Raw genomic sequence first — 72,089 nt, 5'->3', positions numbered from 1 at the left:
TCATATTTCCATTTCTACTATGGAGGATGCTTCACAACCAAATATGGATTAGTCTCTCTCGTTACTGGACTGCCAAAGGCAAGAACTCGATCGTTGACAAGAGTATCGAGTTTGAGCAAGTTGATAGAGAAAGCAATTGGTCAGTAATTATTAATTAATACGGATACATACATACACACATACAAGTGTACACTTAGAAATTATAATAATCTTAATTATAAATTTGGTGTGTTTTATTTTTATTTTTCCTTACAAATATATTTGGGCAGGGATGACCAAATATTGTTCAATGGAGCCTTGTTCTACCTAGCAAGTAAGACATTGACTCAGGCAGAGAACCTACCATTGTGGAGGACAGATGGAGTAATTATGACGTTTCTTCTACATTCTGGTCCTGTAGAGTTTCTCTATTATTGGCTCCATAGAGCACTGCACCACCATTATCTTTACTCTCGCTACCATTCCCATCACCATTCTTCAATTGCCACAGAGCCTATAACTTGTAAGTTTTCTATGTATAAAATAAGGGTCCGGTTAGTATATACATTAATCATTTATTTTAAAAAAAAATTAAAAAAATTAAAAAAATTGTTAAAATAATTAATTATTTTTTCATTAAAACTTTTCTGAAATGATTTAATAAGTAAATAAAATATTTGTTTGCATTATTGGGCTAGTTAATCACTTTGTTGGTAGGTGAAAATATTTTATCTGACCTGTCCTGTTCATTGGACTCACATTTACCAAGAAAATAGTAAGTTACTATAAATGGTAACTGTAAATATATTATTTAAATTGATAAAAAAAACATATTATTTAAAAAGAGGGTTGTCAGTTATAATCATTGCAGTTGCAACCCAATTTAATTTTAAGGGCCGTCTAATAGTAGCAGTATTTAAGTATTGTTATTTAGTTTTTAGTGTTGTAGAAATACGTATTTAAATGTTATAAAAATATATGTCAAAAGGGTTATTATTGTTTAAACACTGAAAACTATTATTTAAAAGCAAGTACCAAATAGCCTTTATATTTTCTAGAGAGATAGAGAAAGTATTTTGGTGTGTTCACATGAGAGATTAGGCTCACTAGTATTAACAAGATATTAGTTTTAAAAAATGACAGTCTTTGTGAGACAGATTGTTTTACCCCAGAGCCGCGGCTCTCTCTCTCTCTCTCTCTCAAAAAAAAAAAAAATGACAGTCTCAAACTATTATAGTAAATGGGTTGTGTGTTCGTTAAAATATTGTTTTATGTTAAATTTTTTGTTTTATGTCACATTTTTTACCTAAGCCGATAGAACTAACTTTTTGAGTTCTACTTATCACTTCTACTTCTGCTGTATCTTCACCCTCTCTCATTAACTTATTTCAATTTTTTGTTAGTTGTACCTTACACTAAATCATCCTTAATTGTGCTCTTTAACATTTTTCCATAATAAATTATGGATGTTACTAATGTGTGCTCTAAGGGCACACAATAGTAAACCAATTTTGGAAAAAGTTTATCGGAAATTGAAAAAGTTTTGACAACTTTTTCAATTCCTAATAAAATTTTTCCAAAAATAGATTTGTTAATGTGTGCCCTAAGAGCACACATTAACCGGACCCATTAATTAATCATTACGATGATTTAACACATTTACAAAATAGTTTAAAGTTTCATTTGGTTATATTTTTATTGATGTAGTATTTTATTGGTCTAGGTTTTAAAACAATTATTATTATAAAAACTTGGACGTTCTTATAATGAGAGGTAGGGCCTTTTTGTAGTGGGGCCATAACATAAGCCTAGGCTAATAATGTCGGCATTTCTTAGTATCGAATACCACAATAGATTTATGTTCAGACATCATGTGTTCATATGAGTATGACTGAATGATTTTGCGTTTTTTTTTTTCTCCCAAATTTCTTAACTGAGCAATGTTTTCCCATGATTTATTAGTAATAAGCATTTTATATTAGGATTTTTGTTAAATTTAAAAATTAAATTTCTATCAAGCACATTTAAAAAATTATACTTAATTCTGTTTAATAAATAAGAGAAAAGCTAACGGATATTTTAAAAGTATTGGTTTATGAAATATTTTTAAAAATTTTGTTGGAAAAAAGAAAAAAATAATTGATTTTTTTTTTTTAGTCCTATAAAAGTTAACAAACACCCTAAAAACACACATTAACTTTACTAAAAAAAAGAAAAAAAAGAAAAAGAAAAACACCCATTAACTGGATTCAATAAATAATCAATTAGATGGCTCCTCTCTATGTAACACTAGGCCTATAAGTTTAGATCAGCTGTGGCCCCAAGCCCAATCAACCGCAGCCTAAACTGTAGGACTATCAATATTAAGACTTTTTTTTTTTTGATGGGATCAATATTAAGACATTATTACATGCACTTTGATACTAAATTTTGCATCTATAATTTAGTATGGTACCCAGTGATTAGGATCTTAATTGGTATGTGTCATTAATCATGAATTGAAAAAAATCCTAAAACATTCACATGATTAAAGATTATTGTTTAGGTTGAGTTTAAGGTCAACCAATAACTCAATCACGCGAGGGAGCCAGTGGTCCTTTATCATTAATCATTGACTTTTTTGTTATGAAAACTCACAATAATAATTGCAAGTTGAATGCCGGTGGTCCTTTATTTTATTTTTATAAATCCATTTGTTTAGGTTGAACTAAATGTAATCATGCAACAATATAAAAATCTTAAAATTCCAAACTTTTACTTTGGGTCTCAATCTCAAACCGCAGATGACAAAAATGTCAAATACATATAGTCATTTGATTTTCAACTTTTGGATGGATCAAATTTTGGATGGATCAACTTTTTTTATTTTTTATTTTTTAAAGATAAAGATAGATATTGTATTAATAATATCAAACAGTATACAAGCTAAGGGATACCCTGTTTTAACGTATATAGAACATGGGAAGGGAAAAACAATGATTACAAGGACAATATGCTCATTCGATGCATGCGTGTTAAAGCTCAGCCAATCCGAGAGTTTTTGCACGCCTAGTTTGTCCGAGAAAAGCCTCAGGAGTTCTGCTGTGCGGCCAAGAGCTGTTGGTATTCATGCAAGTATCCGATAGCCCCTTTCAGTATGTTGTTTGGATAAGCCTCAGGAGTTCTGCTGTGCGTTCAAAGTAAAACTTGTTTCTGGCATTCCAGATTGCCCAGGACGTCACTGCCCACTTCTCCATGTCTGATTTTGATAGTTTTTCCTCTAACATCCGAAAGTGCTGGAAAAAATCACACACATCATTATGGCATTTTTGGACTCCACCCCTACATTGTGCCCACACATTTCTTGCCAATGGACACTCCCACAGCAAGTGCCCTACTGTCTCGGGTTGTTGGCAGCATATTTTGCACCGCGGATCCACCTGCACTCGTATCCTATGTAGGTTGTCCCTGGTTGGCAGTGTGAGATTTTAGCTTGGAGGTGTTTAACAATGGTGAAGAAATCAATACCAGAAAACGAAAGAGACAGAGAAAGATAGAAAAGAGAATTTCTGAGAAAATGAGTGAAAATGATTATACCAAGCTTAAAGCAAATACATAACATAGAGCTTTTATTTATAGAGCCCGAGAATAAATACAAGACTAAAACTCTTGAAGCTTAATCATAACCGTTTTTGTAACAACCCAAAATAACCATCTCCGATAATCAAGGAAGGCAGTTATGATCAAGTCTGTAACTTCTCTCAGCCTTGAGTTCTGGGAATAACAGAGTGAGTCTTGAACTTGGAAGCTTGAACCTGTGAAGAAGATGGTCTCAAAACGGTGACGTTTGTGTTAATGAAAAACGCACTGTTTCCACTTACATGTGTTCACTCCTTTTATTAAGCGCACCGTTTCACTAACATTCATTTAATCATACGACACCGTTTTGAGTCTGTTCAAGTTACCGTTGGAGAAGTAGTCGTTAGACTTCATCTTCTTCTCTGTTCTTAGATTTCAAAGCTTGCTTGTGCTTTGTCTTCTTCGTTTGCACATTATCTCTAACAGGCAGAATGTTAGAGCAAGCTTGCCAGATGAACATTCTGACTTTTGGGGGTACATTGAACTTCCAAAGCTTCCTCCATAGTGGCTTCTCAGTGGCTGCTGTGGAGTGTTTGATCAGTGTCGGTGCCTTCATCCTCTGCATTACCTGATAGGCAAATTTAACCGAGAAAGATTGGGACTTATTCTCCTTCCAGATTAACACATCTTGAGTTGTTGTATTATGCTGCAATGGAATGGACATAATTTCCAAACGTGTCCTGTGTGCAAAGAGATAAAATATCTTCTCCCTATCCCATTGCATTGTGTTGCTATTTATTAAATCCTTCACCATTAATCTAGGTTGCTGTTCCCCTAAGAAGATCGGTTTGTGGGAGAGCCATTTATGTGTGGTAACTCCAGTTGACCGGCCATCACCTACTTTCCACTTGGATCCTTCAATGATAACATCCCTAGCTGCCAATAAGCTCCTCCACACATAGGAAGGGTTTCTAACCAATTCAGCATCCATAAAATAGTAGTTAGGAAAATACATTGATTTATACACCCGATAGAACAGTGAATGGGTATTGTGAATAAGTCTCCAAGCTTGCTTAGCCAACAAGCTAGGTCGAAGGCTTGAACATCCTTGAAGCCCATCCCACATTTTCCTTTCGGATTGCACAACTTTTTGCAATTGATCCAATGTATTTTCTTCTCATCCTTTATCTGACCCCTCCAATATTTGGCCAAAGTGGAGCTTATCGTGTCACATAAGGCTTTTGGGATTTTGAAAATTGCCATGGTGTAGGTAGGTATTGCTTGGGCCACCGTTTTTAGAAGTATCTACATTCCTGCTTTCGAAATAAATTTCTTCTTCCACCTATCACTCTCTTTGTTATCCTCTCTTGTAGGCCTTTAAATGTGTTAACCTTTGATTTTCCCCCCATCATAGGCAAGCCGAGATAAGCTTCACAATCCTCCATAACTCTAGCCCCAAAAAGTGCCTGTATGTCCTTTCTAACTGATTGGCCTGTGTTTCGGCTGAAAAAGATGGATGTTTTTTGTCTATTAATTGCTTGCCTTGAGGCTGCCTCATATCTTTCCAAGATTTCTAACAGTTGCTGCCCTTCATTCACCGTGGCTTGGCAAAAGATGAAACTATCATCTGCAAATAATAGGTGAGAGATACACACTCTGTTTGCACATGATAGGATTCCATGCAAAGTTTGTTTGTCCACTGCCTTTCTAATAACAGAAGAGAGGCCTTTTGCACTTAATGGGAAGAGGTATGGGGAGAGTGGGTCACCTTGTTTTATCCCATGAGAAGGAGAGATGTAACCTTTTGGTTCCCCATTTATAAGCACAGAGTATGTGGTTGTATGCACAGTCTCCATGGCTAAGTGAACCCATCTGTCATCAAATCCCAACTTGAGCATGATCTTTCGAAGAAAATCCCACTCCACTCGGTCATAAGCCTTACTAATATCTAGTTTAATTACCATCTGCCCTTTCTTTTCTGTTCTTTTATTCCGCATCCTTTGCAACGCTTCAAAAGCTACAATGGTATTATCAATAATCAAACGATTAGGAACAAAAGCACTTTGTGAATCCGATATTACACATGGTAGGATGAGTTTCAACCGATTGGCTAAAACTTAAGACACAATTCTAGATACAAAATTCCCTAGACTGATGAGTCGATAGTCAGAGACATATTTAGGCTCATTTATTTTTGGAATTAGGACAATGTGAGTATAGTTCATCTTATGCAATAGATGACCAGAATGCAATACAGATAGAACAGCACTAGTAACATCACTTCCTACTATATGCCAATATTTCTAAAAAAAGAAAGGGGACATACCATCAGGTCTAGGAGATTTGGAAGGGTACATAGTGAACAATGCCCTTTAAACCTCCTATAGGGTGTAGGGTTGGAGAAGTGAGTGGTTCATAGTTGGGGTTGCCACCTTGTCCACTGATTCCATATTTGTTGGGTGTGATGTTGTGAAGAAATTTTGGAAATAGGATTCGGCCACCATAGCAATGTCAGATTCAGTTGTACACCACCTCCCATTCTCATCCACAAAACCATTGATATGATTTTTTTGTCGCCTTTGGCTTGCTCTTTGATGAAAGTATTTAGTGTTTTTGTCCCATGTAGGGAGCCAAATTGACCTGGATCTTTGTCTCCAAAAAAATTCGTCCTGGAATAATAATGAATTAATCTCATCCTTCACCTTTTGTATTTCCTCCAAATTTTCGGCCCTATTCATGGAAGTCAAAATTCCAATGCTTGATACTTCTCTTCAATTTTCATCCTTGAGTTGCCTAAAGTTTTACTCCACCCCACCAAAGCCACACGACACCTCTTTATTCTTTCAAATAGCTGGTACATTAGACTACCAGTGGGAGCCACATCATTCAATGCCTCCCTTTTGACATTTTCACAATCTAGATGTAGAGCCCATTTTTCTTCAAATCTGCTTGTCTTCCTTTTATGTCTACAAACCCGTGAATCTGCTTGAGTGGTAATTATGATTGGATCATGATCAGAGTATGCGGCTTGAAGGTGGTGTACCTTGCTATGAGGAAACATGTCCCGCCATTCGATAGTTGCACATGCTCGATCCAACCTTTCTTGAACGAACTCATTCCCAAGTCTACCATTCCTTCAAGTGAATATATTTCCAATGAATTCGAGGTCGATCAACCCACAATGTAACAGTGCACTACGAAAATCCACCATGCGTCATAGTGAACGTGGATGTCTCCCTTGTTTTTCATTGGATGACAATATTTCATTGTAATCCCCCATACACAGCCAAAGCAGGGTGTCTCTAGAATGGAGATGCCTCAGATATTCCCAAGACTCATGTTTGCGATGCTCCTCCTGTCTCCCATAAAAACTGGTTAATCCCCATGGTGATGCGATATCAGTCATAATCCGGGTGTCAATGTGGTTTAAGGAGTAGGTTTGGATATGTACGTTGACATGTGCCTTCCATAACATTGCCAAGCCACCTGCTCTTCGGACACATGGAACTGCTAGCATGGAATCATAGTGTAGCTCTGCTTTTATATTCCTTATCTCTTCCACAGTTTGTTTCATCTCCATGAGAAACAAAACATCGAGAACTTTTTCCCTCAACAAGTGAGAGAGGATAGTGCTTGCACGAAGGTTTCCAAGCCCCCGACAATTCTAGCTTAGGACAATCATTGGACTCGGCGGGGCTAGGTATTAGCCTTTGCCGTTGTGCTTTTTTGAGTTTTGCCAGACACCTTTGTACATTTGCTTCTATCCCCCCATCTTCTGTCTCTGCCCCATGTTTTTTCCCTATGCTCCCAGTGCCAAGTTTTTTTTTTCTTCAGTGCCTACCTTTTGCTCCCTAGTAATTTGAGTCCACTTAGGAACCTTTGTTTTGGGACTTTTAGTGAGCTCACGTGACTGCCCACCCATGCCTTTTTGAATTTTACTTTCAGCATGTTTCAAACTACTTCCCATATTATTCATATATTCAATTGGCACATTGATAAACTTTCCAACAATTGCTTCCTGATTATACTCCTCATTAATTGCTTTACGTTGCCTACACTCCATAATATCCAGGTTTCCCTCATTTAGCACATCAGTTTCAGATATTGAAGGAATAGGATTACTATTACCCGAAATAAATGGTTGGTGTGTGTATCCGTTACCCCACCATTAATGCCATAAATTTCGGGATTTGTAGGTGTGAGAGGATTGTCCATCTCAGCGCCGTCGATCTATGGCCTTTCCTCACTCTCCGCTGCTTGCCGACGTGGTGGGCTAGGTTGCTTCCTCCCTGGTGGGCCTTTCGCTTTTGAAAGCCTACTCTCAGCCATTCTCCATATGGAATCTCCTCCCCATCCTGCACAATTGAGTTGGTGCATGATTTTGCCTCATGACCAAGTAAACCACAATGGAAACATAACCCCAAGAGACGTTCATATTAGAAGGCCACCCAAACCTTATCACCTTCCGGACTAAGCATAGGAGCCCCTCGGCGAATTGGTTTGTCCAGCGGCATCTCGACTTGGACCCGAAGAAAACATGCCTAGTCAGATGCAAAAGCTTTGGTGTCCACCTCAATGACTCTGCCAATCCTCTTCCGATATCCCTTCCAGCTTCCTCATTTATCAGATCAAAGGGTAATCCCCACACTAGTACCTAAATCGGAATAGTTAGAAAATTTATTGAGAAAGCCATCATTCCTTTCTCCCACCTTCGTAGTAGTAGTATGTGATTGTCAAAACTCCATGGTCCATTGTTGATCACCCAGTTAACTTGACTTTCCATTTTGAATTTGAATTGGAACAGCCCATCCTTGACATCTATTATTTTCATATCATTTCCCATCTTGCAGGTTGAGCGTAACAAATTTTTAGCGGCTCGAAAATTGATCGGTTTTGTTGTGTGAAATCGTCCAAGCAAGCTGAGGGAGCAATCTTCAAGATTCTTCGCATGATGCTCCAAGTGCACCATGATCACCTCTCCTTCCTCTTCCGTCAGACTAACTCTCTGAAGCCGTTCTATGAAGTTTGAGTCCATGCTGATAGGGAATGAAAGAAAAGTTTATTAATTCTAGGATGATTAACAACCCACACTAACAGTAGGGTAGGGAAGAAAATGTCTCACACTAGGGGAGAAAGAAAGTCTCCTAACTAGAGAGGAGAAGCCAAAAAGATTTCCTTGGATGGATCACTAAGTATAATTATTTAACAAAATAAAAAACACCAACCTTACAATTATGCATAACAATTAACAAATCCCTATGTATTATTGGTAAAGGGAGTTTGGCTGGGGGAATTAGGAGCATATATTCCTATGGTTGAAGACTTAAAAATTAATGTGAAGTCACATTAATTTTGGAAATGTTAGTGGGTTTTAGTTAGTTCAACTAGTAAAGTTTTCGATGATTGAATAAGAAATCTGAGGTTCAATTCCCGCTTATACCAAAAACTAATTGGTGTCTTGGTGTGATAATAAAGAGTTATTATCAGGAACGAACACAATAAGTTGAAACTCCCTCAAAATATTTTTTTGGAAATGTTATTATCAACAATAATATTTATACTTTCAATAATTGGAATACTATTTTTTGGTGTTCACTATTCAAATGTTTCAAGATATCCTCACTTTATATATATATATATATATATGGTTTTATAAGGTACAACTTTGGATTTTTATGTGAATATCAATTTAGTTTCTACATTTCCAATCTGAATAAATAGCTTCATAAATATTATATATGGTAGAATCTTTCACTAAATTTTTTATTAAATCATAATGGAATTAATCATATTATATGACAATTTTTTGTTTTTTCAGCTGTCATTCATCCGTTTGCGGAGCACATAGCATATTTCGCGCTGTTTTCCATACCAATGTTAACAGCGACACTTACTGATACTGCCTCTATTGCATCCATTGCTAGCTACCTCACATATATTGATTTTATGAATAATATGGGTCACTGCAATCATGAGCTCATTCCAAAATGGCTCTTTTCCATCTTTCCTCCACTGAAGTACCTCATGTACACCCCCTCGTAAGTCTCTCAAGCCCTTTCTTTCACCTTAATTTCTATTGCCTTTGTCCCATATTGTTGGTAGATTATGAAATTTATTTATTCACTTTTCAGCTAGGACTACATTTTGTAACATCTTAAAATGAAATTAAAAAAAAAACCAAAAATTTAGAACGAGAGAGTGTTTTAGTTGTACTTATTTTATAATTTTTCTCTTTGATCTAGCAAAAAGATTATTGTGTGGTATCCAACTATATCTAACACAAACACACAAATACATTGAGAGAGAGAGAGAGAGAGAGAGAGAGAGAGAGAGAGAGAGAGAGAGAGAGAGAGAGAGAGGGAGCTACACCTTATTTTATTTGTCCACTATTATTCTATATACAATATCCTAAATCATTATATATCCATTCTTTTTAGTACAATTTCAACAATAATTCTTCTTTTTTATTAACAATTTTTAAAGTGCGTCGCTATTACACTCCTTTATTTTGTTGAAAAATTTAATGCGTTTGTTTGTTTGCATAATATATAATTTAAGAGTTTTATTAACGTATGCCCTTAGAGCATTAGGTATAACTCAAAATATACTAATTTTAGCATCAAAGCACAAAAAGCATGCATTATCCGGGCTTCCAATTGTTAAAAAAAAAAAAAAAAAAATACAATAGTGTTTCAGTAACGTCTTAGATGTAAGACGCTACCGTAGAGGGCTTGTATAATTTTTTATTACTTTGTTCTCTCACCCTCTTTCACTTTCTCTTTTTCTCCCACTCTCTCTCTTTGTGTCACTGTCCTCACTCCTCTCTTACATCTCTCTCTCGTTCAAGACTTGCCACTGGAGCTTCTTGGGCCGTTTTGCATGGAGTTCATTTTGGGGTGTGTGGGTTGTGGCGAGGTTGTGCATGGAGATTGGCGTGGCGAGGCGGGTTTTGATTTTGGGTGGGTTCCGATAGGGTTTTAATCGGTGTGGGTTTCGTGGAGATCAGGTTTTGATAGGCGTGGATTCTGTGGAGATCGAGTTTTGATTGCGTGGGTTCCGAAATAATGGGTTTGTTGGTTTTATGATTTAATGAGTTTGTTGGTTTTCTGATTTAAGGGCTTTTGATGGCTGGCGCGTGGCATGGTGGTGGTGATTGTTGTTTTTGTGGTTTTTTATGGTGGTTGCTGGTGGTAGTAGCTGAGTTTCAGTGGTTGGGTGGTGGGCGATGGTGGATTGAGTTGAGTATGGGTTTGGGTGGTGGCTAGTGGCTGGTTGTTGGTGGCCAGAGGATGAGCTATTTGACTTCGGGTGGTTTGTGGTTCAAAGAAAGAGACACCAAGGAATAGAAACAGAGAGATGGGGGAGAAGAGAGAGGGAGAGTTATATGGTAATATATTATATTATTTTATTCGGTAATATATATTATTTTGATGAGTTGTATGATAGAATAGAAATTGGGATAATGAGTGTATTGTAAAATAGTATGGTATAATAGATAAAACAACTTTTAAGATGGTAAAATGAGATATTTCTAAAAAACCGGGTGCTAATGCTCTTAAAGCATACATTAGTTAACTATTTTAAAGAAAATTTTATGAAAAAAATGAAAAAGTTACCAATTGTTTTGACAACTTTTTCAATTCCCCCAAAAATATTTTTAAAAATAGATAAATAATGTGTGTCCCGGCCCTAGGGACATATATTAATTGGACCCATAATTTAAATTAAAAAAGAATTATGTTTGAACACTTTAATTTTTTATTCACAGGATAGCACCATATTTTATCTAATGAGAAAAGAAGAAGAAGAAGAAGAAGAATATAATATATTAAATGTTTGTCAATGAATGACCTTTTGCATTTTGCAACACCATTTCCAAACTTGAAATATTGCGTTTTGACGTAGTTATACACACTTGTCAACAACAGTTTTTACGCCAAACCTAACATTTTGGGATCCACATTTACATTTTACTGGATATTTTTAGGATAATTGTTAATAAATTATTTAAAAAAAGTTTTTATACTTTTTTTTATGGAAAATTGAAAAAAGTTGTTAAAATATTAATTGCTTTTTTTTTTCTTATAAATTTTTTTCTAAAATGGTTCACTAACAAATGCCCTTAAAGCATTCATTAATATTTTAGAATTTTTTTTAATGAAAAAGTAAAAAAATTACTAACTTTTTAAACAATTTTTTTAATTCTTCATAAAATATTTTCAAAAATAAATGATTAATAAATATTCTAAGAGCATACATTAATTGAACCCATATACATATATAAACTTGTCCAGCCTAGGTCAATGAGTGGGTCGGGAAATTGCTCAACCGTGCCTGTTCAATTGTTAATGCATATCATACTGTCATGCCATTTTCCTAAAAAAAAAAAAAAAAAAAAACAACAACAACAACAAAAAAATATGCAAAATTCAATGTCATGCTCATGACATATCTTTTGGTCGGAGTTTGGACGACTTCCAAATTAAGAATGGTTTTGTCTTTTGCTATGAATAGGAATATGATTGAATAACCTTAAAAATAAAAAACAATAAAAAGAAGATTGAATAACATTCGGTCCTTTATTTTAATCCCCATGTAATAAACATGTTATTTTCATACCTTATTTTTCGTTCTCATCTTTGAGACTATTCTTAAAATATTTCATTTATGTGAGTGATGCATGTATCTCATAAATTTAAATATAAACCTGACCCTACCTCAGTGACAAGTTTTTTTCCCCCCTACCGGGGTGACTGTTGATATAATTAATTAAAGATGATATTGTTAAAATTATAGCAGTTAAATGATTAAATATATAAAATTTTAAGATAATTGATAATTTAAAATGATTTCATATTAAGGGAAAATTTAGCTCATACTAGAGATGAAAAATTAAAATAATGATTAAATGATTACATTTACCATTTCTTAATAATTTAAACTTTTGATACAATCGATAATTTAAGAGACATGTCAATTCTAGCTCCAACAGTAGAAGAAGACCAAAAAAAAAAAAAAAAAAACTCCCAATCTTGTTTCCTCTAACTGCATCACTTTCAAGCATACTCTCTCTAGATTGTCAGTGATTAGGACTTACGAGTGGTTGGTGTAAGCTTGGGAAATTGTGCATGGGTTGGGATAGAATGGTAACAGAGTATTGATGAAGATGAATTCAATTGTGGATGTTTGGGCTGGTTGATTGGTGAGTTTGAGGATTAATTTTAGGGTGGCATGCAAGGTGTGCATTTGTCAGGTGGGTTTTTGCGTGGCTCTCATTGTTGATTGCTAGCAATAATATTGATAGGACAGAGTGGTGACCCATGGTGGTTTCATGCTTTGTTTTGTGGTGGTAGTGGAGCTGTTTTAGCTATGTGTGTTGGCCTTAGTTGGGTTGATTTGTAAAGATTTGAAGGATATGGTGTTTAGCTTCATAAAATCTTGTTTATGTTCGTTTATTTAATAAATGAACCAAACCATCAAGTCTAAGTATCGACTAATAAACAAGTCAAACTTAATAATGTGTTTAGCAATAAGCTTGTCAATATGAAACTCAATTCAATTATATATAATACTATATGTCTATATGTAGAGATTTGATATTAAATTGTGTGAGTTTATAAATAATTTAATTATAAGATATAAATTAACAATATTTGGTCCTTTATTTTAATCCCCATGTTAAAAATATGTCATTTTCATACCCCATTTTTGTCCTCATATCTTTGAGACTGTTTTCAAATTATTCCTTTCATTTATTTATGAGTGATGCATGTGTCCCTTAAATATTAATATAAACCAGAACCTACCAGTGTGATAAGGTTTTTCCCCCTGCCTAAGTGACAATTGATCTAATTAAAAAGATGACATTGTTAGAATATAGCTAAGTAATTAAATTCATTATTTTTTTAATAGTTTAGGTTTCTTGGAAAATCGATAATTTAACACGATATTACATTAAGGGAAATATTAACGGGTATCTTATAGTACTTGTTAAGGATAATTTATTGTGGGGCTCACTTAATAAAAAATTAGTATAAATTGATGAGGGGACAGAAAATATTACTAAAAGAAAAAATGGAACTCAAAAAGTTTTTTTTTTTTTTTTTTTTTTGGTTCTACACCTTATAAAGTTAGTAAAAAATCTTATATATATTATAATAAATATAAAAGTTTATCATAAAACATTTCCTCAATTCAGAACTAATTATTCATGGTTTTAGACTTTAGTATCAATTAAAAGAAAAAAAAAACACAATATAAAAAATAGAAAGGTTAAAAGTTACCATTGCATATTAAGAAAACAAATAATACTAATAAGTTAATGCAAATAAGTTATCATTCTATCCTAACAAAAATTCAAAAATTACAAAACTTTAAAAAAAAAAAAAAAAAAAAAACTGTTTTTTGTACCGGCCGGTACGGGCAATATTTTTTCCGGTACGAAACAGAGGGATATTCTATACTGGATTACTGGCCGATACGGTATATTCCGGCCATACCGGCCGGTACGGTACGGAATTCACTTCCTTGGTTTCTACCCCTTATAAAGTTAGTAAAAAATCTAACATAAAAGAATATGATTTGATATAAAGTTGTTTGTTAAAGGACACCTTATGGTGCCCGTTAACGCTACCCTTATAATAAAGGGTAGTTTAAAGCCTACACGTGAGGAGAAGTATTAGAATTATGATTTAATGGATTAGTTATATCCAATTAATTCAAATAATATAGTTTTAATCATAATTTATTTATTAATTTAAAGTAAAAAATAATTTGTTAATCAAATATATTTTATAAGTAGAAATTTGTGAACAAGTAAAAATTATATTCATGATTTTAGTATATATGGAAAAAATAAAAAGTTAATCAAATAGTTTATGAACAAGCTAAAACTTGTTTGATAAGAAAATAAATCAAGTTTGAATAACTAATATAGTTTGTTGATGATTTTGAATTTGATTTATGTTTAATATAAAATTAAAGAAATAATCATGAACTTTTAATATGCAATTTGATTTGGCTTGTTTGTATCCATAGATTTTGTAAAATATGAGTGCTCAATCATCATCATCATTCTTAATATAATTATTATTCCTATCCATAATGGTTTTGGTTTGGGCAAAACAGGTTTCACTCTCTACATCATACACAATTTCGTACCAATTATTCACTGTTCATGCCACTCTATGACTACATATATAGTACCGTGGACAAATGTACGGATGAACTATATGAAATTTCACTCAGAAGGGAAGCAGAATTACCAGATGTAGTGCACCTAACTCATCTAACTACACCTGAGTCCATCTATCATCTCAGGCTTGGTTTTGCCTCTTTGGCCTCCAAACCATACACATCAAAATGGTACTTCTCATTGATTTGGCCTGTGACATTGTGGTCTATGATGTTAAATTGGTTATATGGCCGCACTTTCATTGTTGAGAGATACCGTTTTAATAAACTCAGATTACAAAGTTGGGTCATACCAAAATACAGAATACAAGTAAGAAATGATTTTTCTATGTTATTAACTGTTTACTTATTTTTGTTTCTTTCTTTCAATCATATGTGATTTATTTTTCTCAATACTTTTGCGTGCAGTACTTTCTGCAATGGCAAAATGAGACTATAAATAACTTAATTGAGGAAGCCATACTGGAAGCAGAGGAAAGAGGTGCTAAAGTATTAAGCTTGGGTCTCTTGAATCAGGTAAGTTTCAGTTCTTGCTTGAATTTTTATTTTATTTTTTCTATAATTTAATTTCCAACTCTAGGTGATATATTCATCATGATTTTTAACTAAAATTCCCCTTCCTTCATTTTCTTTGTTATTTAATTTCTCCAACTTTGCTGTCACACTAACAATTCAGATAGTCAATGTACTTTCCCATGCGCCCGTTGATTATTTTTATATATATATATATATATTTATTTATTTATTTGTAGAATCCCTATAAATTTCAAGAATGATGTTAGAGATAATTATAAATTTTAATATATAAACCTTATAAATTGATATGTTACTAATTACAAAAAAAAAAAAAAGACTTTATTTATTATGTTATTGAAATGATACCAACAACATTACTATTATGTCAGTTTATAAATATTTTGTAGTAAAATTGATAGTATAACTTTATATTGTTTTTACTTTTTGCTTAATATAATTAAGTTGGGTTGGGGATTCGAGCCCAAATTTTCCTATTGAAATAATCGGATCTAATAATGTTGTTGAGTTATAGGACTCTTGACAAGTACAAACTCTAGCATTCTCTAGAATTTAATAGCCTTCACATGAAAATCTTCAAATTATTTATTTATTTATTTTTATTTTTAACTTTAGTCTATAGGATACATATCATTATTATTAAGAATACCATTTATCATTGGATGCAGGGAGATGAGCTTAATAGATATGGTGCACTTTATGTTGAGAGGTACCCTAAGCTAAATGTGAAGGTCGTAGATGGGAGTAGTCTGGCAGTTGCTGTTCTGCTAAACAGCATTCCCAGAGGAACAACCCAAGTGGTTCTTAGAGGCAAACTCACCAAGGTTGCCTACGCCTTGGCCTTTAACTTATGCCAAAGGGGTATCAAGGTACGCTTATTTTGTTCAAGCCAACACAAAAAGAAGGCCAAACTCGATTTTGGGTCACACACTTTCATACTTTGAAAGCATGGTGTTATTCAATGTTCTGTACTTTTGCTGCACTCTGCACAATCGAATTAATTGATACACAACTTGAACATTATGAAAGTCTTCTTAAACTTTTTTGTCTTACTTTATGCTTCACAGAATACAAAAAAGTAGGATAGAAGATTTTTATTCTACTACACGTATATGTGGTAATTAATTTAAATGACTTTGGTTTGGCCTATAATATGGCAAGAGAAAATTTCTTTACCTTCTCTTTAGAATAGATCCAACAAAAAAAAAAAATTTGCATGAGCACGTACACATTATGCCTTGGCCTTTACCCTATGCCCAAGGGGGATCAAGGTACGTTTATTTTGTTCAAGCAAAATCGACGTTGGGCCACAGGCAAAGTCTGGCTTAGGATATGATTATTATTATTATTATTATTATTATTTTTTCATGTTACAGCCCAATGGGCTTGTATATAAGCTAACAGTTTCATACTTTTTTTTTTTTTTTTTTGGGTTGGGGAAAGAGGGAGGGGGGTGGGGGGTGTTAAAAACACTTTCATACTTTGTAAGCATGGTATTCAATGTTATGTACTTTTGCCGAGGCAAAGGAAATTTAGTGCAATTTTCACTGGCAAATATCTTGATACATAAAGTGAACATTATGAAAGTCTTCTCAGAGCATAGAAGTTTTACTTGATACAAAATTTATGTCCCACTTTATGCTTCACGAAATATTCAATTTCTTTTATTTTTTTTTATTTTTTAGAGTTTCAACTTATGGTGTTTGCTTCTGATAATAGTTTTTTATTATTAGATTAAGATACTAATTAGTTTTTGGTGTAGGTGGAGATTGAACCCTAGATCTTTCATTTAATCATTGGAGACTTTACTAATTGAGCTAACTAGAACTCACACGGAATATACAAAGTTGGGATACAAAATTTGTATTCTTATTTATGTATATGTAGCAATCATTTTGAATAACTTCAGTTTGACTTAATATGGTAAAAAAAAAAAAAAAATTATTTACCTTCTCCTTAAATAGGAAAAAAAAAAATGCATGGGCACATACATGATAAGACATGAAACACAATGATATGATATTTTTTGCAAAATTAAGATGTGACATTGTGGGTATATGACAATTAATTAGTTAATTATATTAATCTTTAGTTATAATTTATTTTTAGACACATTTATGAATGTTTTAAGTTTTCAAAATATATAAAAATGATCAATATCTTTAAAAATATATTGGAAATCAAATGATTTTTTTCCAAATAGAAAAACATTTTCTTTTTTCCTCCCAACAGATTGAGGACATGCCCCATGGAATGTCTCAAGCATGTATGTGTGTGACTTTTGGGGTGTTCATGCTTATATTTTTTTTATTTACTTACAATACATGGGGGAGAGGAATTCAAATTCAGGTTTTATAATTTCCTTACTAGGATAATTAGGTAATTCTATTGAACTACAAGACTGTTTAGGAAATGTATTTGTGCTTCTTAATTAGTAAAACATTGGAGAGAACGAGTTCTTTTCTTTTTCTACATTCATAAGTTGCAATAAAAAATTTATTCATAACAAGGGTCTAATTCCTTTTTAATCTAACATAATTCAGGTGCTTACAATACGAGAGGATGAGTTTTTGAAGCTAAACAAATCGTTCAACACCAATTCTGAAAGTAATTTGATATTTTCAGTAAGTTATTCTCAAAAGGTAAGTCTATGAAATTTTTACTGTTTTAGTTCAATTATATTCATATTGTGTTATTAAAGAATATATAGCAACTTTGAACCTTAGAAACAGTAAGATCATTATGAATTTTTGTAGATTTGGTTAGTGGGAGATGAATTGGATGAAGAAGAACAGTTAAAGGCGCCCAAAGGAACATTGTTTATTCCCTTCTCACAATTCCCACCAAAGAAATTGCGCAAAGACTGTTACTACCATAGCCCTCCAGCAATGGTGACTCCAAGGTCTCTCGAGAATATGCACTCTTGTGAGGTTAGTAGAGAATCCTTCCAAGGTCTCTTTATTGATGCCATTATATGAATATAGAGAAGTTAGAAAAAATAAAGTGGCATGCATGTCATATATTGTGGAAAGTGGAAAATATAATTACGTTTGAGCTAGTTTCAATATTAACATCATGAAGCGTGCAAACTAATGATCAAATTGTGGGAACAAAATTGGCCTCTACCATTTTTGGGCAAAATAAGTAGCATTCTACCCCTTTTCCAAACTAATTAAGGAAATACTTCTCTTTTGAAACTCGACTTACTCAAAATCGAGTTTAAAATATATATATATATATATAGAGAGAGAGAGAGAGCTCTATAGTGATGTTTTTAAGGACCTATAGTGACGTTTTAAGGACCTATAGTGGCGTTTTGTAACTTGAGCTCCACGAAATTGAGTTATATGCAATCTTTTTACGTATGAACTCGAGTTACAAAACGCTACTATAGGTCTTTAAAAACGTCACTATAAGGTTTAACTCGATTTAGAGAAAGTCGAGTTTCAAAAGATGGGCATATCCCTAATTAGTTTAGAAAATGGGGCAAAATGCTACTTAGTTTGTCCGAAAAGGGCAAAGGCCAATTTTGTCCCAAATAGTAGTTACGGATAGAGGAGTAATTCTTATGTACTCTCGGAGTACGGTGAATGGTCCACTCATTAAATTCATAGTAGGGTGATGATCCACTTCATAATGTTAATGAGTGGTCCACAATTTGATCATTAGTTTGCTAATGGTCCACTCATTTAATGAAGCGTGCAAACTAATGATCAAAGTGGCATGCATGCTTTGCGTATAAACACTATTTTACTATATTATGAGAGTATCTAACTTTTACAAGTTGGTCAACTTGTAAAACTGTTACAAGTATTATTATTGCTTTAAACAAGTTAGTTTGTGCATATTTTTTAAATTGTAAAATTTGCAATAATTTTAGAATTTTCCAATACCGCTATTGCTCAAGAGAAACCTCTTCAATCATCACTTTGTATTATAATAAATCATATATGATATATGTCATATCTAAGAGATCTATCTACAAGCCTCTCCATTACACTTTAATGAAGTGTATTTCATGATTAAAAGTTTATTTGTTAAATTTGACAGTGTATAGAGTATCATATTAATGATATAGCACCTAAATACACTTTTAGATTTATAATATTTAATATGAATAATAAAATATATCAATTTCAAATGGAGAAAATCTTAATACCTAAATTTATAGAAAACAAAGGCTTCTTTGTCGGTATTGAAAAGACTTCTTCAAATGAAACCTTTGAGCCTATTTAACTTCTTCCATTGGGTGGTAATGCTGGAGGAAAGAATTAGTATTTGTGAGCATAATTAAGCTAATCAAGACATGAATAAACCAAAGATTTGCATCTACAAAACATACATATATGTGTCCTCTGAGTAATTCTTAGCTGCTTTTGGAGTATGAAGAATGGTACTCTTTCCTCTTCAACTTAATTTTGGATTTATCACTACTTTATCTAAAATGGAAGAGAAACTTTAATTTTGGGTAGTCTAGTAATAGTTGAAAATGTTTCTTTCAATGCAAATGCAAAGCATGCACACTTTTTTTTTTTTTCTTCTTCGTTTACAAGAGTTTGTGTTTTGAATATGTGGCAGAATTGGTTTCCAAGAAGAGTGATGAATGCTTGGCGTATAGCTGGGATTGTGCATGCTTTGGAAGGATGGAATGAACACGAGTGCGGTAACACAATGTCCAACATTGAGAAAGTTTGGCAAGCAAGTCTTCAACATGGATTTCAGCCTTTGCTGCTTCCAACTGAATCAAAATGCTAATAGCTTACTATAAGATATGAAAATGTACCTGCCTGAGCTATTGCATCAAATCAATGCTTGATGGGATTGATTTTGGTGAATAGACTATTAATACTTCTCAATTTGGGTTTTAACGATCATATTCTCTCTCATATGAATGATTTGAAATTCTCCTATTGTTATATGAGAAAAGTTAATGGATATCCTTAGGGTATTAATTTAAAAAATTCTTTTAAAATAATTGATTTTTTTGACAATTTTTATATTTCTCATTAAAATAGTATCAAAATTTTCTTAAAATGATCAATTAACAAATGGTTTAAGGGCACTAGTTAATTAGGAGAAAATATTTGGTATTAAATGGTATTATGTCAGCGGTATCAAAATCTAATAAATGTAAGACATATCAACAAAAAATAAAAAACCCACTAACAATTGAAAAATATGTATTAGTGAGTAATTATTTTTGCATAAATGTCTTTCATTTATTAGATTTTAATACAGATAATGTGGTATATCACTTGATACAAAATATTTTTTTCATTAACTAGACCCTTGTTATATTGATTCAGTTTCAATAATTTATCTACAGGCTAATTAACACCAAAGTTGGGAATGCGTTGCTTTGAAAAAAGTAAACTTACTCAATCACAGACGCATAGACTGATAGACAGACTAAATACACACATTTTGATTGGAAAACTAAATTAACACAAGCAGCCATCGATTTAAAGGAATGCAAAGTTTGACTGAGCTCATAAATATATGTGCTATCTTAGTTTAAGTTGGGTAAGCTAGATTGTCTATATTTGAACTTCACGGAACTGCAATTTATATATGATTCAACTGATTTAGTCCAATATAGAGTATTGTGTGTTGTGTACAGTTATATTAGGTGACTATTCAATATTCATACATGAGCTCCTTGCCTCTTCGTTTACACGGTCAAGAGTATTTTTTCTTGTAGACAATTTTTTCTATTGGCACAAACGCGGAACAAAAATGAAAATCTCAATGAGAAATAGACATTAAGATTTATTATCATAGAATAATCATAACACGTATCTGTTTAACATTAGCTTATAAATTCAGTTTTTAGTTTTTATATACAGTTTTTAAAATTTTACCTTTTCAAAAATTTTCAAAGTACGATTATACTTTAATACATTTTCAACCAAAAAAAAAAAATCAGTAAAAAGCTAGATAATTTGTTTATTTGTTTAATTCCAAGGTCAAATGTACGTTTGCTTAAGCTTAACCCAACATAGAAAAGTATTAATGGAGGTCGGATTCATAATAACGTGATTCTTCAATGCAGGCTGAGCTGGAGCCACCTATACGGAGGGCCATGCCTCCAAAATGTTTTGAATTTTTTTATTGTAATATAAGTATATAGCTCCTAGCCTCGTCACAAGTTCTTTACACAAGCAATGAGGCTCTTTCTTTTTGGGTTTAATGTCATAGTTTTCAATTCATTCATTAAAAAAAAAAAAAATAAAAAAAAAAAAAAAAAAAAAAAAAAAAAAAAAAAAAAAAAAAAAAAAAAAAAAACTCAAATCAACATGTACCTAAATATAAACACAATAACAGTGTGATGGTGATTCTTCTTCTACGTTTGACTTTAGAACTGTTAATGTAAAAGAAAAATGGACACTTTCACCCTCATAGTCTCATCTTTACTTCCTATATGGTGTATTGGACTCCAACAATGCAATCTCACTCACAATATGTTCATAAATATTAATTAAAAAAAGAGGAAGAAAAAGAAACCTATAATTGTTAACACAATGAAGTAAATACGAAAACCACTATTGTAAACCCATTGAAATAAATAGCACCAAAAAAAAAAAATAAAAGAAGAAGAAGAAGAAGAAGAAGACAGAATTTAATCCCTTTTGTGGTACTAAACTACCACCAAAATAAACTATTTTTTCTTACCATTTGTTAATTGGTACTAATCTATTAATAATTTAATAAACCATGATCGTCGATTTGGTTCCACAGTGTAGACCAGTTCAATCATAGAGGCAGGGACAGGGAATGAATGGAGAGATAATATGAAAGTATGTGCAGAAAAATTGAAAAAGAGATGTGTGTGATATTTTAAAATATATATAGTGTGTGCTAATTTTTAGGAAAAAAATGTGTCAAAGATGTGTGAGATATTTTTTTTAATAGAAATTGTGTGAGAATATCTAAATTATTGATAGTATCTCCTAAAAAAAGGATAAGTAGTAAAAATTTGATGGAAGACACTAAGTGGGTTTAAAAATACAAAAAAAAAAAACGTGATTGACAACTTAGGTTTTGGAGAAATTGTGGTTAGTGGGATATTAGTAGAGGAATCCTCTACTAAACAAATTGTATATAAAAAAAAAATCAAATTGATTTTTTCTTTTCTTGAAAGCAATAAAAAAATGCACATGCAAAAACAAATAATGCAAAACAATGCAATGCATGAAAGCATGATTCCAAAAACAGATAAGAAATCAAGCATGAAAGTCCTACTATAGAAGGGAAGAATTAAAGTAGAGAACAAATAGAAAGACAATTAAGTCTTAAAATCCTTTATCATCCACACAGCTATTGACACCCCATTTTGCAACCCACATTTAACCTCACATGGAGGGTAAAATTGTACTTTCACCTTGGAAATATGCATCTTGACTCTAGCCATTAGATCCTTAATCTCATTTCACCAAAATGATCTTGATGTTGTAACGATCAAATCGACTGGTCATAAGCCCTAATCAGACCACCAGATTGAAAGTTATCATCAAATCAAGTTTTAATGGCTGAGATGCACTATCACAAATTAAGTCCGACTATATGTGATTATGAACAATTGATTTCAATTGGTTATAAGTATAATCAATTGGAGATTAATGATATGTCATAATTTGATTGGTTAGGACTACATTTTATGGTGAGGTTGCATACATCTAATTAATTAGATAGTTATACATTAATTATTCAATGAGTAATTTGTGCAATTATCTTTTAATTAGAGTAAATTTGGAACCAATTAAGTCTGAAATGGAAGTGATTGGAGCCCATTAATGTTAATTGGGAGCTAATTTGGAACTTATTGATGTTAATTGTGCTGAAACCAATTTCTAACAAATGACCTCTGCTCACCATTTTAATGATATCTCTCAAAATATTTTGAATCTGTGAATGAAGTTAATTTTCCCAGAAACTAGACATCCGGGGCTTCAATTTGAGCACAAGAATAAGATAATTCCAATCGATATTGAGTCAGATATGATTTTTTGAAGTTGGCTCTACAAGCTGTTACAGTAGCTACGAGAAAACCGAATTTTGGCTTGCTCCCCACTCCCACCAATCTTTTCATTTAGTGCACCAGATTTTTCCCAAGGCTAAAATGAGGTCTAGGTTCATGATTTTTGTCAACCCTCATTAAATGGTCTTCCATTTATATTTCCTCCACCACTACTATATAAACCCTCCCTCTCCTTCTTTCTAGGGCACAAAAAAAAAATCCCCTCTCTTCTCCTCTCTTGAGTTCTAGTGAAGTTGAGTAGTCCTGTCATATCTTGGTCTTCTTGAAATTCAAGGTATTGAGTGAGACTTACTTTCCCTCTCCTAGTTCTTCTTTTCTCCTCTACCCTTAGGACCTCCACCGTATGGATCTTGCATGAAGGTATAATCTTTTTCCCTAACTTGTTTTTTGTGTTACCATGATGAAAATTTAAGATTAAAGTATGATTGTAATCATTTAAATTCCCTTGAATATATTTGAATGTTCTTAATTGTTCTTATATGTTCTTGGTTGTTCATCACATGTTCATGTATATCACTAGTTTTAATCTTAAATCTACATCAAAAATATGAAAAAACATGTTTGTTTAATAATTCTTTCAAATCCTTGAATCTAGGTTATCACCATCCACACACATTCACTAGAATTTATTTTTCAATCCAAATGAAATGCTTAATAAATTGAATTAAGGTTTATCACATGCACACACATTAAATTCAACATGTAAATTGATTGACATATTGGATGATATGATATGATTGTTGGCCACCATAGTTTAGAAGACTGGTTTCACCGGGCAATGTGGGTGCCTAACACCTTCCCACCTTATAACATAGCCTCTAAACTTAGACTAAGGGTTAGTAGATCAAATGCTTATCCTTGTAATTTTCAATTTCTAGATTGTAACTAGGAAACAAAGCCATGTACTTTATCTTAGATTGTATCTAGGACCAAAGCCATGTAATTTTCTATGTTCAATGTAAATTCAATTTCAAATTAATAAAATGAGGAATTTTTTAATTATGGTTTTCTTATTTTTCCAATAATTAAATATGTGGTGACTCCATTGTAAAACCCTTAATCTAAAGAGGAAAATATATTCAGTCGAACCTCCATTTTGAGAGGCAATAACACGACTCCACCCATTCACATGTGTTTGGCCCAAAACATCATAAAAACGGGCCGGGGGTGCGATCTCTCACAACAGCACAAGTCTTTGGCTGTGAAGATGAAAAGTCAAGTGTCCTAGTATGTCTACTAAAGGACATATAGGATTTAGAATTCTCCTGAAATTGAGTTAAAAATCTCAAAACTTTTAATAACTCGCCAAGAATAGGCATAGAGCTTTTAGACAAAGGATGAGGCCTATTAGACACTCACTTATGAGAAAAAAACTTGGAACAGTTAGGACGAGTGTGACTGGAAGCACCACAATGGTGACAAACATGAGTAGTTTTAGAACTACAAGATTTTCTAGAAGGAGGTCTAACCTTAGGGTTTGACAAAGATATTAACTTAGGACAATTTGGTCTAAAATGACCAACAATATGACAATGATGACAAGTGGGGACAAATTCAAAATTTTCTTTTAGCCTAGGAGGAGTTTTAGACATAGATTTAAAAACTTTAGCGTCTATATCAGATTTTTTACCTCTATCTATCCCAACAATATTAGCTTTTAGCTCTTCAATATTCCTTTTAAATGGAGGAATATAAAAAATCTTTTTCTTTTGAGATAGGCTCAACAACAAGTTTGGCACTAGTTTATTTTTCAACTTCAGTTTTAGATTCACCTAGTTGCTTTTCCAAACTTTTAATTTTGTCCACATGAATGAAAATTGATTTTTTAAATTCACATTTAATTTATTGGATTCATCAAATTTTGCAGTCAATTCATCTTTTTCAAGTTTGACCTTCTCAAATTTAGCCTTTAGTTTGGTAAAACTTTTAACAGACCTGACATGAAACTTATAGAGCTTACAATAGGCATCTTGAATATCATCATCATCATTCAATACAAGATCATGCAAATCAAAACAATCAACAGTTTCCATGACAATAGGAGTCAATGGATTACACAGCAAATTTTAAAAACCTAATCTGAGTGTGTCTACTCTGATACCACTTGTTGAATTATAGGGTGACCCTAGTTAATTACTTTAATTACCCAAATTGATTAATTACATGCAAATCGTGGAGGCACAAGCAAATTAAAAAATAAACTAAAGTGCAGTGGAAATTAAATTGTCTCGGTGATTTGTTGACTAATGGGAAAAACCTCTTACAAGGAAAAAACCCCCCGCCGAGTGATTTTCAAGGCACCACTCCTAAGAATCACTAATCAAGAATTAAGAAGTTATAAATATAAGGAATCTTACCACTATCCTAGACTATTCCAAAGTACTAACTTACAGTTGAACCTTTACTCCAATCCCCAATTAGACTTGATCTTGTAAAGTCTTCTTCCTTTTTTTGCACAGATCCCATTATGTGACTAACTTCCCAACAACTGATGTTTGTTGTTAGATGCAAAGTTCTTCACTTCAATGCAAGTTGAAAATTTGAAAGACTTGGTTACAAAACCCTAAGGTGCACAATAATGCAGTAACTTCTCCAAAAGTATATGAATTCTCTAGATGAGTCTTTATGTCTTTGATGACTTTTAAAATAAAGCTTTTATACCCTTTAGGAGTTTAGTAAACGAAACCCTAGTAATCCAAGTCATCACGGGCCAAAATTTTGATCTGAGAATTTTTTATTTGCATAGCTCGATAGATTAAGAGGTGTCGAGCTAGTGTCAAGGTCCATCATTAAATCTCAATAGATGCTAGTGTCGAGAATAATGTTGAGGTTCACTATTTCATCTTTTCTTCACTTGTTTCTTGATTCAATTTTCATATTGAATGTTCAATTAGTGTATAAAAAACTAATAAATATTTAGACCCCAAATTTCAACAATGCTAACACAAGCTTATACACAAACAATATATGTGCCGAATGATGAATATAAACTATATCCAAATTGGTAAAACACTCTAAACCATAATTAATCACAAAAACAACAGAATTAAAAGGTAAATAGTAAAGGAAGAGAGATGCAAACACAAAGATAACACTAGCACGTGTTATCGAATAGGAAATTAAAGAACTTGACAAAAAACCTTTCTGCCGCCCTCCAAGCAATCAAATGATCCACTAAAGAATAAAGTTGGGATGCATGAATAGCAGAAGACCCTCTAAGCCTAATCTACCTAATGCACCTAAGCCCTCTAAGCTTCTTCCTCTAACAGGATTGAGCCTAACCGTGTCTTCTTTAGCTTCTCGGATCCTGTAATAAACCCATTGCATCAACCAAGTAAATTGGTCATCTTCGAACTGCTTCCTAAGCCCCAAAATACCTCATCATTTATATGAGTATGATGAGATAAGGATTTGGCAAATGTACCTCTCAAGGATATGTTAATAGAGAGGGTGAGAGTAGAGGAATTTGGAGAATCAAATATCAAAGATTGTGGATGAGTCAATTCTTTTTTTCTCTAGGTTTCTCTCTCAAAATTCTCTCTGGAAGCTCTCTACATTTTGTGGCTATAAGGGTATTTATAGTAGTGTATGTGAAAAATGTGAAAAGTCATTTTTCTACATAATAGGGCATTCTGGTGACTTAGTCTTGCGAGTGAGACAAGTCGCGAGTTTGAGTTGCAAGCTAACTACCTGGCTAGACTATACATTTTGTCTTGTAGTGCTATAGCTGTCATGAGCCTTCAGTTCCCTACATGCTTCACACATGTGCTACTTTGCTGACTTGCCAGTCGCGAGATCTAGTCGCAAGGCTCCTTTGTATGCACACATCTTAAGTCTTCTTCACACTCTCTTACACACAACCCTTACATAATTCCAACCTAAATACAAGATATCTAATTGCTAAAAAACAAGAAAATTTGGCATGAAATAAAGCCAACACATGATTGAATAAATTCAACCTAACACATATCTTCAATGATATCACTTATATTGGTTACTCAACATACTTCATGATATTTTAAACACATCTTAGATCTACCTAATTACAAGTAAAATGTATTTTGTAAAAGGATATGCCAACACATGAAACGTATGACCCTAAAAATTATAAATAAAATTGGGTTATATATTTTTAATCATTCATAAGTAATTTTAACCATTTATTTATTATTAAATAATATATATGTTTGTTCTGTTTAGACCCCTTAAACCAGATTGTTTAACCTAATATATTAGCCAAGTGATTACTTAAGTTAATTATTTAGATCTAGGTTAAACAATAATACAATAATAAATCATATCATGCATAGTACTAGAAAAGTAAATAACACCATGATATGATGACCCAGGAAAATCGATGAAATAAACTGTTTCAAGATAAAAACTCAGGGAGGATTTAACCTAGCTATCCTCAAGAAAAAGGAAATCCACTATAAGAGAATCGAAATTTTTACAATCTGATTTAACCCTAAATCTATTACTACCTCAAATAGTAACTTATTGACATGGTCACATGCAAGTTTTGAATCCACAGACTCCTTTTCTTGGATTTACAGCAACACAAGCACCCACTCTTATGACTTTGAGATCCCACTCAAAGGTTTCAAATCACCTTCAATTGTTGATCTTTGTAGTAGCAACTAGGTTCTACAACTGCTTGATTGTAGATCTTGCTCCAGTAGAAGCTTGTATAGTTAGAAGGTACAAAACCTTTCATATCTCACAAAAAGTAACACATAAGTCTTCCAAAATTCTGCAAAACATAGCTAGAGTTTCTCTTTTATATGTGAACAAGTTAGATTGAAACCCTAAACGTTTTTGTGGGCTTGGGCCTAGTTTAAAATTTTTGTAGAATCTAATTTCTGCGATTCTTGATCGATCGGGCCTAATTCTTGATTGATCGAGCTTAATAGATTCTGATTTTCTTTTTAGCAATTAGCTTGAACTTGAAGCTTGAAACATACACCTTTGAGCAATGCCTAACACAGATACTAGACATGTTTTGTTCTTGGTTTGCCAACACATTCAAAATAATAATTCTAAAAGTTTAGAACCTAACAATATAAATGAAATAATATCTTATATTACTGATTAAGGTTAGATAAATATGTTACCAAAAAAAAAAATGTAATGTGAAATTATTTAGTAGAAACCATTTTTTTCGTACTTAGTACTCATGTGCACTTACAAGGCACAATGATGCCATTTTCTCATCCCCAAAAGCCGGAGCTTCCATAACTTCTTACCTAATTTTTAATCATTGCATGTAATATTTATCTACATGTGAGATATGTGGGATTCACATATTATGAGAGAGACAATATGCGCATCTAATACATATACTAATTGTTTGTGTGTAGTTGTGATTTATAATAACAACATAACATAGTGCTTCATGAACACAATAAACACCTTTGGTGGATGATTTTGCCTCACATAGGTAGGATTGTTTTTATAAAGAATAAATAGTAAACTGGTATTTGAGTAAGATTGTGACTCTTGAGATTAATATATTTCTTCGTACAAATATGTCCATGTGTTCCTATAAACATTCACTTGGACATATATAATTTTTTTTTCCCTCTCCAACAAACATAAAATTGAGTATATTAGGAGATGTTGCAATTGTTAAAAATAAATAAATAAATAAATAAATAAAAAGATTCGTCAAAACATTCATTAAAGCACCATCCACAACACAAGTACATAGCCCAAACCCACAAAAACCCCATACCCATTAACTTAACATATAGCCATAGCCTACCAAACTGAGAAAATTTATCATGTATCCAGTCTCTCATATGGAGTGAGTTCCACAATGTGGAGTCCACCCCATATGAAATGGTCGATTCATGTATATCTACTACAAGTAATACCACCTCAAACCAACGAATATTGAATACACTACTATAGAAGCACCACTTGCCATAACTATTCAACAATAGCCCATGCTATTGTGATTCAAAACCATGGTATTTAGTGGGAGAGCCAGGAATTTTTTTCCAGAGGAGCGAACTATCATGACTGTTAGGTTCTAAGAATTAGAAACTAATGTATTAGAACTTCATTTTGTAATGTTGGCAAACCATAATCTAAATGTTTTAGTCTTGTTTAGACTTGCTCAAAGTATATGCTTTTTATACAAAGTAGGAATCAAGTTGCTGCAGGATTTACTGTGTGAATCTGTCTGGCTCGATTGATCGAGAATTAGACTCAATCGATCGAAATTCATGCAGATTGTTTTTTCTACAGAATTTCCAACTTAGCCCAAGCCCGTTTGACGTGTAGGGTTTTATGTTTTACTCTTAGTATAAAAGGGAAAACCCTAGCCACGTTTTATGGTTGCTCTTTATGTTGTGTGTGTAAATCTTTTGTGAAATCTAGAGGTGTTTACCTTCACACATACTTAGGATTTCCAAGGTTCAAGATTATGTCAAGAACTTGGTGATCATTCAGTTGCAAATTCAAGAACTTAAAGATACACAAGCAGGAGTGCTTGTGCTTGCTGGGAATCCAAGAAAGAAGTATTCCGTGGACTCGGAGCTATCATGGGGTCGTGGTAGTAAGTTTTCTACTCGAGGCAGCAATAGGATGTTAGTGGTCTAAGTCACTATTGTGTAAACTTCAATTCTTTTATAGTGGATTCGGTTTACCTTGAGGATAGCTAGGTTAAATCCTTCCCAAGTTTTTTGTCGGTTTGATTTTCTTAGGTCATCATATCTTTGTGTTCTTTATTTTCCGCACTTTACATTGATATGATTTATTTGTGTTAACCTAGAACTGCATAATTTGACTAAATAATCACTTGGCTAATTAACTAGGTTAATCTGGTTGTGTTTTAAGGGGTCTAAAAACGTACAATGACTAAAAAATATATTTTATTTTATCAATTAGGTCATGCTAACTAGTGCCCTTATGGCATTAGTTAACAATTCATTTTAAGAAAGTTTTGATACCACTTTTAAGGGAAATAAAAAAAGTTGTTAAAACATTAATTGTTTTATTTTTTTTCTCATAAAAAGTTTTTTTAATTAGCCAAGTTTATTAATTAATCAAATTAACATGCAAATGTGTGGTTGTACAAACAAATCACCAATAACTAAAGTATATAGTAGAAAATAAACTAACACAGTGATTTGTTTATGAATGGGAGAAACCTATACGACAAAAATCTCACTGTGTGATTTCAAGGTCACCACTCTCGAGAATCCACTATTATCACAACAAGCGGTTATAAGTAAAGGAATTCCAGTACCTTATACCGACCTGCAGTTGAACCCTTACCCCAATACCCAATTGGACTTGTTCTGTAATGACAATCTCTCCTTATAAATGTACGGCACTCAGTACGTGACTAACCAATTGCGCTGATCCCAGTATATGACTTCAATCACCAACTAGAGAAGGTTGTTGGTTGCAAAGTTCTTCAGTTCATCACACAATGAAGATTGAAAAGCTCCTTGGTTACAAAACCCTACGATACACAAACACAGCAACTTCTTCAAAAGAAAGTTGAATTAGGGTAAATTTTATCTCTGGTCACAATTTGCTTGAACAAACTTTGCTCAACACTTGTGCAACTTGTTCCTACCTTTGATGGCCCTTAAAATAATCCTTTTATATGTCTAAGGTGGTAAGAAAAGAAAGCCCAAATATACAATCACGGATTGAATGAAAAACAGTCCTGAAAAACTGAACTTCATAAACCTTAACAGATACCCTATTTGTCAAGCTGCTGTTAAGCCATAGGCTTCAATAGCTCTACAAGTCTCGATAGATAGCTAGCTGTTGAGCTTTAATGATAGGCACTTTTCAGACTTGAATCTTGGACAAACTTGCATGGCTTTTTCACTTGAGCTTGAAACAAGGTTTCTTGAAGTATTAAACACATCCTATATCTACCAAATTACAAGTGAAGTGCGTTTTATCAACGGATTAGCCAATTACATAAAATAGTAACATATGTTTCTAACAAGTGAATCACATATGTCCTAACAATCTCCCCCTTTGGCAATCCGTGACAAAACCACAACAAACAAATGAACATATGAGAGAAGTCATAAATCACTCAACTCATATTCACTTTTTACATACAATAAAATTTGTCCTAACACAAACTCTTGAAAAACTTTGCAAGAAAAAAGTCTATGGCAAGAAAGACTTTGACAACCTGTATTTTTGAAATACTTTAAACAAAACTCATCAAGGCATCTTTATGTGAAACAGAAATAATAAATTGCATACAATTATAAGAAACATATGTATAAAGAAAGAAAATAAACAACACATGGAGAGATAGGTGAAAAGAAACTATAATAACAACCTCAAATGTATGTATGTATGTATGTATATAAACAAGTACAAGGTTTGTTATCATAATATGATCAAAAGATCTAAGGTACAGGAACAATGTATCTAAAATAGAAAGAAAAGAAAAAGATACATAAAATCCTCACTACATCCCTCAATGTGCACACTCCCCCTAACAAAAATCTCCTATACTAACTCCCTCCCTTAAGTGTGACTATTTTCACAACCAAAACTAGTCCCCCTTTTTTCACGAGTGACAAAGGGTAAGAGTGTCAAGTAGACATCTCGTCAGAGCTGGAAGAGCTAGCATCTCCATCCTCACCATCAACATCGTCGTTAGAGTCATCATCGTCCTTGGATGCCTCAGACGCCTCAGGAGGAGGAGAGGGAGACTCCACAAAGCCACGAAGGCAAGCCTACCGTCTAGCAATACGGTCGACACGAGTGTTCACATGACACAACTCATCAGTGAGAGTGTCAAGGTGAGCATCCATGCACTGAAGCTGCGCCATGATCGCGTCAAGAGTTACACCTCTCGCTGAAGTAGAGGGAGCGGAAGTGGATGGAGCTAAAGGAGTGGGAAGAGATGCTAGACCGGACTACCTCAATCAAAATTGCACCTCGCTCTGTTTAATGGTAGCATAGTTAATGGCACATATAATGTGGAAGTGGTCGGACGAGGGAAAAGGAATAGAAAAATGGCATAAAATCTATGTGATAGTTGGAGGGAAGATGAGCTTATCACGAGTTTCCATATCCCTATACACATCTATAATAGAAAGAATGAAATGTGAAGGAAAAATCAATAATGAGATGCTCAAGAAGGGAAAGAAAAAATCTAGCACAGGGCTTTGTGATAGAGTTATAATGAGTAAGAGGGTGCAAAACAAAAGTCATAACCATGTTCATGATTCTAGGACCTTTAGCAAAGGTTGAACATTGAGTAAATTGACGATCACCCTAATCAGAAAGGTACTCGCAAAAAATGGAAATCATCTCGTCTTTGGACACAGTCCAAAGATGCTCACAACCGGGGTAGTTAGGATGCCTACCTTCGAGATATGGAGCACCTCGAATACAATATTCGGTGTGACCATTATGCGCGTACCTCGAACGCAAGTATGAAAAAGAGGTACAGAAGTATCCAGTCCATGCATGTTGGAGTAGAACTCCTAGATCAGCATAGAAAGACATGTGACTGAGATGTCATATAATGACTCCTAGCCCCTACTGTGAATGACAGTGGGTAGGTCAGTGTTGGAGAAGTTCGACAAGATGACTCGGCATTTCGAATGAATGCCTCGTCTAGAGAAGTTCTCCAAGAAGTCCTTTCAGTCATCCTTATCACAGAACTGAACAAAAGATGGGGTGGGATTAGAAGACGAAGATGCCCCGGAATGAAGAGGATTCTAGGACGAAGCAGACTTACATTTCGGTGCCATTGACGTACTAACATAAATTAGAGAGTAAAGGGGAAGAAAGAAACACTCAAAAAAGTCCCAAACAGTTCAAATATACAAAAATATATATTGGATATAAGGTACATATGCATGAAAATGCATGAGCATGTGACGTGTAGAAATAATTGCATCATGTGCTCAGCCTAATCCAATCCTACCAGCACACAATCAGTTGCACACATCTAAATGCATGACAATACTGTTATAATGCTCATGAGATGCAATGTATAAAGTTTTTAAGATCAAATCTTCAAAACCCATCCCAAAAATTTTGCAAAATCCTCTTTGATTTTGAAAAACCCCAAAATTTCCAAAAATCCCAAAAACTTAGGTTACAAACCATGAAATGCATGAAAATGAGAGATTTAGACATTTACCAAGTGAGGAAGAACTTGAATAAGCTTGAAAAATCCTTGAGGAAGAGGTTTAGAGAGAGAAAAGAGTGTTTGGGAGATGAATAGACACAAACAAATTGAGAGAGATTGAGGAAATGAAGTTTGGATCACACAGAACCTTTATATAGAAGTTCAGTAATTCTTGACAGATAGAGGTGTTAAGAGGTGTAGAGATAGGTGTTGAGCTTTAAACGCTTCGACAGATGCAGCTGTTGAGAGGTGTCCACAACAAAATAAGCTCGATAGATCGAAGAGGTATCGAGGAGCTATCAAGGGGACAAGAGATTTCTCGATCGATCCACCTAGCTATCGAAAAGTGTCAAGATTGCAATGAATAACAATAGATGAGCTCGATAGATAAGCCAGGTGTCGAAAGATATCAAGGAGCTGTCGAGATTGCTTAAAAACAATTTTTCAAGAAGAGAAAAACACAGATATGAATGCAATCAAGCATGCAACTCAACCAAGGATCCAAACGTCATTTTTGATAAGTGTAATTTTTATATGATTTTTATTATCCTCTTATTCATTAAAATTGTTAGTTTTCTTTATTTCTTTTGATTTGGTTTTATTTTTATTTATATTTATCTATTCATTTGTTCTTTGAAGGAATGAGAAGATTCAGATTAATCTACAAGGGCTTTACATGCAAAGTGGGGCTAAGCCAATTAAATCCAAGTCCAATTCAGATTAGGATTCCAACTTGCACATCAGTTAGTATTTTTGGCATAACTTTCGGTTTAGATATCCAATCGAGATGATTCAGTTGGGCTGGAAATTTAACTTAAAGGGCTACAACTTTGTAGTTTACCAAAAGTCCGAATTCTGACGTTAAATGGGCCAAAATCGTCAGTTAAATGAAGCCTAAAATTTGGGATTTTCTCCAAACGAGAATAGGATTCCTTGACCTATTTAAAGACTCTTTAGAGAAAAAAAGAGAGAAAGAAGAGAAACCTGAGAGGAAAAGGGGGCTGCCGCATAGAAGAATTTGCCTTTGAGAGTCTTTATGAAGAGGAGGATCTGAGGACAAAGGCGAGAGCTTCATGTTGATCAACCAATGCAGATGAAAGACATAAATTTTATTTGTTTTCTTTTCAATTTTATTATGAATTAAATTTTATTTTCTAGAGCAGTGATGTAGTCTAGCAATGAACACACAATTTATTTTCTGAGTTATTTTATTTTTAATATTTCCATAATTGAGTGTTTAATTCTTGTTCTTAATGCTTACTATTTTTTACAAATTATAGTTTGATCAATTGAATTAGAATGAGATTCAGAGGTGATTTGTTATTTTAGTTCTAGAATTAAACACCATTAGTTGAGCGAAAGTAGAGATGCTTTACCGCGACTAGTGTGATTTTTCAAAAAATTCAAAGTACGCAGTGAGTCTCCAATTAATTAAATTCACATAGAGATATGGAATTGTTAGTTTAAGATATTTTTGATATTATTCGAGAGAAGATATTGAATACTTAAGGAGTTTTTAATCATCAATGGGAGATTATTAGAATTTAATAATTAGGAAGAATAAATTGTGTGGGATTTGTTAGGTGAAATCAACTGCTCTAGATCCATTCTTATCATATTTTTACACTGTTAGGTTTTTTACACCTTGTTAATTCTTTTTATTCGTAGATTTATTTTTATTAAATAGTTTAATTTAATTCAGAGAATAGAACGTTCCATTTATTTTCGATTTTCCAAATAGTAATTAATTTAGTGAATTTCGGTATTCAATAACATAGTTAATCCTTGTGGGTTCGACATTCATTTTCTATAAACACTTTACTACTTGTTATGATTCTGTGCACTTGCAGATTATTTTACGCGAAAAAGTTTTTGGCGCCATTGCCGGGGATTAACTATTTGTCATTGATATTGATACTAGCTAGATATTTACTACTTTGGATTTTATTTTATTTACTAAAAAAAAAAAATTAATTAGGTGCATCTGAGTTTGTTTTCTTTCTTTTCAGGAATTAGAAGTGCATGCCCCGATCTAAACTATCAGAGCATACACTCTTTGATACTAAAATTGAAAGAACCTTACGTCAGCTCAAGAAAGAAAAGAAGAAAGAGGCCAACACATCTCTATCTAATATGGCCGATCAAGAGCAAAAGGCATTAAGAGATTATGCTATGCCCTCGGTAAATGGAGCTACATCGAGCATAAGGAGGCTAGCCATACAAGCCAATAATTTTGAGATCAAATCGGCCATCATTCAGATGATACAGCAGACTGTCCAGTTCGGGGGGCAGTCACAAGAGGATCCTAATGTCCATATTGTAAATTTCTTGGAAATTTGTGATACTTTTAAACATAACGAAGTGACAGATGATGCGATTTGACTAAGGCTTTTTCCCTTCTCACTTAGGGATAAAGCAAAAGTTTGGTTGAATTCTTTGCCACCTGGCATCATTACTACATGGGAGGAGTTGGCACAAAAATTTTTAGCAAAATATTTCCCTCCCGCAAAGACAACAAAGCTAAGGAATGATATCACCACGTTCATCCAATTTGAGGGTGAATCATTATATGAAGCATGGGAGAGGTACAAAGATTTATTGCGAAAGTGTCCTCATCATGACCTTCCAAAAAGGCTTCAAGTGCAAACATTCTACAATGGTCTAGGAGGTACAAACAGGTTTATGGTTGATGTAGCAGCTGGTGGAGCTTTAATGAGTAAAACTCATGAGGCAGCCTATGAACTTCTAGAAGAATTGGCATCCAACAACTATCAATGGATTACAGAAAGAGCAATGCCAAGAAAGACAGCTGGAGTTTTAGAACTTGATTCTATTACCTCATTGGCGGCACAAATGGCAACTTTGTCTCAACAACTAGGTAAAAATGAATGTTAATGCTATTCAAACTAATGTTGTTTGTGATCATTGTTTAGGAAATCATTCAAGTGCTAACTGCCAAGTGGGAAATCCTTTTGCCCAATTGAGTTATGGACAAGCAAATTACATGTCAAATTTTCAACATCAAAATAATCCATACTCGAACACGTACAATCCTGGATGGAGGAATCACCCCAACGTCTCATGGAGCAATAACCAAGGGCAGGCTAAACCACCTCAGCAATTTCCACAGCAAGAGAAGAAGCTGACACTTGAGGACATGTTCATGCAGTACATACAGAAGACAAATATGGCGATCCAAAACAACTCAGCTTCAATCCGCAATCCTGAGGTGCAAATCGGTCAGCTCTCAAGCATGCTCATAGAGAGGACTACAAGAACTTTGCCAAGCAACACTATCACCAATCCGAAAGAACATGTAAAGGCAATATCATTGAGAAGTGGATGAACATATAAGGAGCCAAAAGTAATAAATGCCAAACAAGATGAAGCTGTGGATAATGAGGAGTCAAAGGTGAAGGAAGCCGAGTTAGAGATGAAAGAAGTGGAGCAAGCTGAGAAGACTAAGGAGAATGAAAGAGCTTCAAAATCCAAAAAATCTATGGAAGTTACTTTTGAGACTTATTCTCCTTCAATTTATGATCCACCAGTTCCTTTTCTGCAAAGATTACAAAAAAACAATGTGGATGATCAGTTTTCTAAATTTCTAGGTATATTTAAGCAATTGCATATTAATATTCCTCTCATTGAAGCTTTCGAACAAATGCCTAAATATGCTAAATTTTTGAAGGATATTATATCAAAGAAGCGGAAATTGGAGGAGCATGAAATAGTAATGCTGACAGAGGAGAGCAGTGCAATCTTACAAAAGAAGTTGCCGCCTAAGCTGAAAGATCCGGGGAGTTTCACTATCCCTTGCACTATAGGAAAATCTTATTTTGATAGAGCTTTATGTGATTTAGGGGCAAGTATTAATCTAATGCCTTTCTCTGTTTTCTGGAAATTGGGTCTTGGAGAAGTAAAGCCGACCACTATCTCTTTACAATTGGCGGATAAATCCATTAAATATCCAAGAGGAGTCATTGAAAATGTATTAGTAAAAGTTGACAAGTTCATCTTCCCAGCTGACTTCATTGTCCTTGATATGGATGAGGACGAGGAGATCCCTTTGATATTGGGTCGACCTTTCCTTGCGACGGGGAGGACCTTAATTGATGTCCAGCAAGGAAAACTTGTTTTGAGGGTTGAAGAGGATGAGGTCACTTTTAATGTATTTAAGTCTATGGAATTTCCTTCCGCGACACATTCTTGTTTTCAAATAAGTGACCGAGACATGATCATGGCCGATGAGATTTGTGCAATTGATTTTCAAAAGTTACCACTTGAGGTATGTCTTACTCACTCTACACCTGTTAAATTCAACGATGAAGAGGTTAAAGAGTGTGAAAGATATTTGGAGGCTACACCACTCTTTCCTCCTTCAATGCAACCAAAAGTGGAAGACCTAAAATCATGTCAGCCAACATCTCCACCAAAGGAACCTCCTAAACTTGAGCTCAAACCACTTCCATCAAATTGAAGGTACGCTTTCTTAGGCCAAGACTCTACTTTGTCAGTTATTATTAATAGTTCTTTGAGTGATGTAGAGGAGGAAAAGTTGCTGAGAATCTTGCGGGAACACAAAATGGCTTTGGGTTGGACCATCTTTGACATCAAAGGAATTAGCCCTTCAATTTGTACACACAGGATTTTAATGGAGGATAACGTCTAGCTACAGACGTTAAATAAAGTGCTTTTGGGAAGCAACCCAAGTTTTTTATTTTTATGTTTATGTTTTTATTTTTCATTTATTTTTCTTTTTTTCTTTCATTTTGTAGGAATAAAGAGACCAAAGAAATCTTCAATGGGTACATGACTGCACCTCAAGGAAAAATATTCAATTACAAATTAGGGGATCTCTTCTTCTTTCTCATTCTTTTATTTAGTTTTTCTTCTTTTTTCCCATTGAGGACAATGTGAAATTTAAGTTTGGGGAAAGGGAATTTATTTTATTTATTCCCAAAAAAAAAAAAAAAATTGCCTATGATAAGAATATGGTTGAAAATTCTTATAATTTTTAGGAATCATTCTCATTGTGTAAGTCCAATTGTTAATTCTTTACTTGATCTTGTTTAATTTGATATGATCATTAATCATTGTGCATACCTAGAGAAATTTAATGTGAATTTTGTAAATTTTGATGATCTCTACTTATTCTAGAACTTTTTGAATTACTCTCATGGAGAAATCTTATACAGAATATTACTTGGGAAGTGATTTAGGCATTCTTTGAATCGATTGAGCCTTTCAAGCTTACCTCTTTATTATCTCTATCCCTAGTTATCCAACTGATCTATTCTTACACTGGGTTGAAGAAAAGAGAAGATATATGAGTGTTTGAAAAAAAAAAAAAATTGTACAAAGTTCCATTTACTCCAATGTTTTGAGTTGCTTAGTAACTAGGGGTATTCATTACCAATGTTTAGTCTTACGTCAAACTGTAACTTGAAATATGAGTATGCAAAAGCACTTCAAGTTTGTGACTTGTTGAGTAACTGGGTGCATCCATCACAAATGCCTGCATTCACGTCAAAAGATAAGTGACGACTTGAAGTAAGAAAAAAATCTTTTGATGAAGAGAGGTATTTTGAGATATTCAAAGACTGAGAAAAAGTTATATTTTAGAAGTGAGAATGCTCTATTTGCTTGAACCTTATCTTTTCTTATAGCCCCACTATATCCATACATCACAAGCCTAATAAAGGCCTATTGATCCTGGGTAATATTTTGTTTTATATTAGTGGAGAGTGATTTAAAAAGCAAGCTTATAGAGTTTTTAGAGATCTGTATCTTATTTACTTGTTTGCATAAAACTATCCATGAAGCTAATGATGAAGTGAGAATGATAATGTGATGGAGTTGAGTTTTGAATTAACTTTTGGACTTGATTAATTTGGAATGATTCCTTTGAATTATAAGCTTTATGCAGATCTTTGAGGCAAGAAGAAAAAAAAAAAAAAAAAATCAATTTATGAAGCAAAGCTTGTTTTAGTTGTTTTTTTTTTTTTTTTTTCTTTGCTCGAGACTAGCAAAGTTTAAGTTTGGGGAATTTGATAAGTGTAATTTTTACATGATTTTTATTATCCTCTTATTTATTAAAATTGTTAGTTTTCCTTTATTTCTTTTGATTTGATTTGATTTTATTTATATTTATCTATTCATTTGTCTTTGAAGAAATGAGAAGACAGAAATCAAAGGTTTTGTACAAAATCCAAGTCCAATTCGATTAGGATTCCAGCTTGCACATCAGTTAGTATTTTCGGCATAACTTTGGCTCAGATATCCAATCGAGATGATTCAAGTTGGGCTGGAAAGTTAACTTAAAGGGCTACAACTTTGTAGTTACTAAAAGTCCGAATTCTGACTTAAATGGGCCAAAATCTTCGGTTAAGTGAAGCCTAAAAATCTGGGATTTTCTCCAAACGGGAATAGGATTCCTTGACCTATTTAAAGGCTCTTTAGGGAAAAAAAGAAAAGAAGAGAAACCTGAGAGGAAAAGGGGGCTGCGCATGAAGATTTCTTTTGGGAGTCTTTTGAAGAGGAGGATCTGAGGCAAAGGCGAGAGCTTCATGTTGATCAACCATCAGATGAAAGACATAAGTTTTATTTGTTTTCTTTTCATTTTATTATGAACTAAATTTTATTTTCTAGAGCGTTGATGTAGTCTAGCAATGAACACACAATTTATTTTCTGATTATTTTATTTTTAATATTTCATGATTGAGTGTTTAATTCTTATTCTTAATGCTTACTATTTTTTACAAATTATGTTTGATCAATTGAATTACAATGAGACCGAGAGGTGATTTGTTATTTTAGTTCTAGAATTAAACACCATTAGTTGAGCGAAAGTAGAGATGCTTAACCGCGACTAGTGTGATTTTTCAAAAAATTCAAAGTACGTAATGAGTCTCCAATTAATTAAATTCACATAGAGATATGGAATTGTTAGTTGAAGATATTTTTGATATTATTCGAGAGAAGATATTGAATACTTAAGGAATTTTTAATCATCAACGGGAGATTATTAGAATTTAATAATTAGGAAGAATAAATTGTGTGGGATTTGTTAGGTGAAATCAACTGCTCTAGATCCATTCTTATCATATTTTTACACTGTTAGGTTTTTTACACTTTGTTAATTTTTTATTCGTAGATTTATTTTTATTAAATAGTTTAATTTAATTAGAATATAGAACGTTCCATTTATTTTCGATTTTCCAAATATAATTAATTTAGTAATTTCGGTATTCAATAACATAGTTAATCCTTGTGGGTTCGACATTCGTTTTCTAAAAACACTTTACTACTTTTACGATTCTGTGCCTTGCAGATTATTTTACGCGAACAATTTTGAACTCTCAAAATCATCTTTCAACCAAAAAAAAAAAAAAATTAAGCACATAGATCCCAAACACACACACACACACACACACACACACACACACACACACACACACACACACACACACACACACAATAAGTCTAACCAATTTTATATTTTAAAAACAAGTCAAGACAATTTAGTGAGCGTACATTAACATATGTAAACCTTGTGATGGCAAAATCACATTGTACCTACACATGTGTCACGAGTAGCAAAGAATATTGCGTGCTGTGTGTGAAAAACATCGCAAGATTGCATAAGTATATAAATGTTATGACAATTTGACATATGAGAAAATCACTTTAACTCACACACAATCATAACTGTTTAATGGGGACTATCACCTTCTAGGTACATTCTATAACTCCCACATCTCTTAGAATACACACTTGCAATCATAAATAAATCATTTTGATCTTTTTGCTTTTAATTTTTCTTTGCATATCTTTCTTTTTAAGCAAATCATGCATGGGCATATAAGAGATAGAAAAAAAATACTCAATGATGTTAAGCTTTTGACATTCCAATTTTGCTATGCCGAAGCACACAGATGTCATTTCATGATTGGCAGGCAACAGTTGTGAGATGATTATTTATGCCTTTGTCTTAGGATTTTCTAGTCCTTCTCATCAAAAATAGTAATACGAGTGTTAAGTATAAGAGATTACTTAATCTTACTCATCACACACACGAGCCACAAAGCTCACTTACTTAATTGTACATAGAGTTGCTCATCTAAGCCACAAAAGATACAAAGTTTAGAAAACTTTGTTTCAATGGCCATCCAAGGTACACAAATACCAATGTACATAAACACATTATTTTTGTACTTTTCTTATTTTTCAATTTTTTTTATTTTTTTATTTTTATATCAAAAACAAAATAAACAAAACTGAAAACAAACAAAAACATGTTAAACAAAATAAAGCATAAAAACTAGACTGACTCAAAACTTGAAAGCAAAAACACACAAGTAATGCAAACAAAAACAAGTAGGGGAGAGAGAGAAGAAGTAACAGAATCACTTGGTGCCATTTTCCTTCCACACCTTGAAAGAATCTTTCCGTCTTGCAAATCCTTGTTTCGGTGGTAAGGGGGAAGAATTAAAATTATTCAAGTTTGAAAGGAACATGAGGGCTTTGAGAAGATCTCCAAGAGGAGCAAAAGAAGATGGAGTTAGCCTTCTTAGCCCTAGGGTTTTTAACTTCTTTCTTATCTTGTTTAGCGAGTGCTCCTAAGATAAATTTATCCTTGTCTATGTTGTCACTAGCTAAATCAATTTTGACATTGGTGTTCTCAATTTCAATATTATTAGTAGGAAGAACAAAAACAGTGGAACTAGTAAAAGCAATACTAGGAGAAGAGAAATCATACCCTAAATCGGTTCAATCGGAAGTAGATTTTTGAAGACTGAGCATTTCATCGAGCTTAGCGCTTGAAGTCCTTTCCAGTTGAGCTTTGACTTGGAATAGTTCTACCTCAAGCTTCTTGATCTTCTCAACCAAGAAGTTATTCTCAAACCTTAATGCTCCAATTATCTGATTGGTTTCATCAAACTTTGTGGAAAGCTCTTCACGCTTAAGCTCCACATCACTACGCTTCTTAGCGGTCAACCAATACAACTTCTCATGCTTTTCTATGACCTTGTATAATTTTGCATAGGCTGTGTAGATTTCATCTTGTTCATCCATCTTCTCAAACTTGGACTCCACCAATTCCTCTTCTTCGTCCACATCTTCAATAATCCCTTCAGTAGGATTGACAATGGCAGTGAAAACATTTAGGATTCCCAATGGTCTTCCCAAAGTAGTAGCAAGTGCCTTGCTCTTCCCAATGGTCTTGAGATATGTGGGGCACTCTTATTTCATATTTCCAAAGCCTTGACACCTGAAACACTTTGGTCCTGAAGAAATAGTGTACTGACTGTCATCCTTAGTATCCTTCTTCCCTTTGTCTTGGCTCTTAAACTAAGAAGAACTAGATTGCCTACGATCCTTGTTGAAGCCCTTCCCATTAGCATTCTTCATGAACTTCTTGAATTACCTTGCAATGTAGGATTTCATCTTAGAATCCTCATCGTCTGAAGACTTATCAGTATCACTGCTCTTAGCCTTTAATGTCATGCTTTTGCCCTTACCCGACTTGCCAATTCTTGTTAAACCTAACTCATAGGTCTGCAAATTACCAACTAGCTCTGTCAACAGAATCTTGTCAATGTTCTTTAATTCCTCGATTGCGGTGATTTTAGCATGAAATCTCTCGGGTAGAGATTTGAGAACCTTTCTCATAATCTTGGGTTCAGGAATGGTTTCCCCAAGATTGAAAGCTGAGTTCACTATGTCCTTGAGCTTGGCATAGAACTCATCAAATGACTCATCCTCCTCCATCTTGATCTCTTTGAAGCTAGTAGTGAGCCTTTAAAGCTTCAAGTCCTTGACAGCCTTTGTTCCCTCATAAGTTGTTTGGTGAATGGTCCATGCTTCCTTTGTAGTTTCAGTGGAGGATATCTTCTTGAATTCCTCATTGGTGAACACACTGAATAAGGCATTCAATGCTCTACCGTTGAAATTTGCCGCCTTGATCTTAGCAACATCCTAGTCGGCTAGTGCTTCATTTGGCTTGGTCCAACCAATCTCTATAGCTTGCCACACCTTCTCATTTAGAGACTGCAAGAAAGCTCTCATGTGTACTTTCCAGTATGCATAGTTAGTACCATCAAATAAAGGAGGTATAATAAGAGACTGTCCTCTATCCATGACAAACAGGGGTCAATAGATCACATAGCAAAGATTAATCCTAATCAGAGTGTGCCTGCTTTGATACCACTTGATAGGCCAAAAACGTATTGACCCCTTGTGATGAAATTAATTGATTAATTAGGCAAGTTTATTAATTAATTAAATTAACATGCAAACGCGTGGTAGCACAAACAAATCACCAATAACTAAAGTATGCAGCGAAAAATAAATTGACATAGTAATTTGTTTACGAATGGGAAAAACCTACACGGAAAAAGCCCCATTGAGTGATTTTAAGGTCACCACTCTCGAGAATCCACTATTATCACAACAAGCAGTTACAAGTAAAGGAATCCCAGTACCTTATACCAACCTATAGTTGAACTCTTACCCTAATACCCAACTGGACTTGTTTTGTAGTGACAATCTCTCCCTGTAATGCACGGCTTCCAGTACGTGACTAACCAATTGTGCAGATCCTAGTATACGACTTCAATCACCAACTAAAGAAGGTTGTTGGCTGCAAATTTCTTCAGTTCATCACACGATGAAGATCGAGAAGCTCCTTGGTTACAAAACCCTACAGTGTACAAACACAACAGCATTTTTACAAGAAAGATGAACTAGGGCAAATTCTGTCTCCGTCTCAATTTGCTTGAATAAACTTTGTTCAACACTTTGTAAAACTTGTTCCTACCTTTGATAGCCCTTAAAATAATACTTTTATATGTCTAGGGTATCCTTTTATATGTCTAGGGTTGTGAGAAAAGAAAGCAAACATACAATCACAGATTGAATGATAACCAGTTTTGAAAAACTGAACTTTATAAACCTCAACAGATACTCTATCTATCGAGCTGCTATCAAGCCACAAGCTTCAATAGCTCTACAAGTCTCGATAGATAGCTAGCTGTCGAACTTTAATGACAGGCACTTTTCAGACTTGAATCTTAGACAAATTTGCATGACTTTAACACTTGAACTTGAAACAAGGTTTTTTGAAGTATTAAACACATCCTAGATCTACCCAATTACAAGTAAAGTGCGGTTTGTCAAAGGATTAGCTAATTACATAAAATAGTGACATATGTTCCTAACAAGTGAATCACATATATCCTAACACATTTCATTTTGTATGTAAGTTTTGTCACAGATTACCAAAGGGAGAGATTGTTATGTTATAAAAGTTTAGAACAATTCATAAACCATGAACACAAACTTATCTAGATATAGATTCATAAGTCTATAGGTATAATTAGACAATGCTCAAGGTGTTATAAGTCAGAATACAAGATAAAGGAAAGCTGCAAGTTTTGCTATGACTTTAGTGGTGTTTGTATGTTTTTAGACCCCTTAAAATACAATTAGATTAACCTAGTTAATTAGTCAAGTGATTACTTAGTCAAATTATCAGATCTAGGTTAACACAAATATATCATATCAATGTAAAGTGCGAAAAATAAAGAACACAAAGATATGATGACCTAGGAAAACCAAACTAGTAAAAAATCTATGAAGGATTTAACCTAGCTATCCTCAAGGTAAACTGAATCCACTATGAGAGAATTGAAGTTTACACAATAGTAACTTAAACCACTAACATCCTATTGCTGCCTTGAGCAGGAAACTTACTACCACGACCACGTGACAGCTCCGAGTCTACGGACTACTTTTTTCTTGGATTTCCAGCAAGTACAAGCACTCCCGCTTGTATATCTTTAAGCTCTTGAATCAGCAACTGAATCAATCACCAAATTCTTGACATAGTCTTGAATCTTGGAAACCCTAAGTATGTGTAAAGGTAACCACCTTTAGATCTCAATGATGATTCACACATATAGCATAAAGAGCATCTGTAAAACATGGCTAAGGTTTTCCCTTTTATACTTAAAATAAAACATAAAACCCTACACGTCAACCGGGCTTAGGCTGAGTTGGAAATTCTGCAAAAAAAGCAATCTGCACAACTTTCAATCAGTCGAGTCTAATTCTCGATCAATCGAGTCAGGCAGATTTATATAGTAAATCCTGCAGCAACTCGATTCCAACTTTATATGAAAAACATATACTTTGAGCAAGTCTAAACAAGACTAAAACGTTTTGATCATGGTTTGCCAACATTACAAAATGAAGTTCTGATAAATTAGTTTCTAATTCCTTAGAACCTAATAGTGTTCTTTTGATATCTAAAAGGTACTATCTTCTTCTTTCAAAGTCACCATTGGAATTCCATCTTCATGTTATTAGGACTGGTAGATCTGAAGTTACTACCACAAGATCATACATAGCTGATGATTTAAAGCTTTGAGTGGGATCTCAAAGTCACAAACATGGGTGTTTGCATGCGACAAATTCAAATAGAAGAGTTTATGGATTTGGAGCTGCATGTGGTCATGTGAGTAAGTGTTACAAGAGGCAGCTTTAGATTTTAGGGAGCAAATCTTTTGTAAAACTTCCACTCTATCATAGTGAATTTGTTGCCTTGATGATAGATTTGGTTAAATCCTCACCAAGTTTTTTTTTTTTTTTTTTTTTAAATCTTGAAACAGTTAGTTTCATTGGTTTTCCTCAGTAATCATATTACTTGCCTTCTTTACTTTTCCACACTAAGTAATATGATTGTATGTGTTTAACCTAGATCTCATAATAAACCTAAGTATCAACTGTTAGGACATATGTGAATCATGTTAGGAACATATGTCAATTTAGAATTGGCTAATCCTTTGACAAAATGCACTTTACTTGTATTTGAGTTGATCTAGAATGTGTTTAATATTTCAAGGAACAAGAATTCAAGTCCGAATGTTAAAGCCATGCAAATTTGTCCAAAAATCAAGTGAAGAAGTGCTGGATTTTAAAACTTGAAAACTAGCTTGATAGATAGAATCTATCAAGGTTTAAAAGGCTGTGTAAGTCCGATGCTCGACAGCTGCTCAGCTATCTATCGAGATTTACGAAAATTAGATTTCAGTTCTGATTTCATTCCAATCCGTGTATATTTGTTTAGGCCTTCTTTTCTCACAACCCTAAACATCTATAAGGATTATTTTAAGGGCCATCACAGCTGATGCACTTTACAGCCAACATCCTTCTCCAGTTAGTGGTTAGTCATGTACTTGGATTCGTGCATCGATTGGTTAGTCACGGACTGGGAGCTGTGCATTGAAAGGAGAGATTGTCATTACAGAATAAGTCCAATTAAGTATTCGGGTAAAAGTTCAACTGTAGGTTGGTATAAGGTACTAGGATTCCCTTAATTGTAACCGTTTGTTTTGATAATAGTGGATTCTTGGGAGTGGTGACCTTAAATTCACCCGATGAGATTTTTGCCTTGGAGGTTTTCCCCATTCGTAAACAAATCACCGTATTTATTTTATTTTTTGCTGCATATTAACTTAGTTGGTGATTTGTTTGTGTTACCACACATATTTCATGTTAATTGAATTAATTAATTAACTTGGCTAATTAATTGGTTAATTTAGCACAAGGAGTCAATACATTCTTGGCCTATCATCAACTTGGTTAATTAATTAGGTTGAACAATTTGAGTGTACAGGAGTCTAAATGAACAAACAAATACCACCTCAAACCGAAAAATAATGAATACGCCATTGTGGAAGCACCACCTGCCACAAATATTCAACAATAGTACTTGTGATTCAAAACCATGGTATAACAAAAAATCAATTGTTGCTTTCATCAATATTATTATTGTCTTTATCATGTACTCACCCTTTCACATGGAGTGAATATACCACCTAAAACCGACGAATATTGAATACACCACTGCAGAAGCACCACTAGCCATAACTGATAGGCCACAAACTGAATAACCCCTTGTGATTAAACCAATTAATTTATTAGCCAAGTTATTAATTAATCAATTTATCATGCAAACGCGTGGAAGTACAAACAAATCACCAAAAACTAAATATGTAGCGGAAATTAAAAGACACAGTAATTTGTTTACGAATGGGGAAAACCCTTGCTGCAAAAACCCCACCAGGTGATTTTCAAGTCACCACTCTCGAAACTCCACTATTATCAAATCAAGCGGTTACAAGTAAAGGAATCCCAAGTACCTTACCAACTTACAGTTGAACCCTTACCCCAATACCCAATTGGACTTAATCTGTAGTGACAGTTCTCCCTTTTGATGCATGGCTCCCAAGTACGTGATTAACCAATGCACGGATTCCAGTACGCGACTTCAAACACCAATTTAGAAGGAGACGTTGGCTGCAAAGTTCTTCAGTTCATCCTACACGATGAAGATCAAGAAGATGCTTGGTCATAAAACCCTTTGGTGCAAAATACATAGCAACTTCTTCTCAGAAGATGAAATAGGTCAAGAACTTCGTCTTTGATCACAAATTGCATGAACAGAGTTTGCTCAATACTTTTACAACTTGTGTACAGTTTGACAGCTCTTAAAATAATCCTTTTATATGTTTAGGGTTAGGAGAAAAGAAGGCCCAAAAGCATATTCACGGATCTCAAGAAATCAGATCAAAAAATCTAATTTTATAAATCTCGACAGATAGCAGGTATTGAGGAGCTATCGAGCAGGTGTCGAGCTTTAATGATTTTGTACTCCAGCTTGTTTTTCTTGGACAGACTTGATGACTTCAACACTTGATCTTGAAACCTTATTTTTTGAAGTATTAAAAACACCTAGAACTACCCAATTACAAGTAGAGTACATTTCATCAAAGGATTAGCCAATTTACATAAATAAGTGACATATGTTCTTAACAAGTGAAAACACATATGTCCTAACAATCTCTCCATTTGGCAATCCGTGACAAAACCACAATAAACAAATGAACATATGAGAGAAGTCATAAATCACTCAACTCATACTAATTTGTTGAATACAATAAAATCTATCCTAACACAAACTCTTGAAAAACTTTGCAAGAAGAGAATTTATGGCAAGTAGATTTTGACAACCTGTATTTCTGAAACACTTTAAACAAAACTCATCAAGGCATCTTGTGTGAAACGGAAATAATAGATTGCATACAAGTATAATGAACATATGTATAAAGATAGAAAAGAAACAACACATGAAAATAGAGGTGAAAGAAACATACATCCACATATAGAGAGAAAATAAGTAGAATGTATGTAAAACTGGTCACAAGACCTCATATACAAGATCAATGTATCTATAAAGAATAGAAAAGAAAAGATAAATCAAAACCTCACTACATCCCTCAAATATCAACACTCCTCCCATCAGTCAACACTTCCTCTATCAAAAATGTCCTATACTAACTCTCCCCCTAAGATGACTACTCTCATAACCCAAAACTACTCCCCTTTTTGTCACGAGTGACAAAGGGTAGAGTGTCATGTAGACATCTCATCAGTAGAGCTAGCATCTCCATCATCATCATCTGAAGCGTCATCGTCATCACCAATCAGTGGGGAGCTCACAAAAAGTATAAATGAGCTCATCTTTGGACACAGTCCTCAAATGCTCACAAGAAGGATAGTCAGGAAACTCTATCTTAGGAACCCTAAGCGCATCCGCAACTAGTTGTGGTGTGACAGGGATGCGCGTACCTCGAACACAAGTGAAAAGGAGAGGTACTAAACGATTGATCCCGTGCATGTTGGAGTAAAACTCCTAAATAAGCACGAGAGGACATGTGATCGGGACGTCACATAGTGACTCCCATCCCCTACTGTGAATGACAGAGGAAAGGTCAGTGTCTACGAAGTCCGCCAAAATGACATGGTGTTCCGAATGAACACCTCGTCTAGAAAAGTTCTCCGAAAATGCCTTGTGGGCATCACCATCATGGAACCGAAGATTTAGAGGAACAGAATCAGAAGAGGAAGAAGCTCCAGAATGCAGAGGGTTCCGAGCCGGAGTGGATTTACGCTTAGGTGCCATAGACACTACTAACGTAAACAAAATGAGAAAGAGATAGAGAAGGAGACAATTAGAAAAGTCCCAAAATAGTTCACATATATCAAATATATTGAACAATGAGTACATATGCATGGGGAATGCATGAAAATGTGACATGCAAATTAAAAAGCATCATGGGCTCAGTCCAATCCAATCCTATCAGCACACAAGAAGAAAACACACATCTAAATGCATGAAAATACCATTCTAATGCACATGAAATGCAATGTATGACATTTTGAACACATTTAAGTGAAAACCCAATCCAAAATTTCAAGAAAAACTCATTAATTTTGAAAAACCCCAAAATTTTCAAAACCCTCAAAACCTAAGATTCAAAACATGAAATGCATGAAAAAGGAAGGAAAAAGAGATCTTACCAAGTGATTTGAAGCAAGGAATGGCTGAAAGGAATGGCTGAAAATCACGTGGGTTGGAGATTTTGAGTGAGAAAAAGAGGTTAGGGAGATGAACAACCGCGGATAGATCGAGAAAGATTGAGAAAACGAAGTTTAGATCACGACAGCAGCTTAAATAGAAGCTTCAGTAAATCTCAACAGCTGAGGTGTCGAGAGGTGTTGAGACAGCTGTCGAGGTAAGTGTCAAGAAAATGAACGTCGACAGCTACAGGTGTCGAGAAGGTATCGAGGAATAAACACCAAAACCAAGAACAGAACCTCGATTGATCGACAAGGTATCGAGGAGACAGGAACTTTCTCGATCGATCCATCAGGTGTCAAAGAGGTGTCGAGATTGCGATAAGAAAAAGGCTCGAGAAGCTCAACAGATAACAAGGTATCGAGAAGGTGTCGAGACAACAGTTAAAAGCAGTTTTTCGAGGAGTGAAAAACACAGGCATGAATGCAATCCAACATACACCTCAACCAATGATCCAATCAACATATTAAGCTCTCAAAAACATCTCTCATTAAACAATTTAAGCACATGGATCCCCAGAAACACACATACACACTAAACAAGTCTAACCAATTTTATTTTTCAAAAATAAGTCAAGACAATTTAGTGAGCATACATTAGCACATGTAAACACTTGTGATGGCCAAATCACATTGTACCTGCACATGTATCAAAAGTAGTAAAGAATATTGCGTGTTGTGTGTGAAAAATATCGTAAGATTGCATATGTGTATACATGTTATGATGATCTGAGATATGAGAAAATAACTTTAACTCACACAGAATCATAATTGTTTGATGGGGACTATCACCTTTGAAGTACATCCTATAACTCCCACATCTCCTAGAATACACGCTTGCAACCATATTTAAAGCATTTTTTATCTTTTATCTTTTTATTTTTCTTTGCATATTTTCTTTTAAGCATATCATGCATGGGAATAAAAAGAGAGAAAAGAAATACCCAAGATGTTAAGCATTTGACACTGCACTTTTGCTATGCCAAAGCATATGGGTGTCTTTGACATTGCACTTTTGTTATGCCGAAGCATACAGGTGTCATATTATGATTGGCAGGCAACAATGGTGAGATGGTTATTTATGCCTTTCTCTTAGGATTTTCTAGTCCTACTTATCAAAAAGAATGATATGACTGTTAAGTTTTAAGAGATAACTTAATCTTACTCATCACAAACAAGAGCCACAAAACTCACTTGCTTAGTTGTGCATGGAGATGCTTATCTAAGTTACAAGAGATACAAAGTTTAGAAAACTTTGTTTCAATGGCCATCAAAGGTACACAAATACCAATGTACACAAAACACACACTGTTTTTGTATTTTTCTGATTTTTCAATTTTTTTTTTAAATTTTTATATCAAAAACAAAAATAAACAAAACTGAAAGTAAACACACAAAAACATGTTAAACAAAGCAAAACATAAAACAAGATTGACTCAAAATAAATGCAAAACACACAAGCAATGCAACAAACAAGAAAAACATGAAGAGAGAAGAGAGTGATGAAATCACTTAGAGTCCTTTTTCTTCCACACCTCGGAAGAACTTTTCCTTTGATTAAACCCTTGAACCAGCTGTGAGGGGGAAGAATTGAAACCGTTCAAGTTCGAAAGGAACATGAGGGCTTTAAGAAAATCTCCAAGAGGAGCCAGAGAGGATTGAAGCTAATTTTAGCTTCCAAATGCTATCATGCCATTGCTCTGTTGAGTGGCTAGCCACTTATAGCAATTTGGTCGAGTATGACTGGCAACTCCACAATGATGACAGAGATGCTGCTTCTTTTATTTAGACTTTTGAGAGTTAGTCTTCTTAGTCCTAGGGTTTTTAACATCTTTCTTATCCAGTTTAGAGGGTGCTCCTAAGATAGATTTACCCTTGTCTAAGTTCTCACTAGCTAATTCAATTTTATCATTAGTGTTCTCAATATCAGTGTTATTAGCAGGGGAAACAAAAACAGTAGCACTAGTAGAAGCAATATGAGAGGAAGAAAGACCATACCCTAAACCTGTTCGATCCGAAGCAGATTTCTAGATGCTGAGCATCTCATCAAGATTTGCACTTGAAGTCCTCTCTAGTTGAGCTCTGACTTGAAACAGCTCTGCTTCAAGCTTCTTAGTCTTCTCAGCCAAGAAATTGTTCTCAAACCTCAGTGCTCCAATAGTTTGATTTGCCTCATCAAACTTTGTGAACAACTCTTCACAATCAAGTTCCACATTACTGAGCTTCTTGGTGGCCAGCCTATACAATTTCTCATGCTTTTCAGATATCTTGTTAAGCTTCTCATAGGCTGAATAGATATCATATTGATCATCCATCTTCTCGAATTTGGACTCCACCAGTTCTTCTTCTTCGTCCACTTCTTCAACAATCCCTTCAGTAGGATTGACTGTGGCAGTGAAGGTATTTAAGATTTTGTCATCCTCATTGTCGGAATCATCTTTAGTCTTAATGTCACTCAAGGTTGCAACAAGTGCCTTACTCTTCCCAATGCTCTTGAGATATGTCGGGCATTCATGCTTCATGTGACCGAATCCATGACATCTAAAACACTTTGGTCCTACAAGAACAGTGTACTAACCACCTCCCTTAGCATCCTTTTTCCCTCTGTCTTGCACCTTAGACTGGAAAGAACTAGATTGTCTGCGGTCCTTATCGAAGCTCCTCCCATTAGCATTCTTCATAAACTTCTTGAACTGCCTTGTAATGTAGGACTTCATCTTGAAATCTTCATCATCGGAAGACTCATCTGTATCACTGCTCTTTGCCTTCAAAGTCATGCTCTTGCCTTTACCCATTTTGCCAATCCTAGATAATCTTATCTCGTAAGTCTGCAAGTTTCCAACCAGCTCAGTTAAAGGAATCTTGTCAATGTCCTTTGATTCCTCTATAGCAGTAATCTTCGCATGGAATCTCTCGGGTAGAGATCTGAGCACCTTCCTTACAATCTTGGGTTCAAGGATGGTTTCCCTAAAATTGAAGGCTGAGTTCACTATGTCCTTGAGCTTGGCATGAAACTCATCGAACGACTCATCCTCCTCCATCTTTATTTCTTCAAAGCTTGTTGTGAGCCTCTGAAACTTTGAATCCTTGACAGCCTTTATGCCCTCATAGGTTGTCTGGAGGATGGTCCATGCCTCCTTAGCAGTTTCTGTTAAGGATATCTTCTTGAACTCCTCATTGGTGACCGCACTGAATAACGTATTCAATGCCCTGTTGTTGAAGTTTGCCACCTTGATCTTGGCTTCATCCCAATCGGTCGGCGCTTCCTTTGGCTTTGTCCAGCCAATCTCTATAGCTTGCCACACCTTTTCATCTAAGGACTGCAAAAAAAAACTCTCATGTGTACTTTCTAGTATGCATAGTTAGTCCCATCAAATAAAGGAGATATAATTAACGATTGTCCTCTATCCATGACAAACAAGAGTCAATGGATCAAACACAGCAAAGATTAAAACCTAATCAGAGTTTGCTTGCTCTGATACCACTTGATAGGCCACAAACTGAATGACCCATTGTAATTAAACCAATTAATTTATTAGCCAAGTTATTAATTAATCAATTTATCATGCAAACGTGTGGAAGCACAAACAAATCACCAAAAACTAAATATGTAGCAGAAATTAAAAAACACAGTGATTTTTTTACGAATGGGGAAAACCTTTGCGGCAAAAACCCCACCGGGTGATTTTCAGGTCACCACTCTCGAAACTCTACTATTATCAAATCAAGCAGTTACAAGTAAAGGAATCCCAAGTACCTTACCAACCTATAGTTGAATCCTTACCCCAATACCCAATTTGACTTGATCTGTAGTGACAGTTCCCCCTTTTGATGCACGGCTCCCAGGTACGTGACTAACCAATGCGCAGATCCCAGTACGCGACTTCAAGCACCAACTTAGAAGGAGAGGTTGGCTGCAAAGTTCTTCAGTTCATCCTACACGATGAAGATCAGGAAGATGCTTGGTCACAAAACCCTTTGGTGCAAAATACATAGCAACTTTGTCTGAGAAGATGAACTAGGTCAAGAACTTCGTCTTTGATCACAAATTGCTTAAACAGAGTTTGCTCAATGCTTTTGCAACTTGTGTACAGTTTGACGGCTCTTAAAACAATCTTTTTATATGTTTAGGGTTAGGAGAAAAGAAGGCCTAAAAGCATATTCACGGATCCCAAGAAATCAGATCAGAAAATCTGATTTTATAAATCTCAACAGATAGCAGGTGTCGAGGAGTTATCGAGAAGGTGTTGAGCTTTAATGATTTTGCACTTTAGCTTTTTTTTCTTGGACAGACTTTATGACTTCAACACTTGATCTTGAAACTTTGTTTCTTGAAGTATTAAAAACACCTAGAACTACCCAATTACAAGTAGAGTGCATTTTGTCAAAGGATTAGCCAATTTACATAAATAAGTGACATATGTTCTTAACAAGTAAAAAAACATATATCCTAACAACAACTATTCAACAATATATACAAGCCCCTCCACCGCTGTGGTTCAAAACCATGGACCATGGTACCACAAAAAATTAGTTGTTGTTGCTTTCACCAATATTATTGTTTTGACTTTATAAATGGACAACAACAACCCATTTTACATTCTTAGCACCTACATAAATTTCTTTATTGTGCACACGGAGTAGAAGGAGAAACACTTCCAAACTCTACACCGACACCCCACAACATAATTAATAGATCTGCATACTCATGATCAACAACACCAACACCTACCCACCTCATCTACTCTGTTGTTCCCCATTTCTCTTTTAATTTCTTGTTTACCAGAAATTCGTTTGAAAAATATGGAATTCATGTGTTCTTAAAATAGAATGGTTAAATATAATTACAATATCTAAGGTATAACATGTAAAAAACTATACTTAAGTTTTTCCATAATTTAAATAATTTTAGCTTTCAATATTTATTTTGAACAAATTTGGGTACATAAGAAAGCGTAAAATTTAATCTAATGATGAACTTATTAAAATACACAGGTAATATATGTATGTATATCTATCTATGTATATATGTGTGTGTGTGTATATATATATATATATATATGTATACCAATGTGGGGGCCACCTCAGCCTACCAACTGAGAAAATTTATCTTCTATTGACACTTTCACATAGCGTGGGTCCTACAAATGTGGGGGCCACTCCCATATGAAAGGATAGATACATGCATTTCTCTGATACTTGCAATACCACCTCAAACTGACAAATAATGAATATGCCACTGCAAAAGCACCACCTGCCACAACTATTCAACAATAGTAGCTATGATTCAAACTCATGGTATAACAAAAAATCAGCCATTGCTTTCACAAATATTATTGTTTTGACTTTATCATGTATTCACACTCTCACATGGAGTGGATTGTACAAGTATGGGGTCCACTCCCATGTGAAATGGCGGATACATGTATATATCCGATACATGTAATACCACTTAAAACAGATGAATATTGAATACACCACTGCAGAAGCACCACCTGCCACAATTATTCAACAATATAGGCCCCTCCACCACTATGGTTCAAAACCATGGACCATGGTACCACAAATAACTAGCTGTTGTTGCTTTCACCAATATTATTGTTTTGACTTTATACATCAACAACAACAACACATTTTACATTCTTAGCACCTACCTAAATTTCTTTACTATGCACATGGAGTTGAAGAAGAAACATTTTCAACAGTGGCGGCTCTAGAATATATTTTCATGGAGGTCAATAAGAACATGCATTTTGGATAAATAAAAAAGGAGAATCTTGTGGTCTACGTGATTTTCTTATTACAAGTTTGTCCATAGTAAGTACTAGCAAGAGAATAAAAAATATGAAGGGCTGCATTCATAACATTTTCCTATGGAACTCATTTGTTCTTAAAATAGAATGGTTAAATATAATTACAATATCTAACATTTAACACGTAAAGAACTATGCTTAAGTTTTTCCCTGATTCAAATAATTTTAGCCTTTAATATTTATTTTGAACAAATTTGGTGTACATAAGAAAGGATAAAATTTAATCTAATGATGAATTTATTAAAATTAATACACAAGTAATATATATATATATATATATATAGGTTATGTTTAAGTTACAGTTGAAGTACCTATTTGTGTTATTATAGTACTACATAATTTTTTATTAAATAAGTATTTTGACAAATCAACTATTGGATTACTTATTAATGTTATACTCTCCATTACTTACGAAATATCAAACTAATCAAAGATTAATAACTATCTCACCATAATTTTTGTTAAAATTTCAAGTATTTTAAAATTATAAGTAGAATATAAAATTATTGATCAAATAGTAAAAAAGATTTGATTAACCTAATTTTTAGTTTGCATATTAAGAATAAAGAGAATATGTAACCCAATGACAAAATTCTTAAAATTCGCATCAACTTGTGCAAAAATTCTGGTCTATTTTAGTATAAGAATTGACTATTCTGTTTTATATATCCACTTTTCAAAACACCCCATATCAGATAATCAATCTTACACTACATTTCATTATATATCAATTTTATTGATTTTTTTTTTTCACATACAACAATTACCATCCACTCTCTTCTTTCATCCTTGGGATATATAAATAAATAAAATTAAGAACTAATTATAAAATGAATATTGTTAGTGCTTTATCAAATTTGTAAATTTACATAGTTATATACTCATTGAAATGAATCATTTTGAAGCAAAAATGTGTAAATTTTGTACATATTTATACTATAAATCTACTGATATGAATGTTCTTAAATAGGTTTCCAATATAGAATGGAGTAATTTATCTCAAAATGGAGGCACAAACCTCCAACTAATTTTCTTGAAGTAATTATGTTTCCATATACTTGAAAATTGAACAATAAGTCTATAAGTCTATATTGAAATAAAATTAAACTCTATGTTATTTGATTTATACATTATACCATATAATTATCAATTTCATAACATTATATATACTGTATATTTTTTAATTGATAAATAGTGGATAGAAATATATGGGATTTCAACCACATGATGATGTACCACAACATACTTTACTACTAGATTTAAAATTTATTATATCTTCTCATATAATAATAAACAAGGATAATCATAAAATATTTCCAAATGGGGTGGTAATTTTTATTGGAGTTGAAAAGTAAAATGAAAAGGTAAAAAATCTTTAATACTCACCTGGCCCTGGGAAGGGTAAATAGTCAAATAGTCAGTCTTGGGAAGGGCAAATTTGAGAATAATTAATGAGTGACAATCAAAAAATCCATAACAATTTCATAACGTTTCTAAAATAGCATATCATATTATTAAAACAAAAAATTTAATTTGAAGATTGTGATGCCCGCATGTGAGTTGAGATGCTAATTTAGAAAATGTTAAATTTATAGAACTTTTTAATGTAGCATTACTCCATTTTAAAACAATAAATAATATATATATATATATATATATATAAGTAAATGTAGATAATAGGATATCAGATTGCAAAATTTCAAACCCAAAACAGAAAGAGAGGAAGGAGAGAAAGTGAGAAAACGACTCACATTGGCTGAAGAATTATACACTGAGCTTGCTTTTCCTACCAAACACAAGCCTTCCTTCTGCGGCAACACCAAAGTAAGGAAGAGAAGTCTTTTTTTTTTTTTTTTTTTCTTTTCTTGAAAAATTCTAAATAGTGAACCCAAAAGGTAGAATATGTGTGTGTGAGAGAGAGATCCCTCATCAACAAGGTGTGAAAGATTTTAGGGTTCAACAAAGAGTGGTAACTGATCGTATATTTGATAATCTAAAAAACAGGGGATAAAAGTTTCAGCCAAAAGATAAATACTAGTAAATAGAATGATGTTGAAGGCGGTTCACATCCTTAGTTACTGGCATGCATGTGGACTGTACTGGCATTACTATTTCACAATTATTATCATATTAGGACCTTTCTAGTTTTTAGGTAAGGTAAGTACAAAAAGAACCTCTTTACGTAGCCTTGAAACACATCTCAAATTCATAAAAAACAACAGTTATAGATTGTGAGTGATATTATTAACCCTTCTGTCCACTTTTATCTGTCCACTTTTATTTGTCTACCTGTTCGCCGGGGGGTGGGCGATGTTTGTAATCACCCTTTCAAGTTTTTGTGATCAAAACTATGAACAAAAAATAAGTATATTGATCGAATGATAAATAACATCTTATTTGAATAAAATTTGACATGTATGTTAAAAACATAAGGACCATGAAATCCAATGGTTAGATTTTCAAAATTCATATATAATATAAAAAAAATCAGCAAAGTTGGAATCGTTTCTCTCCAGACTAGTTTGGAGAGAAAACTTTTCCTTAAAGGATATTCCTTTAAAAAAAAAAAAAAAAGATTTTCTAAGATGGATAAAGAATTTAGGATGAGGAGTAAAATTAAGGTGACAATGTTAAATTCAAATGCTCTACATTTCAACTAAAATGAAGAGTATTCATGTCTTGGTGAAGATTTTGTTTTTGTTTTTGTTTTTTTTTTTTCTTTGTTTTTTTTGTTTTTTGTTTTTTTTTATCTAATAGTAATATATATTGTGTCATGTAATTTAAAAATTATAAATGATATGATGATAGGCCAAAAACGTATTGACTTCTTGTGATTAAATCAATAAATTAATTAGTCAAGTTATTAATTAATCAATTTATCATGCAAACGCATGGTAGCACAAACAAATCACCAATAAACTAATAATGCAGCGGAAAATAAATGACACGGTGATTTGTTTACGAATGGGGAAAAACCTGACGGCAAAAACCCCACCGGGTGATTTTCAGGTCACCACTCCTGAAACTCCACTATTATTACAACAAGCGGTTACAAGTAAAGGAATCCCAAGTATCTTACCAACCTACAGTTGAACCCTTACCCCAATATCCAATTGGACTTGTTCTGTAGTGACAGTTCTCCCTTTTGATGCACGACTCCCAAGTACGTGACTAACCCATGCGCGAATCCCAGTACGCAACTTCAACACCAACGGAAAGGGAGGTTGGCTACAAAGTTCTTCAGTTCATCCTACATGATGAAGATTAAGAAAATACTTGGTTACAAAACCCAAAGTTGCACATACACAGCAACTTCGTCAGAAGAGATAAACTAGGGCAAGAACTTTGTCTCTGGTCATAATTTGCTTCAACAGAGTTTTCTCAATGCTTGTGTAACTTGTGTCCTGTTTGACGGCCCTTAAAACAATCCTTTTATATGTCTAGGGTTAGGAGAAAAGAAGGCCCAAAGACACATTCATGGATTCCAAGAAATCAGATCAGAATTCTGATTTTTATAAACCTCGACAGATAGAAGCTATCAAGAAGCTGTTGAGCAGGTGTCAAGCTTGCGAGCTGGAACAGCTTTCTAAACCTCGACACATACTAGCTATTGAGCTTTAGTAATCTTGCACTTCAGCTTGTTTTCTTGGACAGACTTGAAGGCTTCCACACTTGATCTTGAAACATAGTTTCTTGAACTATTTCAACACATCCTAGATCTACCCAATTACAAGTAAAGTGCGTTTTGTCAAAGAATTAGCCAATTACATAAAAGAATGACATATGTTCTCTAACAAGTGAAACCACATATGTCCTAACAATCTCTCCCTTTGGCAATCCGTGACAAAACCACAACAAACAAATGAACATATGAGAGAAGTCATAAATCACTCAACTCATATTCACTTGTTGAATACAATAAAATCTATCCTAACACAAACTCTTGAAAAACTTTGCAAGAAGAGAGTTTATGGCAAGTAGACTTTGACAACCTGTATTTCTGAAACACTTTAAACAAAACTCATCAAGGCATCTTGTGTGAAACATAAATAATAGATTGCATACAAGTATAAGAAACATGTGTATAAAGATAAACAAGAAACAACACATGTAGAGATAGGTGAAAGAAACATACATCTATATAGAGAGAAAATAAGTACAATGTATGTAAAAACTGGACACAAGACCTAAAATACAAGAACAATGTATCTAAAAAGTAGAAAAGAAAAATATACATCATATCCTCACTACATCCTTCAAGTATCAACACTTCCCCCTAACAAAAAATGTCCTATACTAACTCTCCCCCTAAGATGACTACTCTCATATCCCAAAATTACTCCCCCTTTTTGTCACGAGTGACAAAGGGTGGAGTGTCAAGTAGACATCTCATCAATAGAGTTAGCATCTCCATCATCATCATCTAAAGCATCATCATCCTCAAAATCAGAAGCCGCTGGAGGAGGTGGTGAAGGAGTAGCCTCAGAAGCAAAGCCACCCATAGTTGCCTGTTGTCGTGCAATACGACCAACATAAACATTCACTTGATACAACTCAGTGGAGAGTATATCAAGGCGAGCATCCATGCACTGCAGCTGCGCCATGATGTCTCCAAGGGACACATCGCTTATGAAGGAAGAAGAAGCGAATGTAGATGGAGCTGAACGGGATGGAGCTGAACGGGAGGGAGGAGTGGAATCTGTCTGTCTCGACCTAAACTGAGCCTCACTACGTTTTACGATAGCGGCATCTATGGCACACATGAAAGTGAAATAGTCGGACACGGGAAAAGGAATGGAAAAATGGCGTTTTTTTTTTTTTTTTTTACATATATATATATATATATATATTAAGGTTTTTATGGGCTTTGAAAACTATTGGGCTGGCTGGCTGGGATAGGGATGGTTGAGGTGAGGGGGGGCCCAAGCTAAAAATCAAGGGGGACTCGAGCTAAAAACCAAGGGGACCGAAGCCTTTTTTTGAAAATTTTACATACTAAAAAATTTGTTTTTTTGGGCCCAAGGGGGGCCCGGCCCCCTTTGCCTTCTACCTTGGTCCGTCCCTGCCCATGGTTTTTGTCTCTGTTCAGGGGACTAAACTTTTGATTCTGATGAGAGAAAGAAAGAAAGCTATTTTTAGCCAATTTCTCCTCGCAAATTTTGTAGTATTTTTTTTTTAGAAGAAAATATTATTTATAAGTTAAAAAAATCACTACATATGTGTATATATATTGTCAATTTCATTGGTTTAACATTTTTTTTTTTTACAATGACATTACTCATTAGTTGAAATTATTTTATAATACTTAATAGTAATTTTATACTTTTATTAGTGGTATTTGATGGAATGGGAATGTTGATTAAATAATTATTTAATCTAACAAATTAATTATAGACCAATGTTGCAAGTCCATTTTCAAATAGGGCCAAATTTGTCCATTTAAATCATTTCCTCTCCTTTCTATCCTAATTTTTAAAACATCCAAACAAGAGGAATGACTAATTACTTCCTTCCCCCTTACTAATTTTAAAAACATCTAAACAAAGTGGAGGATAACCATTCCCCTCTACTTTCCTCCCACTACTCTCCTCCCCTCTATTTTCCTCTACTCTTCCCATTCTCTAAACTTCCAAACAGGTCATTAGGTACAATATTTAGGTGTTGTTTTAATTAGGTTCTCCTTTTATAATTCTGTCATGTAAATTTTTATTCATAGAATGAAAGTGTATTTTTTAATTAAGTAACCAAATAACTGAATTTTAAGAAAAAAAACTTAAAAAACAGTACCTACATAAAGTACTAATCTAAATTTTGTTTTAAAAAAAAGAACTTGATTGCCGGTGTGACGAGGTAGTTTTATAAATAGGACTGTATAACTCCACGTCCTTTGCGTGGTTGGTATTTCTATCAAGAGAACGCTATTACTCCACGTGGATTCTTTCCGTCTCAGTTTCTGGTACAATGAAAGTTTCATGACCCCCTTTCCCCATATTCATGTCGTCTCTCTTTAATCCGAAGCCGCCTTAATTAACCATTTCTTGTACCTCCACCTTCCACTCTTCTAAACCCTCTATAAAACAAAACCAAAGTTGCATTATATGCCAAAAGCAAAGAGAGAGAGAGAGAGAGAGAGAGAGAGAACAGCAGTGAAAGTGGGCTAAGTTGTGTGCAATGGAGGTTGAGAGAGTTCAAGCTATTGCTTCCTTATCTCTCACCACTGATACCATTCCAGCAGAGTTCGTAAGGCCCGAGAAAGAACAGCCTGCTATCACTACATTCCAGGGACCGGTCCCGGAAATCCCAACCATTGATCTTAGTGACCCAGATCAAGAAAACCTGGTCCGTTCCATTGCTAATGCTAGCAAGGAATGGGGGATATTCCAAGTTGTCAACCATGGTGTACCCACCGATGTTATAACCAAGTTACAAGCTGTTGGGAAAGAGTTCTTTGAGCTCCCACCAGAAGAGAAAGAAGTATATGCTAAGATCCCAGGCTCTCAGAGCATAGAAGGCTATGGAACCCAACTCCAGAAAGATATTGATGGAAAAAAACCTTGGGTGGATCATCTTTTCCATAAGATCTGGCCTCCTTCCACCATCAACTACCGGTTCTGGCCCAAGAACCCACCTTCTTACAGGTTTTTATCTTGCATTCATCCTTTACCTTTGAAATACATAATGAATTCTAAATCTGAAGCATCACTATCAGTTGACTTAAAGGTCTTTGGCTGCATTCATATCTTCTAATTTATAATGAAGCCTAAAAGCACACATTTAGCAAGTTGGGGGTTGTTTTTATTTGGACCATTTATATTTGATTCCATTTTCTTAGCGGCTCAAATTACTAATAAAATCAAATATGAAATGTTAAAATAAAATGTAAACAACCAAAATAAAAACAACCACAAATTTTAAGATCTGAAAACATTTTTACTACTTTTATAATGAATTTCAAACTATAAAAAGTCATCATATATAAATAACTCTAAGAGCCTATTTAGATACCGCTTATTTTGTGAAAACTGAAAACTTATTATCGAAAATACTATAAATAAAGGTAAAAATTAGTTGAAATAGTACAGCGAGATTCATGAATAGTACTAAAAAATTCAGTATAGTCTATAAATAGTAACAAAAATAAGTTGAATAGTAAAATAATTTTAATTTTTTATTGGTATCCAAACACACATTAAATTAACCCTATCCTGATTGTGAAAAATTAAATTTAGGTAAGTATTAAATTTGACTCATTTTTGTCTTTGTTGCTTGTGTTTAATTATTTATTGGGTGCAGAGATGCGAATAAAGTGTATGCAAAATACATACGTGAAGTGGCAGATAAGTTGTTCACAAGTCTCTCGTTAGGGTTAGGGGTCGAAGGTCATGCACTAAAAGAAGGAGCGGGTGGAGAGGACATAGTGTATATGCTGAAAATAAATTATTACCCACCATGTCCTCGACCTGACCTGGCACTTGGAGTAGTGGCCCACACTGACCTTTCCTCCCTCACCATTCTGGTGCCTAATGAAGTTCCTGGACTCCAAGTTCTCAAAGATGGCCATTGGATCGATGCAAAGTACATACCTAATGCCTTGATTGTTCACATCGGTGACCAGATTGAGGTCTCTCTCTCTCAATTAATTTTAAAAGTAGTAATTATTACACCAAGTGGCTGTTTGAGATGCACTTATAAGCTTAAATTATTGCTTCTTTTTTTCTATTATTTGCTGGTCTCAAATGAGCCATCTACTTATTCTATAGTCTATACTATTTAAGGGGTTTCTCATGTTTGGATTCTTCATTTTTTTGGTTCAAAAATGTCCTACACTCTTATGTTTAAGTAGAGACAAAACTAAAGGACAATCTAATAAAAATATAACTCTAACTCTCACTAAAACATTGCCTAAAAAATAGGGTTACTCTCCTGTTATTTTTATTTTTTATTTTTTTGTTGAAAATTCTCCTATTAATTTTCAAATTACTTTATCCACTTATAAATTAGATCCTTAAAATAAAAATTATATATAAAAAATAAAAACACAAATTTTTATTTTGTTACAAAATACTAAATAGGACCACTAAAATAAAATTATAAATTTTTTATTTTACTTCGCGCATGCGATGAGGCTAGTTCCTCTAACTTTTGTTTATTTTTTTTTCCTATTTATAGGTCTCATGTAAATCATATACTTATTTTATTTAACTTTACTTTTTATCTACAGTAAAAAAATTTTATCAAAAAACTAGATAAAATTATTTCCAAATAGACACTAACTAGTCTGTATCATGAGCCATCTACATATGTGTTAAGGACATATGTTAGTAAAACATTTTAGAAAATTTTTCAATTCTTAATAAAAAATTTTCTTAAAATGAATTGAGACATACATTAATCAGGTCCCCTTTTAAATATAATGTGCTGGATGTAATTTGTAATAAGGTTTTTTCTAGTTTTAATTGGATGCAGTTTAAAAAGTTTTATTGTTGTGTACATACCTGACCTCACCAAAGTACATGTCTTAAAAAAGGAATACAACGTGACTTCACCTTTAAAGTGGGGGTCCGTTGGATTCCTTAGAACCTAGTACTTAACGAGGAAGTTGTTGGAGAGCTTAACGTGCCCAGTAGTTAACATGCTGAACACCTGTTGGCATCGTAATGTGTGTAGTGTAAATAAGTATTTAACACAAACCGTATTCTATTTACCTTAACTTACTCTACGAAACCTCAAGGATTGACCTAATGGTTTTTAAGGCCTCAGAGTTTCACGATGTCTTGTATTCGAAAGGATCGAAACCTTTAACTAACATTTTGGATCCACTCTTAGGAGATTCCTCCCTTAATAATATTTTAAATAGAAAGTAGAGTGAAAATAAAGAATAAACTCAATATCTCCTAATGTCATATATACCATGACAAATAACAGATTCTGGGTGACACTTGGCAGATTCTCAGCAATGGAATATACAGGAGCGTGCTGCACAGGAGCACAGTGGATAAAGGGAAGGCTAGAATGTCGTGGCCAGTATTCTTGGAGCCACCGGGAGAGTTTGTAGTGGGACCTCTACACCAACTTGTTAACGAAGAGAACCCACCCAAGTACAAGGCCAAGATGTTCAAAGACTATGCTTATTGTAAACTCAACAAGCTTCCTCAGTAATTAAAGTAGCCTGGGATAATAAGAAATTGTTGCATTAATAAGGCACTGTGGTGCTTACGTTAAAGCTACTCCGGGTGCATGTAAAAGGTTTGTCTCTTTTATTTTTTGTAATTGGTTCTTTTTGTTTCTTTCTAATTAATGTCCTATGAATGGAGGATATATATCAACATTTTTAATCTCCCCACATTCATTTCACCACTCCTGCAGATTTTGTGTACGAACGTTTTATTTTATATTCCTATATGATGTATTCATATCAAACTATTTGTTGTTTTCAGTAATATTTTTGTGAAAATTAAAGAGAACTATTTGTTGTTTTCAATAATATTTCTGGGAAAATTAAAGAGAATAATGGAGAATTATATAAGATGCATAAGAGTAAGGAGAAAAGAAGAAATAGGGCTCAGCCTAATAGCCTACCATACCACTAAACACTAAAAACACCACTTGCATCTTGATTTACTTTGCTTGGTAACACATTACAAGAGACCCATATTTATAATTAGATTACATATAATAGTCAAACACAATTTGAATTTGAATTGCATATTAATCATTTCAATTCTATGATTTTTTTCCCCTTTTTAATGACTTGGAAAAAAATATATTTTATCGAGTACTTAAAAGTACAAAAGGAATGCAAGAACATATACAAAAAGAACTATGAATTGAGCTCTTGTAGTATAAGTGAATATAGCTATAAAAGCTAGCTTATGGTCCATTTGGATTGAGGAGAAAGGAGGGGAAGTAGACTAGAGTAGAGTAGATTTAGTACATAATTAGCTTATTTTTAGCCAACAATGCTCTACTCCCCTCCCTTCCCCCTCCTTCCTCCCTTTATCCAAACAGGTCATTAAGGACATAATTTACATTACATCAAAAAGACTATACAGACCATATTTTTCAAGGACCACACACAAAAGCTCATGTGCAGCTCTCTCAGCTTCTCCTTGACCCACCAAATTGAAGGAGCTGGTTAGCAAAAGAACAGACACATTGCCTTCCGTTTAGTATCTACAATCCAATTAGCAATTCTCCAAGGGACCTTACTACATAATTTTTGAAAGCTGCATCAAAGCAAACTTAAGAATATCCCTCACTCTTAACTTTCCCGATAGTTACTTCACAGTTCAGTTTGGCAAATCACCAAGCAGATATGGGAGAAGCTGTGGTAGTGTAGCTGTAGCCCCGTGTGACAAACTCCAGTATTAATTCCAAGATAAGATTACTCAAATGAATCAAGTGTTGACCAAACTGCCTCCTGGTAAAGTGCCTATTGGGTGCAAGTGGGTGTAGAAGATTAAGCTTAAAGCTAATGGTTCTATTGAGAGGTACAAGGCTAGACTTATTGCTAAGGGCTTCACTCAAACTGAGAGTATTGATGTCTATGAAACTTTTTCTCCTGTGGTGAAATTTGTGACTGTTAGAACTCTTTTGGCTGTGGCTACTGTGTGTGGTTGGCATCTCTCTCAATTGGATATCAATAATACTTTCTTCCATGGGGATTTGAATGATGAGTTATATATGGTTCCTCTTCCTGGATTTGGCGGCAAGGGGAAGGTGTGCAAACTCACAAAATCTTTTTATGGCTTGAAGCAAGCAAGCAGGCAGTAGTTTGCCAAGCTCTCATCCATTCTTCTTGATCATGGCTTTATTCAATCTAAATCAAACTATTCTGTCTTCACTGAGGTCAGCAAGGGTTCAATTCTCATCTTGCTAGTCTATGTGGATGACATTCTAATAGCTAGAGATAATGTAGAGGCAGTCAATGCTTTCAAAGTTTTTCTAGATGACAAGTTCAAGCTCAAGGATCTTGGTAACTTAAAATATTTCTTAGGCCTTGAGGTTACAAGGACTGAGAAAGGCATCAGCTTGTGTCAAAGGAAGTTCACTCTAGAGCTGCTTTCTGATGCAAGTCTGCTAGCAAGTAAACCTACTAATGTGCCTATGGATCAATTAGCCAAGTTTAGGAGCTTAATGGGAGAGGATGTTCCAGATCCATCTTATATAGAAGAATTATAGGCAAGCTACTCTATTTGACTCTCACCAGGCCTGACATCTGTTACTTAGTGCATAAACTGAGTATTGGATAGTTCATTAGTTGGTTATTTTTTTGTTGCTCTTCCCGCCTCTGTTCTCACTATATAAGAGAACAGAGCATGATAATTTATTCAATGAATTCATTTTACAAGTTTCACATTGCTCTCTCTCTCTCTCTCTCTCTCTCTCTCTCTCTCTGATTTCATTTCCTCCATTGTTGAACCTTCGAAGCTTGTATGTGATTCAATAAGACGTATGTGGTTAATTAAATAATTTAATTTACAATTGGTCAACACCTTAAACTTTTGGTACAATCGTTAATTTAACAGTCAGGACATAGTCTCCCATGTAGCACTAGATTTCTGAGTCTCCAAATTTGATTCAATATCAAAGAGATCATAAGTAGGAATTGATCTTATTCTTCCGCATATTTTTTTATCAATAAATTAATTAAATAAATAAGATGTGGAACAATGATCTGATTGTTGCCCATCAATCTCTAGTTCTTGAGAAGTAATATCATGGAAACCTACCAATGCCAAATAATTTTCAACGTGCATCTTCATCCCCTATCATGCACTTTACTATTAATAGTTAGTGTGTTAGTTATAACACGTGAGCTAGTTCGTTATAATTCTGTTCACACGTTTAAAGATTAGTTAGTTATTTCTCTTTTGCAGTTAGTTCATTTTCTTTGTTTTGTACAGTATATAAGATGTACAGCTCAATTTCTAATAAGATAGAGAAAGTATTTTCCAATTCTCTAGTAAACCCGTCTGGTTTCATCTGAATGAACTATAGCTTTGTAGCTAGGCGGATTTAACCATTAGAACAACAGAATTTGACTTGATCTAGATCCATTGGATCCCCATGTTCATCGCCCCAAAGAGAGATGTTTTCCATTGCCCTTATTGTCGCTTCATTGAACCACCCCGTCAGTATTCTCAAATCTTAGTCGAACTTGTCTCTATAATCACCAAAAAAATTTACCTAAAATTTATAGTTCTTATTTCAAATGGGTTGGATTTGTCTTACACTTTAAGAAATGAAAACGTACTTGCATTAATTAATAGAGTTCGAGCAAGCTAATGAGAATAAGTAAACTAACTTTATTCTATTTTACTCCTAACTAACCTGATCCGCACCGATCTAACCCAACCTGTGCAAGTCTATTAGTGACGAAGGTCGAGTGGGCGGGTTAGATAGCTAAATTAGTGCATCGGGTAAACAGCGGGTTGAATATTTTTAACTCGCCACAATCCAACCCCTTGCCTATATTATATATAGGGGTGGCAAAATAAGCCCAAAATCATTTGTCCGCCCAAACCCACCCACTCTAATTGAACCCAAACCCACATAATTATTAGTTGGGTTAAATGGGTATCAACCCAATTAGACTCAATAATTATTGGGTTTTAACTAAAATCCCATTGAGCCCCATTTAACCCAAAAACAATATACCAAAATTCAACCAAACCCTTCCCATTAAAAAAAAAAAAAAGCCAAGAAAGTGAGAGAAAATAGAAAAGAAAAGAAATGACATTTCACTGCTAATATTCATTGTTTCAAAGAAAAGAAATGACTTTCTGTCAAAATACACAAATTCTCAATAATTTTTTTTTTTCTGAATTAACTACAAAAACTGAAAATTCAAAAATTCTCAAATATTTTTGAAATGGAAAAACCTAAAGCCAAGCACCAGGGGTGCAACCAAGGTTGAGAACTGAGAACAAATTACTGTGGTTTTATCAGCTTGTACTGCTTCTGCATCTGCAAAAGCTGTTCTTTCCCAAACAGAGAAAGAACAAACTTGGTGATAAATTGTGTGCGAACGGACTTGGTGATAGATTGGGTGTTGAGGTGGGAAAATTCGAGAGCGTATCGGCGATTGTGTTGGACGAACTGTAAGTCCTCGTCGGAGACTTTGACTTCGTCATCAGGTATCTCTGGCGGAAGCTCCAGCGGCAGAAAATCTTCTCGCTCTTCTTCCTCTCCATCACTGTTTCACTGGTCACTGCTGCATTCATGGTTTTAAGGGAGAGAGCATTCACCGTGTAGTGCTTGAAATGACATTTCTTTGTATTTGTTGCACTATTTGGTTGCCAAGAAAGGGAGAGAAAATAGAAAAGAAAAGAAAATATTTTTTTATTTGAATTTTTAATATAATTGCTGACGTGGATGTGCTTATCTGGAATTTTTTAATCCCAAGAATGAAGACTAGAGAGTGTGGAAAAGAGAATCCAAGAAAATGTTGAGATTTTTACTTTAATGGCATTTTGGTAATTTTAATAATTAAGTAATTGGGTGAGTTGGGGTTTACTCATAATAATTGGGTTAAGCTGGATTTTGGTTAGAAGTAATTAGTTAAATGGGTTTTTAATGGGTAAATGAGTTTTATATACCCAACTCAATTATGTCCACCCCAAACCTACACATTTGACACCCCTAATTATATCTAAAATAAATATATAAATTATATTTATATACTTTGTTATGTTGCAAAACTCAACTCCACTTTCCCATGCACTTTATTTCTATCATCTCTTTCTACTCCCTTTTATTTTTTCACTTTCACCTCTCTTCCCTAATAATTTCTAGCCACACACTCTATATAAGATTTTGTTATTATTCTTACTACTTACAAGTCTAATTTTAGATTCTAAAATATTTTTCTTTCAATGCGATAAACTCAACCTACCAAGTTGAAACCATTAAGATTTTCAACTAACATGCCAGATTTAGAGATTGGTGGGTCAATGGTAAATTAGAATATTTCCTAACTCGTCATTAGAGGGTTGGTTAAAAATATTATCATCCACTCGCTCAATCCAACTAGCACACTCCTACTTCTAACACTAAGACTGTTACTACTCCTAAGATACTAGATAAAAATGTGTTAACTGTTTTGTGTGTCCCTTATCCTTTGCATCTTTTCCTTTTATAATGTGAAAGTTCCTACCACTATTTTTTATTTTTTTTTAATTTGAGAATCAAGCCCAAGCCTATGAATAAATTTTATTAACAACCTGAAAAATCAACAATAAAAAAGGAATCTATATCAGACGGACCATCCTCCATCCAAACTAACAATAGAAGAGACAAACAAGCTTTTTGAGCTAAGGCATGGGCTAAAGAATTGCCTTGCCTAACAATGTGAGCGAAAGAAAAACTCCTCGATAAGTTTACACAAACTAAAGTATCTCTAACTATATGGCCAAAGGATGAAGAGAAAATATCCTCATTTTTGAGAGCCTTAATAACAACTTCAGAATCTCCCTCAAACGGGCAGCTTTGTAAGCCAATCTCGTGAGAAAAAACTCATAGCCCTTCTTGCTGCCATCATCTCTAGACAGTCCACAGTATTTGGCTTTTTTATTTTCTCAGCTAGTGCTGCAAGTACTTGACCCAAGGAGTCACGTACCACAATCCCAATCCCAGCTTCATCACTTTCATCGAACCATGCTCCATCAAAGTTGGCCTTGAAATCCCCTACTTGAGGAGGGGTCCATTTGCACCTTCGTGTCCGTCTCACCCCCTTATGACCTTCTAATGTAGGACACAATTTACTATTTAATTATTGTAATTTATTATTTTTGGTATTTTTATGTAAAAAAAACGTTATTTTAGGTTTAGATGATTTATTTCTTTGTTTTTAGGTGAATTTAATATTTTTTAGGTCAAATTTGATTCCTGTTATGGTTAGGTATCAATTAGGAGTTATTTTAGATTACATTTTCTTGTTTGTCAAGTTTTAAGGAGCCCTTAAATAGGCTCTTAAGTCTGTAAACGTTTTTCATAGACTATTATCAATAAACACAGACATTTTGTCAATTTTCTCTTCTGGTAGATTCCAGTTTTATCTCCTTGTAGATTCAGGGAAACCCCTCGTGGATTCGAGGTTTACTACCAAAAACTAACAGTTTAGTTTCTGTTTCATCAAGAAAGCATCGTGTGTGCTTCTCTTCAGGCTTCCGCGACATCAGTTGGTATCAGAGCCTTGACTTACCCTGGTCTGATTGCTAACCGGCGAGACAGTAACCACCACCACAACAACGACGAATAACTTAACGAGTATTACGTGACGTACAATAAGCACTCACAAATATCTATGCTAGGATGGCGCCGTTGAAAAATGGAAACAATAGGGATAACTGCAACGGAGACATAACTCACAAGCAACCTATTGGTAAGCAAATTTCATATAGACCTTATAAGAAAATCGCAAGTTTTAATGGTTATTTTTTAAAAGAAGATTTTCTTGATTGGTTACTTGATCTAGAGGATTTATTTGACTATGAGAATATTTGTTATGAGAGAAAAGTTGGACTTGCTTTGTATAAACTTAGTAAGTATGCCTTATGTTGGTGGGAACGAGTACAATCTGATAGAATCCGACAAGGTAAAGACAAAATTCGATCATGGCCAAGTATGAAAAAGATGCTTGCTATCAAATTTTATCCTTTGGATTGTGAAGAAATCTTGTCTTATACAATACAAAATTATTATTGGCCAAGAAATTCATACTTGAATTATTTTGAAGAGCCAAATATTCCACCGCTAAAGGAAGACTTACATGTTGAAGCAAATATTGTTTTTGAAGAATATGGAGAAGTCAAAGAAGAATCTGAAATCAAGATTGTAGAGGAGATTAATGAAGACCCCATTATAAAGAAAGATCTTGAAGTTGAGATAGTAGAGACCATTAAAGAAGAAATTATAGAGGAAGTTGTCAACGATCTCGATGAAATCAAGTTAGATGATTGTAACATTCAAACTCCTATTATTTTATTAGGAGACATCGAAACAAAGTTTATTGATTTCATTGGAGTAGAAAGATTTGACTTGATCATTGACTCTTATTTGGTGAATATTATTAATTACATGATGATCAAGGGAGAAGAAATTCAAGTTGCCCAATTAATGACTTTTAAGTTTGGCAAGAAGACAAAGAAGATGAAGTATTCAAAGTATTTGTTCTCTTGGCATGGGAGATTTCAGATTTCAAAGATGAACTCGAGGACGAGTTTGTTTCAAGTGGAGGGGTCTGATGTAGGACACAATTTACTATTTAATTATTGTAATTTATTATTTGGTATTTTTATGTAAAAAAAACGTTATTTTAGGTTTAGGTGATTTATTTCTTTGTTTTTAGGTGAAT

At 34.1% G+C, this 72,089-nt stretch overlaps 4 protein-coding genes and 1 non-coding gene across 5 annotated transcripts in view; 4 read left to right on the top strand and 1 right to left on the bottom strand.

Moving 5' to 3' along the window:
* Positions 1 to 20,042, top strand: part of LOC112009915 (very-long-chain aldehyde decarbonylase CER1) — a 21,455-nt gene extending 1,413 nt beyond the window's left edge. The window contains exons 2-10 of the mRNA XM_065760000.1: positions 1 to 139; positions 270 to 502; positions 9,356 to 9,575; positions 14,665 to 15,040; positions 15,139 to 15,246; positions 15,933 to 16,133; positions 17,808 to 17,906; positions 18,021 to 18,194; positions 19,843 to 20,042. The exon at positions 1 to 139 is cut by the window's left edge and continues 85 nt beyond it. Of these exons, the coding sequence (XP_065616072.1) occupies positions 1 to 139; positions 270 to 502; positions 9,356 to 9,575; positions 14,665 to 15,040; positions 15,139 to 15,246; positions 15,933 to 16,133; positions 17,808 to 17,906; positions 18,021 to 18,194; positions 19,843 to 20,019 (1,727 nt within the window). The 3' untranslated portion in view covers positions 20,020 to 20,042. The remainder of the gene's footprint in view (positions 140 to 269; positions 503 to 9,355; positions 9,576 to 14,664; positions 15,041 to 15,138; positions 15,247 to 15,932; positions 16,134 to 17,807; positions 17,907 to 18,020; positions 18,195 to 19,842) is intronic.
* Positions 20,043 to 35,570: 15,528 nt separating this feature from the next.
* Positions 35,571 to 36,783, top strand: LOC111998291 (uncharacterized). The gene is made up of 3 exons (XM_024030389.1): positions 35,571 to 35,716; positions 35,846 to 36,315; positions 36,371 to 36,783. The coding sequence occupies exons 1-3, from the start codon at positions 35,571 to 35,573 to the stop codon at positions 36,781 to 36,783; spliced, it is 1,029 nt and encodes a 342-aa protein (XP_023886157.1).
* On the bottom strand, positions 35,955 to 36,061 carry LOC111998319 (small nucleolar RNA R71). The gene has a single exon (XR_002881446.1). It is a non-coding gene; the product is annotated as a small nucleolar RNA R71 (small nucleolar RNA).
* Positions 36,784 to 36,870: 87 nt separating the features above from the next.
* LOC111998292 (uncharacterized) lies at positions 36,871 to 37,914 on the top strand. Its single transcript, XM_024030390.2, has one exon. It carries the CDS (start codon positions 36,871 to 36,873, stop codon positions 37,912 to 37,914), a length of 1,044 nt encoding a protein of 347 aa, XP_023886158.2.
* A 23,155-nt stretch (positions 37,915 to 61,069) lies between these two features.
* On the top strand, positions 61,070 to 65,108 carry LOC112003934 (flavonol synthase/flavanone 3-hydroxylase). Its single transcript, XM_024036161.2, has 3 exons — positions 61,070 to 62,370; positions 63,026 to 63,353; positions 64,679 to 65,108. Exons 1-3 carry the CDS (start codon positions 61,904 to 61,906, stop codon positions 64,889 to 64,891), a joined length of 1,008 nt encoding a protein of 335 aa, XP_023891929.1. The 5' UTR covers positions 61,070 to 61,903; the 3' UTR covers positions 64,892 to 65,108.
* Positions 65,109 to 72,089: the final 6,981 nt, after the last annotated feature.

This window comes from Quercus suber, unplaced genomic scaffold (genome assembly GCF_002906115.3).
Source record: "Quercus suber isolate HL8 unplaced genomic scaffold, Cork oak 2.0 scaffold_349, whole genome shotgun sequence".
NCBI lineage: Eukaryota > Viridiplantae > Streptophyta > Magnoliopsida > Fagales > Fagaceae > Quercus > Quercus suber.
Note: the sequence above shows the minus strand (reverse complement) of the source record. Positions and strands in the feature narration are given on the sequence as shown.

Bases quoted from the DNA above. Each gene is read 5' to 3' on its own strand.
- LOC111998291 (XM_024030389.1), top strand. From the start codon at position 35,571: ATGGCCGATCAAGAGCAAAAGGCATTAAGAGATTATGCTATGCCCTCG. The intron at 35,717-35,845 runs GTTCGGGGGGCA...CTTCTCACTTAG, and splicing joins ATGATACAGCAGACTGTCCA to GGATAAAGCAAAAGTTTGGT. The intron at 36,316-36,370 runs GTAAAAATGAAT...ATCATTGTTTAG, and splicing joins AACTTTGTCTCAACAACTAG to GAAATCATTCAAGTGCTAAC.
- LOC112003934 (XM_024036161.2), top strand. From the start codon at position 61,904: ATGGAGGTTGAGAGAGTTCAAGCTATTGCTTCCTTATCTCTCACCACT. The intron at 62,371-63,025 runs GTTTTTATCTTG...TATTGGGTGCAG, and splicing joins AAGAACCCACCTTCTTACAG to AGATGCGAATAAAGTGTATG. The intron at 63,354-64,678 runs GTCTCTCTCTCT...GACACTTGGCAG, and splicing joins ACATCGGTGACCAGATTGAG to ATTCTCAGCAATGGAATATA.
- LOC111998292 (XM_024030390.2), top strand. From the start codon at position 36,871: ATGAAAGAAGTGGAGCAAGCTGAGAAGACTAAGGAGAATGAAAGAGCT.